The sequence below is a fragment of the Andrographis paniculata genome, unplaced genomic scaffold (assembly GCF_009805555.1).
Source record: "Andrographis paniculata isolate CXL003 unplaced genomic scaffold, ASM980555v1 Contig32END, whole genome shotgun sequence".
Taxonomy (NCBI): Eukaryota; Viridiplantae; Streptophyta; class Magnoliopsida; order Lamiales; family Acanthaceae; genus Andrographis; species Andrographis paniculata.
This window is the reverse complement of record NW_026137565.1, coordinates 1,425,042-1,497,130: the sequence shown is the minus strand read 5'-3', so window position 1 is coordinate 1,497,130 and position 72,089 is coordinate 1,425,042. Positions and strand designations below refer to the sequence as shown.

Below are 72,089 nucleotides of genomic sequence, written 5' to 3'. Positions count from 1 at the left end.
CGTGTTCAACACTATAAAAGATTGGTAAGACTAAGGCTGAATTTCTGAAATTAGATATTAAGATGATAAGTTTTGCAGGTCAGCATACAGAGCCACTAGGATTGTTGAATGTAGAGATTGATGTCGGTCCGAAGAAAATTTCATTTGTCTTTTTTATTTTTTTGATGCACCCCCTACATATTCAGTATTGCTAGGAAGTTTTAGATATGATCGAAAGTTTCAAAAAAATTTTGATTAGTTTTATCTTTCAATTGGTATTGGAGAAATTATTATTTGGAATAATTTCTTCTTAATGCAACAATCCTGAATATATATATATATTAACACCATTGACAAAATTTTTTTTTTTTTTTTTAAAAAAATCCTATATTATTGAAGTGTTGAAAATGGGTTGGTATTAATTTTTGTTTTCATCATTGCACCGGACACATGATATTATATATGTGAGTGCATTGATAAAAATCATATTAGGTAGTGATTTATTTGCAAGACATCGGGATGTTCCTGTGCAGATTGTACCATAGGTTTTGAATTCCACTGTAGTGATTCCAGAACGACATTAGGTCTTTGAGCCGCTGGCGCCTGTGGCTGGTAAATGTAAGGCGCAGCTCCGGGGAGGTTTCTGTATGGTGGAGTGATTTGTTGCTGATGAATAAGCTGCGGATATGGTTTGCCATTGTGTATGGTTGTGCCCTGTGTTTTGAGGCACACCATAAGTTTGGGTAGTGGTGGCGTTTGTAAACAATGGTACAGGAACTTGCGGCCGGCGTTGGTCGTGATTCCAAAGTTCGACCGAAGTAAGTGGCTGTAATTGATATGTTCTAACACCACTTCGATCTAAGCAGTCAGTGGGGTCATGCTCACTATCTGTTGGCTGTAGCCAAAAAACTGTGGATGAGTTGCTGGTAAATTCCTCCAAATAGTACGGCCTTACTGTCATGGGTGGCCAGGTTTTATTCTTCTTAACTATTAGATGGTGCAAGCCTTTCCACCCGAATTGGAGTGAATCCTCCCGGGATGGATGCTGGGGGTGGAGAAAGAATTGAGAATGTCGTGTGGACGACATTGATTTCTTCCGCTGGTGTTACTGTTTCAGAACAAGCCATCAGGCAACGTACAAGTCTTTTTGATCGTAATGTGATGAATTCGGAATAATTTTCCGTGAGGAATAAAATTATTGTCCCATTGGGCGTGCCAAAATGTTACTGTAAGATAAAATTTTCCAATCAGATGATAACCAAAGGCTTCATTTTTTAGGAATTAGAGTGATTAAATCTTTAATTCGTACCAAAGACAAAGACAGTGCCCAGACGTTTGATAGTAAAGTAATTGGAGAAGAAGAAAGTGCAAAAATTTAAATAAATTGCAAAAAAATAAAAGAAATATAAACTTTGATTGAGATGTTGGAACTTCATTTATACAATGATTATAATGTCTATTTATAAAATCTAAACGATGCGTGTGAATCAACACAACCCTCTACTCTATTAATAATGCGAAGAGATGCAACTCTTTTATACAGAAATAAATACAATTAAGTTATTTTCTAACTTTCTAATTTTAGAAAACAACTTTCTAAAATGGATGTGATAAAATAAAATAAATATAATATCTTAATTAGAATTTGGTTGGGGCGTTTCTCGTAAAAAACGTCCATACTTTTGTAAATATATCCAGTCTTCTGATAAAATAAAATAAAAATATAATACTTTATCAGGGTTGGGGCCTTTGCTTCCTAAAATACGCCCAAACTTTTGTAAATGTACGTGAAAATGCATCAAAGTCTTCTGATAAACTAAAATAAAATAAATATAATATTTTATCAGAATTGGGGACTTCCGTTTCTACAAAATACACCCCTATCTTTGTAAATCATATATGAAGATACATTTGTATATCTATAAAATAAAACTGACAGCGGCCTTCTGTAAAACAACTCTAACAGAGCCCAAACTATCTAAAATATATTTAGCAGCGCCCCACCTTCTTACAAATACACTTGACCTTCTGCATACTTATCACACAGCGCTGTGCTTTCTATCCTGACAGATTTTGCATTAGCCCTGGTAACTTTGCAGCAATCCATTTATTCTAGGCGTCTTTTGCATTGGTTCAAACGAATTCTGCATTAATTTAGACAACTTCTGCATCAACTCAACGACTTCTCCATCAGGATCTGACGATTTTAGCATTAGTTCAGATGATTTTTGCATCCAAGAAAACTTCTGCGTCAGTCCAGACGACTCCTGCATTCATTCGTGGCTTGGGAGTTGCTCGCCCTTATCTCCAATCGGGCATCCATCGCCCCTTATCTGGTTTCTAGGTATGATCTTGATTTATTTTTTTTGACTGTCAATCTTGATTCTTCATTTTCAAAAATCTTTCTAAATTAAAACGCTTGATCCTTTTTATTTGTTTATTTATTCTTGTGGGATTACAGGAGTAATTTATTTGTGATTTTTAATTTTTAATTTTATGTGTAAACAAAATAATTTATTTGTATGGACAAATGCAAAGATTGTATAATAAAAATAAGTAATGGCAATTGGCAAGGTAAACAAAGAAACTTTTTGGATGAAGATGCTCTCAATTGGGATGTCAAGGATGCGTTTGTTTGTGATATTTGAAGTTGAATTTAAAGTTTTAAATAGTAAAAAATTTAAATTTGAACACTTGTTTGAAACGATATAAGAAATATTAATATAATATTTTAACACTAAAATGTTATTTTAGTATATTATAAAAAAGAAAATTAATTTGATATGTTTAGAGAAAAAAAAAATGATAAATAGTAAGTTAAAAATTCACAAACAAATAGAGTTTGTTTACTTGTAAGATTTTGAGGGTAATTTTACTTTTTAATTTTTTTCTCAAAAAAAATCAAAATTAAATATTTATTCTTAATTTATCATATTAGGCTAAAATTATTCAAAATAGTTTGTTATTTTAATATTTCAAACCAAAATTAATACTATTTATTTGGCAGAATTTTCAATAAAAAAATATTATTTCTCTCACAAAATATCATATTAAAATACTATTTAAATAAAAATACAAATCAACACCTTCAAGTCAATTTCAAACCACAACCAAACATATTTTATTATATATTTACATCACATTATACCACCATTTCAATTTAAAATTTTAGTATTCAAAATCAAAACCTTATAAATAAATAAACCCATAGAGAGTACTTTGAATTTTATTTTCAACTAGAAATAAATATAATTATGTAGATATTTTGCAACTACAAGCAAAAATAAATTCAACATGGTGTAATAAATTCAATATAGGGATTTTGGGTAAATTTGGAAAAATTGAGTTTGCGTTTTGTATTAAATTTGAATTTTAAGATGAAATTGAATTTATTTATTTAGATTTGTAAGTGAATTTTGAGGGGTTTAATTACTATTGATACGATAGATATTAATTGTGTTGTTGTGTTGATGTAAAAGCGTAATATAGTAATTTAGTTTGTATTCTTTTTATATAAGTAAAAAAAAAAAAAACAAAACAAAAATTGGGTTGTATTTTCTTTTATAGAATTTATATTTTAAATTAAAATAATAAATTATAAAAATAATTTAAATAAATTTTGTAGTGATATTTTCATAAGAAAAACAATAATAATATTAGAATTGAAAACTTGTTTGAAAAAGAGCCGGTGAATGCACGAAAATTTTTGCTTCCAGGATCAATTTTGCAGCATTGGTTTTTCTTTGAACAACAATTCATTGATTTTGTTGAGGTAGTTTGTACTTCATAAAAATTAGCACCCGATAAATAATTATTTTAAATAAAGATACTCACTCATAAATATTAATTAACCAACAGAACTAAATTTGCATATTTAAATAATACATAAATAATTCCAAATACATGATTTAAGAAACACATCAAATTAATTAATTTATGCGTCAAATAATTATAAAATACAACTAAAAACCAATAAATTTAAAATTTGAAAACAATAAGCAATAAATAAAATTATTGGAATAAATTAATATATAGTATAAGACAAAAGCTTAATATAAATATATAAATCATTAAACTAATACATCAGTCTTGTTTATTATTTTTGTTTGTTGCAAAACAATAGTCTTATTTCCATAAATAACCATATCACTGTAAAACTACCCTTACTATTTTATTATTATAACACAATTGTCACTACCTTTTACACTAATACACTCGTAAGGGCAAAAATGTCTTTTACTTATACTTTTTATCTGCCCAACACAACCAACCAAGATTATAGTTCCGGAACAGAAAGAGTACAAGTTATAAAATAGGCCTCCGACCTCCCCTTTTCGGTATCTCGTTACACCCGAAACAATCATTGTGTATGGACTAAACTTAACAGTGTTATAGTTAATCACCTCTAGGCTTCAACAAGTTTCTTAAATAGCGCCTCATTTCTTCCCGCGGGGTTCTCGGATCACTCTCCGGGAATTGCTTCCATATTTGATCGTAAAGATAAGAGACAAACTCCTTTTTGTTTCTTTAGCATGTGGAAAGCCCACACCGATTTTATGGATATTTTTAAATCAGTCTAGACAATCCCGATTAGTAGAAGCTAATCAACTTTGTCTAACTTCAAGGCCGAAAATGCCGAAAGGAAAACCTTCGCCAAGGTGACACCGTGTCCTCTTATCTTTTTACTATATGCATGGATTATTTCTTGCAACTCTTAAGGAAAAAATGCCGTGAACGGAATGTAAACCATCACTCGGGATGCTTAGAGTTAACAATCACGCACTTGGCTTTTGCCGATGATATTATTCTCCTTTCCGATAGAGATGTGCATTCAATGAGTACCCCCTTATGGACTGTGTCGAGCACTTGAGATGCGTCTTTGGATTGAATATTAGTATTACTAAGTCTAATATCCTATCCTTGTGGCCGGAACTTTCTCGAGTGACGCTTATGTGACACCTCGATTACGGGTTTCTCTCAAGCTTCCCTCCATCACTTGGAGTTAAATTTTTCTCTTGGAAAACCATTACTTGGTCACTTCAACGGATTCATCGCCTCTATCACGTCCATAAATAAAGTTGCTAAATTTCTCTAGATTCTCCATTCGAACAAAGAATTCTTATGGGTAAAATGGATGTATTATCACTATTTTAGGACTCCAAATATTTGGCACCGAGAGACTTCTCATCTAGATTCCTTCATGAAATCCATTTTCAGAATTTGTGATGAACTCTGCTCAATTTTTGGGACTTCTGACCGCACTCTCTGAACCTGAAACAGTGGTTTTGCAAAGGAAAATGTGATATTCTTTTGGCCTCTAATGCGATCAGACCTTCTGGTAGCACTTAGAAATTATTCCATCCTACTTGTTGAATAAACCTAAATGTAATTTAAATTAAGTGTTAAATTGGGTGTTTAGTGGGTATTAAAAAATTTAATGCATGGGAGTTTTGTTTGGATTAAAAGCTAGGGTTACACAATAATAATAATGCTATTTATTTTAGGATTAAATTATGGTTTGAATGAGGGTGGTATCAAATGTATTTTTGTGCTTTGAAAATGGTGTAATCCGTTGGTGTATTTTGAAGGTATGAAAAGTGAGAATTATTATACCCAAGCAATTATTTTGTCTTCATGTTTTAGCATTTATAATTGTGTGTTTGAGTGTTTGCTTCCATTATTTATGTATTTTGCATTTGTGTGTGTTTATTTCTTCATATTTCATATTTTACATATTTGTATGAGAGTTGATGGCAAGTGATGGGTCAAATGCCGTTACCCTGTTTGATGAAGGCAAATTATGAGAATTGCAATATTCAAATGAAAGCACTTCTTAGATCTCAAGATGCATGGGAGATAGTTCAAAAAAGTTTCGAAGAACCGGCGAGTACAGAGGGACATCCGGTAGTTCAACACAAGGCGTTGAAAGAAACTCAATCAAAAGATAAGAATGCATCTACATGCTATTCCAAATTGTAGACGAGTCGGGCTTTGAAAAGATTGCTGGTGCAACAACTTAAAAAAAAAAAAAAAAAAAGTGAGACATTTTAGAAAGAACATTCAAATGAGTCGATCGTGTCAACCAAGTGCACCTTCAAATTCTTTGTGATGAGTTGGAAAGCATAAAAATGAAGAAGTTTGAAAGTGTATCAGACTATAGTACTGCAATCCGTGGTACTCGTGTGTAATCCGTGGTCAACCAATTCGTTCGTAATAGAGAAAATTTAACCGATTTGCGAATTGTTGAAAAAAATTTTAAGATCATTAACAGATAAATTTTGTTTCATAATTGATTTAAAAAATAATATTATTTTATTGATTAGTGAAAATATATAATATAATTTTGATATTTTCATCTTTTATATTTTATGTATAAAATAATTATATATTACCATATATTTATATGAAAATTCAAAAAAAAATTGGTATCAGGGTGTGACTCTTTTGTATAAATACAAATAAAAATAATCAAATGAGTACTTAATTTGATTTTAGTTTGACAATAAAATTTGATTTATATATATATTTCAATATAATATTTTTAAAAAGTAATAATATTTTTTTTTTTACTGTACCTACCTAATAATAATAACTTAAATTTAAAACTCAATCGAAACACACCCCTGGTCACCTCAAAATTATAAATAAATCTAAACTAAGAGAGTTACTGGTGTGTTTGTTTGGGAGATTGGATTGGATTTACATTATTCATCCAATTTTTTCTCCCAAAAAATATCAAATCAAATACCTATTTTTTATTTTTTATATCACATCATACAACTATTCAAATTCAAAAATTTTACTATTCAAATCCCAACTCAAATTCCAAACCCCCAAACAAACGCAACCAATTCCTAAGTGAGTTTCAATATTAAGCAAAAAGGAGTTTCCTAAGTGAGTCCCGAGACGAAGCAAATGTCCTTCAACAGCAAAATTGTCCATAATTCAACTATATTTAAATAAAATAAATAAAAAATTACAATCCACCATTCTCCTTTATGATTTAAAGATGGAGAGTAAAATTTATATACAATTTTTTCAAAACTACAAAAGAATCATGGAAATTTAAAAAAAAAAAATACTATGCAATATTTTATGGAACAACACTTCTTCAATCACAAAGGAGGAAGTTGCAAATTTTTCAAAACACAAGTATATAATTTTGCCATATTCCAACAAACACACAATTGACAAAAGGCATGCCCCAATTCACAAAACAAAGCTCGACTCAGCCCGGCTCGTTCCCAAAGTCCTTCAACTCAAAGACAAATAAATAAAACACACGAATAACCAACCAACTAACTAACTGTTGCTTAAGATACATACATACATACATGTAACCAACACTTCAGAGGCAGAGGCAGTGGCAGACATTCAAATTGAAAAGCCTTTCACAATATATACAAACGCACAGAGTCACGCTGACCCGTCACTACGAGAGGACGCACAACATTGGCAGCTGAAATATACGAGATTCACAAAAATCTAACTCTGTACACACTAACCACAAATCCGAAAGAGACAACTCACATGGGACAGGAATCCTCTTCGCCTTCTTCGGATATCATGTGATTCCGACACAGCGGGCATGTGGTGTTCCAGTAGTTGAGCCACTTTTCGAGGCACGGTTTGTGAAAAACATGGCCACATGACAGGCGGTTGATCTCTGCCTTCGCCTCAAATTCTGTTAGGCAGATGGAACACTCTTGTTTGGGACAATTGCATATGTAAATTGAGTCGTATCGCATTGCTGGGGTTCGGGTTCTGAACTCCTCCATGTATGATGCTGAAGGAGTTTTACGGCATTCATATGAGCCAGAGGGCTCGACTGAGAATTCCTCCCATGACGAAATATGGATCCCGATCACATGGAGAATACAGCGGACAATCTCTTTCACAATGGAGATGGATATTGCCGTGTTCGCAAGAATTATGCAGAGAACACCAGCATCAGCAGGAGTAGGATACGAAGAAATAGCCATCTTTTTGGCCCAAGTCTGATGAAAAATCATTAGCCTTAATTAAGTCGAATTGTTATGAACACCAGCAAGAGAAAGTAAACATCAATTTCCGAAGAAAATATGCCAAGTTGCAAGTAAATCCATATGCTAAAAGAGTAGTAATAGTAAGGTAAACTAATTAATTGACTATAGCTCGAACTACTCGAGTCGTGTTGAGTTGCAAGAATACACATTGAAAAAGTTGAAAACATTATATGAAGATTCAAGACACCACGGGTGTGTTTACTACATGGGATTTACTCATAAACTCTTTCATTTAATCATATCTTCATCAAACATGTTTCAATTATAACTTATTGAAAACTTTACTTTTAGGATCAAATTACAAGAGATGTACAGAACAAAGTTATATCATCATAAACTAACCATACTCTTAAAACTATTGAAAATCTTTAACACCTATCAAACCTTATGGCCATTAACTACTTGACTAGATATAACCTCTGTCTAGACTAAATCCCAACTTCTAATTATCTCACTGATGGAATACTTGCATAGGAATGTTAAAGGGAAAAAAAAAACAATGATTTAGGCAACTTATACGGCTTGTGCCACGAATGAAATTCAAATTCTAGAACTCTATGGTGTGCTTTAATCTGAGTGAAAGACACATAATGAAAAGAACAAGAAGATCAGAACAGATGCATACTGACAGACAGATGACTTACTTTGTGGCAAAAACTGCAGTTCAATCCCAAAATCCGAAATGCCCTCCACAAAGGGACTGATTTTATAGACCACAGAAAACCACTGCACAGAAAGAAACAAAAGGCAAGAAGATACATATCATAAGGTCCTCAAAAAAAATCAATCCAATTGTCCAATTGCAGGATAGGAATTATTCCATGTCTGGCCAAATAATTAATGGAGGCAACTATTGCAGGGGAGTGCTGTGGCAAGTTTCGGTTGCTCATGAATGGATAAGCAGCCAAGTGTCTAGAGACAAGGCAAAAGATGAAAGGGAAATAAGGTACCCACCCCCACCCACCCCACCATTATTACAAACGGACACATTTGGCGAAGCAAATTTTCCAGAAGCTAGAAAGAAAATCCTTTCTTATTTTCATTTCATTTTCCAAGCCCCACCAAACCCTAACCCCAAGAACTAATAGAAGATAATTATTTATTAATAATTATAATTAGGGGATAAAACCAGACAATCCTCATCAGGAAGATTAATCAATCCATTTCGGGAGAAATATCCTGCATCAAATAACGATTTATTCCCAATTCTGAGCACAGGGATGAAAATAGGGTTTTAATTACTCAGAGTGTTTTTCCTTGGAGATGGAAAATTCGACCTCACGTGAAGAACCCTAACTCAAAACAAAAATTCATAAACAAACAAATTAAATTTAGGAAACAAAACATCAACAACAAAAATATAAGAAAATAGCTCAAACTAGAAATATCCACGCAAATATAAAATCTCTCAAGATCCCCCCCAAATGAGCTATTACAGCACAGCCTAAACGCTGACACAGAAATACAGCCAAATACCTAACTAAAATACTTCAAATTTTTTTTTGGATGAAATGGAAGAACAAGCAGCCATAGATCCGGCTACTTACACCGAATCGAGATCAACTGGCCACGAAAGCCTCGAGGATTCTGCAAATCGGGGAGCTTGGAGTTTGACAATGGCGGATATAACTGTCTGGCTGCTCCTTTCTTCTTTCTATTTTCCGTAAAAATTTCCGAAAATGAATTTTCGTGCTGAGGATAACAGCTGTTGGGTCCACCGCCGCTGTCACTTTCCACCCCTTTATTGCTAATTTTTAAATTAAATTTATTAAAAAACATCAAGGGTGTGTTTGTTTGAGGAATTTGTTTGGATTTTTACTATTCATCCTATATTTTCTCCCCAAAAAACATCAAATCAAACATCTATTTTTTATTTTTTATATTATACTAATAATTAATTTTACATTCAAAACATCACATCAACACCTATTTATATCACATCATACAACTATTCAAATTTAAAATTTTTACTATTCAAATCCCAACTCAAAATTCAAATCCTCAAACAAACACACCCCAACATTCTATTTCATCCGTCCTTTTACAAAAATACATATATTATATTTTGACATTTTAGATTATAATTTTTTTTTTTCCCCAAATAACTTTATTTTACATTATATTTGTCACCGTTATACCAAAAATAAATATTTACTACTTGAAGGGAGTATTGGTTTTTATATAAATAATTCATCAATTTTATTCTTATTGTAAGTAATTTTAATTTTACCAATAAAAGATCAACGTTGACGTGAATGTAACAATAACCGACCTGGAATAAACACGGCTGTGTTTATCCAAATACGGCCGTGTTTAAATATTTAACACTAGGCTGACCAAAAATACACAGCCGCGTTCAAATTTTACACAGCATATAAAGGAAATCGGTGGTTTTTGGCCATTTTATAGGTAGATCGAACAACATATTCTCTCGTCTTCTCCGTTTGTTTCTTTTCTTCTTTTTTACTGTCTATCCAAATTATATTTCCATATTTACACAATAGCACACCCTTAGCTAGCTGGCTATCTTTCTCCCATTAGTTTGATTTTTAGGCTAAAAATCCCAAAGCCAAAAGATCCTCTATGAATTTGGGATTTTATGGATAATAGTTCTAAAGTCTCAAAATTATGACGTCATTTTCCGGCAAACTGTATTTTTGTTTTCTTCTTATTGCCATATTAGTTTGATTTGATTGAGGGTGGTGATGAATTTGACTCCGGCCCTGTATTTTTGGTCAGTCTGGGGTTAAATATTTAAACATGACCGTATTTGGATAAATACAATTGTGTTTATTTTAGATCAGCTTCACATGAGTGTCTTCCGTTGATTTTTTAAATATGGAATCAAAATTGATTAAAATTATTTACAATGAGACTAAAATGATTAGTTATTTATATTCGAACTAAAATTGATAAAAAAAAAAATTTTATATTGAAAAAAATTTTAATTTTTTTTCTCTTAAATTTATTTGTATTGGAAACATAATTTATTGAAAATTTAGAATTTAGAAAAAATAAAATAAAATATTATTTTCATTCTATAAGAAGACTGTTGTTTGTTTATTTTAGTGTAGATTAAAAATATTGTAATCAGCATATATCTATGCATATCTTAATATATTTATATAAGATATATATAAACATATGTTGGTCATGCTGATTTGCTCGGATAAAAAACACATGTTGGTCATGCTGACTTGGCCGGATTAGCGCCGAATCTCCAGCCTTCTTACCTTAATATAATTTATTCCACTAATATCATTTATATTATAAAAGATTAATAAAAATATTTTATATTTTATCTCTTGAATTTATATTATGTATTAATGTAAAAATAAATATTCAAAAATTTATACGCAAAAACCAACCACATTCTTTTTTGGAACAAAAAAAAGATACTCCTATATTTTATTTTTTCATGAAAAAATTAACATCCCTTTTAAAATATCTGTTTTTATATTACGAATACGACTATTTATACTTTACATCATAAAAAATAAAATAAAAATACTTCAAGTTTGCTTCTTTTGAAAAAAATTTCACACATATTTTTTCAAAAAATATTACTATATTATACACTCATTATCTCTATATTACCTATATAATTTTCTATATTTCACATAAAAAAAAAAAAAAAAAAAAAAAAAAAAATTCTTTAAACAAAAATACAAAAAAAAACACACCTACTATGTCCTAAAAAATTTAATTTATCTTCTTTGTAAAAATATAAGAGATTTGTGCTAAATTCTAAACTAAATAAACAAATACTATTTACTTGTAATTAAAATAAATTATTTTTTATTTTGAAAAATATCAAATCAAAATATTATTTTAAACAAAAATTCAAACCAATTTTTAATTTCAAATGAATTTCTAAACCATAAAAAAAACCCACATAACTATTTTGTTTTATATTTTCGAATTTAAAGTATTTTTATATTGATATGAAAAAATATAAAATAATATAAAAAAATATTTTTATTAATTATTAATTTTTTTATAGATAAAATATATATATTATATATTTATTTAAATTTAAATTTATGCACTTATCGTATTTTTAATAATTCTAATAATAATAATAATAATAAGCATTATATTTGTTGAACAAAACCAATTTGCTTTTAATTTTTATTACTTTTAATATTGAGTGTGTTCTTTAGAGTAGCAATTTTTATAATACCAGAAAATACTAATATAAAATATAATATTACCTCCGTTCAACTCTAAGTGTCTATTTATTTTCTGCGTGTTGATATTTGAATATTAATTATTATATTAAAATATAGTACAAATTAAGGAAAAATAGCAAAAATATTTTTATTAATATCTTATAATACTATTATAATGATATTTGTAAAAAAATTATACAAATATAATAATATCTTTAATGTTAAGTGCAACGACACAAAAGGTAAATGAGACTCTTAGAGCCGGATGAAAAAAGTATGTTTTTAAAATTATTAATATTTTATAAGGAATATATTTGATATATATTGTGCGAATTTATATATATTATATTCTCTCTTTTCTAAAAATTTATTTATTTATTTATTTATGTTGAATATATTTAAGTAATTGAACTATCCACTAATATTATAAAAAATTTTGAATTTATAATATATTAAACAAATATTATTATCTTTATATTATATTCCATCTTGTGTCTTATAGAAGAAGCGACAATTTGATTTTGGCACAATAATTAGGTGGCTATAATAAAATGAAAATGATGTGATGTGATGAGAGAAACAAAAGTGTATATTTATTTTCCTATTTGAGTGGTGTGATAAAATAAAGTATATTAATAATTTTCTATTTTGAAAATATTACAAAATATGTTAAACAAATCAAAATAAAAAATGTTGTAGAATATGTAAGACTAGAGAGTATAATACTAAAAGGAGTGTTTTGATCTTTTTTTTTTTGTTAAATTGTACAATATACAAATATAATATTATGCGGCAGTTAATATACTGATTAGACTAATCAGCACTGTATTGATTAGCCCTAATCCATTGTATTATATTCTAATCTAACGGTGGAATTAAGGGACGGGCAAAGATTGTAATATTAGTTATTCTTTTTGTGCATACCAACAAATTTTTCTTTTCCGAATATTCACCTTGCTAATTAATTCTTTATAAAGTATCTTGTTAATATGCTTTTGGAACCCTTTTCTACAAACTTCACACATGAAATTTGATTAATTGATTTGCATAATTGAAAGAACTAAAATTGAGAACTTTTAAAATTAAGGTTTGTGGTACCTGCTTGGATTTTCAAGTTAGTATTCTTGACGGATGATGGGGTTATCAAAGATTGATAATAATGATGATTATGAGACTGTTATTGTGCGGAGAGAGCATTCTGCATTTGATTGTGGTTGTTGTTATGTTGTCTTATTGGAAGAAGTGTTAGAAATCAGGAATTATACTCTAAGCTTAGGATATGTCGTATTGAACTAATTGAGAGAAGAAAATAAAGCAATTAAATCTGACTTGATGCCATTAGCGCAAGTGGATTCGGATATACGAATTGATTGGGGGTTTTGTGTTCTTCAAGCCCATGACACAATCCCTCCTGAAAAACCTCTAGGGTTTACGTCATTACTCTCACGATGAGATATGAAAGTAATGGTTGTTGCGTATAGACTTAGGATCACAACTATAATTTATATCCCTTATTATTAATTGACTTCTTCACTCAATTAATATGTTATCGGGTTTCTGCACATAGGAGGCCCGAACTTACTAAATACATTTAAGCCTAATAAATTAATAGATCACTTAAAATAAGCTTAATCTAATTGATAGCCCAAATAGTTACATTTAACCTACAATTAGATTTTTAATCCAACAATCTCCCACTTGGGTAAATGTATATTGAATAAACTTATGAGCTCATGAAAATTTTGTTATCACATTTATAATTGTAATTTACCAATCTTATCTATAAATCACATCAATGCGGATCAAAACGGCCGTCACTGTATTTATCGCAATGGGACCGATCAGTAGTCACAACACTAATACAACCTAAGATTCGATCAAGTGCGTATGCATAACATAGAAATTTCATGTGTGTGATCTTAACATGTCTATTTCTAACTGATTCACCTTAACTTTATTTCAGAACAATTGAATATTAAACTAAAACTGAATACTGAATAATGAATAGTGCATACTGAATACTGTAGTATAAAATAAAGTAACCTTAACTATATTTGAACATTACTAATTAGCTCCCACTAAACCGAAATATCAAGATATGGTTCCACTTTCATACGAGCAACATGCTCACTATAGAACTTTTTTTAAAACCCCTTAGTAATTAAGGGAATCCGCAATCATGGAAGCTATACGATTATGTTCAATAATTAATTCATGATATGAAACCATAAAATTAAGCAAAGTAATGATTATTATTATCAAATAATGTACTGGTTCCAACCGATTTTGAATTCTGAAGAGACAAAAAAATTTATTTTTCGGGGTAACGAGGAAAAGTGTGCTCATAATTCTCATATACCTAATAAGGCAAGTCAAACTAAGCAAATCATGTATAATAGGTGACCTTGAGGTGTCGGGCGTTCAAACCCATGACCTCACGGTCACGAGTCCACTTCCACACCACCAGGTCATCCCTTACGAGACAACACACTTTCTATTCTTGTGGCTATAAGTTGATCTCATGCTCTCCCGTATCATATATTGTGTGCTCTCGGCACCATTAGAGTTTTTATTTTGGTTTAAAAGCTCAATTAATTCAATTCATTGATTGTAACTTACTAAACTTTCGAATCAATTGCTTTGTATATATGAATGTGGTTTTTTATAACAAAATTAATTATTTTGTAATAAGCAGAGTATGATATCCCTTAATTTTTTGTGAATTTGTAGATGATGTTTAGGTATAATTTATGCAAGTTGAAGTTAATTTAATTGACTTTTGGATAAATTTTAACACAAATTTTAGTAATTGATTTTATGTTAGAATTTTAAAATATTTGTATTTTAATTGTCTTAAATTTTCATGAATTATTGGAATTTAAATTTCACATTTAAATCCCATCAAGTTATCCAAAAATTAAAGGATTAACATTATGTGTCATGAATTTGAATTAAAATTTAGTTATCTGTTTGAGAAGGTGTTGAAAAAAAAATGAAATAAATAAATAAAAGACAACCGAAACAACACATTGGTGGTGTGGGGTTGGACTTGTGACTAGTGAGGTTATGGGTTCAAACCCTGACGTCCTAGTTTGCAGAGTATTAGGTTCGGCCAAAAAATTTGAGCCGGAATTTAGGACATAAACCAAAATTCATTAGGTCATGGATCAATGGGAGAATAATTTGGTATTTTCAATTTATTATTTTAATATAAATTTATTTTATTTGTCTTTAATTTATGCAAATTATTAAAATCGTAATTATGCTATCGATTCAATCAACTAACAATTCAAAAAATTGTATTAAAAGTAAAAAAACGAGAGTAATCTCCCTATTTTCTTGTGGTTCAACTCAATTACTTGCCATAGTTATATTTGACTCGACCGTATTCTTACAATATACACTCAACTTTAATTTGAGTGTGCCAAAGTACAATTTAGTTTCAAAACATTGGTATTAAATATTGAGAACATCGGTTGTAGTAATAAAATCCTCTATTTTTCTATTTTATACGATGATCTTATACTATTTTATATTAGCGTTGTTGAATGGTTTTTCCAACAATACAAAGTAAAATCAAAAAATATTATCGAACTTGAATAAATAATATTTTTATGTAGAACAAAGCAATAAATGCATGAAAATAAAGGGTGACCCCCAACAGGAAATTCGCAATTAATTCTTGTCTGATTGAAGATCTTTTTTTTTTTTTTTTGCTGATCCCTAAATGAATAAATAATTCCTAAAAAAACGTCTCAAAACGTCACCTGATCAGTTACCCCAACTGCCATCAACCGCCCCAAATATTAATCTCCTACAGACACATGTCTTAACCGTCCCACCAACCGTCCCTGTTAGTTATTGAATTCAACTGCTCAGCCGACCACTCCCGTCGGCTAACTTCCACCACTGTCCTGCCTTCTTGAGACGGGCGGCCGACCAACCGACCGCCTTGCCTCCGAACCATCCGCCCAGAGAAACCTTTGGCCACTTGATGGGCCTACTTTCCCTCTTATTTTGGGCCATCACCCTAATTATAAATTTTATACTCAATAACCGTATTTGTTATATCATCTTAGACATAAATTAATTAACCTTTAAGGTGTGAAGAGAAATTATAGAATTAATCTTATTTATTATTAATCTTACGATACAATAATATCAAAATTAGATTGTTGTTATTCAATCAACATGATGCTCACAGCTAAGGCATTAACATCGTAACCAAGACGATACTACTATATTAAAAAATTTTACATACAAAAAGCAAATGAATATCTTATTCTATAACAAAAGAAATATTTTTCTTAAATAGAAACGTAATAAAATTTTTTGTTCATAAACCCACATATTGTTATAGATAAAAAATATATTATTTATTTTTATAAAATATTTAAAATAATAATAAAATTAAATATTTTAATATTTCTTCCTTCTTATAAAATATGCTCAAAATTTTATAGTGTGGAGATTAAAAAAAGTAGTATTTTAAATTATCTTGTGTACTTTTTATAACGATGAAATTGAAATTTTGTAGAGTTAGTAAAATAATTTTTGAATTAAAATAGATCGTATGTAAGAAATACGTGGGATTTATCGTTAACACTTATGTAAATGGATAAAAAAAAATATATATATATAAAGAATAATTGTATTTTTTTTTTGTTGCTAAATATAGTATGAACACACTTTTAAGTATACATACTACAATGTAAAATAATACTTTTACATAATAAAAAATAAAAATATATTCAATTTTTTTTAGTGCTCAATTTTTCATAAATATTATATAAAAAAATACAATATATACATATTAACTATATAATATATATATTTCATTTGCTCACAAAACATGATAAGTCATCTTAAATTATTATTTTTTATATTTTGATAAAAAAAATTTTATATCTAATACAAAAATATATTATTTAAAAACACAAAATAACACACTCTAAAACACTACATAACTTTATAACCTCAAGAAAAAGAAATCCTCAAAACTGTTTAAATAATTATTATATTTATTAGAGAGGTTAGGGTGCTAATTAATTATAATATATTGGATTAATTTTTAAGTTAATTATTGTTATAAAGTTAAGGATAAATATGTTATTTTATTTTCTACTATCCGAAAGTATGCACGGGATGAACTCCCAGTCGAACCTAATACCCTTATTTTTTCTCCATCTTATTTTTATACATAGCATCTTTCTTCTTTTTTTCTTCCTTGTTATTTTTCTTTCTTCTGTTTTTTTTCTCTTTTAATAATGAAATTAATAGATTTTTTTATATAATTTTAAATTTTTTTCAATCAATTATTTCTTCTTTTCTGATATGTTTCTTATCTTTTATTTTTTATTTTGATTTGAATTTTAAAATTAATAAAAGAATATCAATTCAATCGTATTTTATGCTAATATTATTTATTTTTATAAATGAAAACATTACTTAATATTCATATCATCAACATATCATAGGAATAGAATGAATACATATTTTTATACAGTATTCTATAAGTACATATAAAATTATTAATATCATGTACATATTGATCGATGAGCTTTAAGAGATTTAAAAATATCTTTAAGATAAAAAAATAATATATGTATAAAATAAAAATAGTTTCATTAGTGTTCGTGTAGAAACTTCAAAAATTTCGTCAAAAATAAAAAATTTCTTTAACCGGTGAGTGTCCGGGTCGAACTCAGGGAAATATGCGAATATCATATATTTAATTAGAAAATTGCAATGAGTTAATGCAATCAAAAGAGGCTGAAAAGATGAATTCACAAAAATTAAATCTAACTAAAAAATAATAAAATATATGTATCTTGAAAAGGATGGAATGAGGCGTTTGTATGTGACTTGTGCATTCCTCAATTGCTAAATTTTCATGGATGAAATGAACAACGTTTGATGGCGAAAAATATATGTATAACTGCGGGGCGGTTCGGAAGTAGGAGTATGATCGTATTTGCTCACTTAAGCCCGATTCCCGACTCGGTTGGTACGTGATCTAAGGGAATTTACAACGAAGCTTCAGCATCACACGGCGAAAAACATTATTTACTAGAAAAGGCGCTATCACCGGACATTTCTCTGACCCGATAGGCAAACACCTATGTCCAATAAATTATTCTTCCAACCGTTTCGCTAGTGGCTCTACTCCTCTGATACATCTCTTTAATCGGGATTAAATTCGGCGAATAACTAAGTAGGTCAACAAGGCTCCCACGTACTTAGCTGCTACAAACCACCTAATCTATGTTAATGAATACGATGAGATCATAGACATTGATAATTAATCCTTCTACGTCCTTCCACAACCTTGTCAAAAGTCTAGCTTGAACTATTCAATTGCGAACATGAAATTTTTGGGTGAAAAGTGAGGTGAAGAAACATGATAGAAATTTTATTAGTTAAAATAAATACATAAATTAAAAGAAAAATGGGGAGAAAATCAACTTGCTCATGAATCAAAACTGAAAATCTTATATTATTAAACTAAAGAAAAATATGAGAGAAAATAACTGGATAAAATGAAGTGTATGGAATGATGGATTGGGCGTATATGGTTATGTATATAATGAGAGGGGAGAAAATATGGGAGAAAATAAAGGCATGTGTTGTTTGTTCATAAATAATTACCTCTAAAAATAATTAATAATAACTACTTATAACTTACTAAAAATTACTTATCAAAATATACAAAAGCTAAAAATTAGCTAAATAATAATGCTAAGAATATTAAATGAGGCAGTTGAGAAATGCAGTGTAGTAAATGCAATAGCTAAGGGAATCTGGGCAAATTTGATGCGGACAGTAAATGCACCGCTGACCAGCGATAATAAATGCATTGCTGACCAGCTGAATTGAATGCAACCGTCGCTCGCTGCTTCCCATGCCATGCTGATATATGCGGCAGCTGGCTGTTAATGCTTCAGTAACTTTCCGTTGCTTCGCTCAATTTTATACATGGCTTTCCACGTTGAGTAAATGCGTCGGTGTTGCTTTCCGCGCTCATTGATGTCTATGCAATTACCGTTGCTTTTCACAAAGTCGTTGCTCACAAATTTCGCACTCATTAATGCAATTGCCACTTGCATTGACTTTTTTCACTGTTGTTGACTTTGGTATTGGCTTTTGTTGACTTTCGCGCCAATGACTATTTTTTTTGTTCATAAAGCTATTTTTTTACCCTTTTTCTCTTAGATTAATTTTCAAGCATCAACTCACCTTTAACATAAAGTAAACACCCAATAAAAATTATTTACATAAAAATATCAATTTATAAATATTAATTATTTAACTTAGTCAAAACTAAATACTTAAATAATGCTAAATAATGCATAAAAATATAATTCAAGAAACACATCAACTAAATTAATTTATATACCAAAATAATTATAAATTACACCTAAGAACTAATAAATTAATAATTCACATACAAGATGCAATAAATACAATTATTTAAAATAAATTAACATAAATAATATCAAAATTCAATATAAATATATAAATTAATTAAGGGTAAATTATTTTTTTTTTATTTGTCTTTTTTATTTTTTTTAAAAAAAATTTAAAAATTACATCCAAACTTTAATCATATCCACACTAAAATTTACAGACGAACTCTAAACCACAGACGAACCCTAAACCACAGAAATATCCAAGCTTTAGTTCTCAACGTCGTCCACCCATCTCCGTCGATTCCTCTCCTCGAGCGGCGTTTCTTCGCCGGAACCTAAAAATCCTGATTCCAAACCAATACATTTCAAAGCCCCATTTTATTGCCTTCGTTAATTCCTCGTCTCGAAAGAAACTCGAATTGATTCATCACTATTTCGTCATCGTCGAAATCATTCACCATGTCTATTTCTCCTTTGCGTAAGTATTTTCATTTAGGGTTGATTTTGTTCTAATCCTAATTTTCAGTAGCGGATAATGACGGGTTTAAGGTTTCGATTAAACCTTTTCGAGCTATGATTTCGTAGTTTTGTGTATCACAATATTTATAGTCGAAATCGTTCAATATTATTTCTAAAAAGATTAAAACTTTTGAGTTGTGATTTGGTGAGAAGTATGTGTTTTGTGTAATTATGAACAAACAACATATATCTTTATCACACACAACATGTGTTTTGTGTAATAAAGACGTGTGTTATTTGTATATATTACGCAAGGTGATTTAGAAAAAAAAATTAAAAAAAAAACTTTTAGCATTCAAGAAGATAGAAAGTGACAATATGATTCTTGTCGAAATATGTAATACTGCAATATATAAAAATATGATACACAACTTTGGAACATAATAAATATAAACAGGGTAGACTTGTGCTTGTGAATACCGTTTCAATCCGAAGAAATGTATATTTAATTTTTTAATTCCACAGTCAAATTTATTTTTAACAACTAAATAGATAAAAAGAAATAATAATAGAAAAAAAAAAAAGATTGACAAAATCCAAACAAAAGTATCGGAAGCATCTATGCCAAATAGATCTTAATGTTTAATAACCTTAAACAATGTACATCGCGAAAAGCAATAGATTGCCATGAAATTTCTAGACTATATTGAAAGCCAAAATACAAACATTAATAAAATATATAACATAGAATATAAATAGTTCATAACCTTAAAGGAAATCAGTACTACCGTTGTAAGTAACATAGTGTAGTTGCAACATAAGCGGATGATGTTGTTGGATGCACTCTGTAAATACTCTCTGCTAAATGTAAGGATTCTCCAAATCTTACTACATTTCATGTTCTTCGAGGTACTCTATCTATAGGTGTCGATTTGTGTTTTTGGATAGGATTTATGCTAGGTTGAGTTGTGAGTATAACAAAAGTAGATAATTCGAACTCGATTTTCAACCCAAAATCCTAAACTTGAATATAATATGAATTTTTTCAATTTAGATTTAGGTCAACCGAACTTTGTTCAAGGTCACTCGATAACTCGAAGATCATGATACGAAATATACTTGAAAACCTCAAAACTGACATGAGACAGACCCGAACATTTAAAAATTTTAAATTTTCTAAAAAAATCCTATGGGAAACAAATTCTAAAACTTGATTTTTTTTTTATATTATTTTATTTTTTAATATATTATAACTTGAAATAAATAAAAAGTAATTTTAATTATAACATCATATTAAAATCAATTCGGATTTTGGGTTCAAATTGACCTGATTTTTTTAAAAATCCAAAATACCTAAATCTGAATCTAAACTTTTTTTAGATCGAACGGATTTTATTTTTGGGTCGGGTTCAATGTTGACACTCTTAATTTTGTCTTTTGTTGAATGTGACAATTCTTTGATTTAAAATAGCCTGGGATTATCATTTGATGCTTAAGGGGGAAGAAAGTTGATGCCGAGTTGGAATCTCTGCTATGAAAAATATATTAGTTTAAAGGAATAATGTGAAAATAAAAGTACCGTGAAATCGAATCGATGATGTTTTATCTCTCCAAAAACTAGATATCCCGGTAATGCCTCTAGTGGCTAACATTCTAATCCGAAGATAAAACAATTTCCGTTTATTATGAGAATGACAGAGCTTCGGCAAACAAAAGCGAATGAGAGACTGAGTTGGAGAGGTTGAGGGAAAATTAGAAGAGAGGACACGAGAAAAAGAAGATGTTATTGGTAAGTTTTAGAATGAAAGGAGAGACCCTTTACATAAGTCTCTCCACTCGGTCAAAATAGTAGGGTAATTACGACGATAATTACGATATTAATTAGTGATATAATCTATATTAATTTCAAATATTTCGTTTGAGACAATCGTAATTTACACTAATTTCAAAATTTTCGATTGGGGTTATAATAAATCTATTCACCAGAGCCTTAGATCTCGAGTTCGAGTCTCACTGTCCCCTGTTTGTCGTTGTTCACATGTAAGTTTCATTTGGTGACGTTTATTCTCTTGCACGTGAGAGGGGTGTGTTGGTTGATTTCTTTTTATAGATAAATAAATAAATGATACGTATCCCTAATAGTTTAAACTTTTAGGTGAGATGGTCATTCCAATCATCTAATATTTGAGACGATCGTAATTTATTCTAATTCTAAATCTTCATTTTGAGACGGTCGTAATTTACACTAATTTCAAATATTCCAATTGAGGTTATAAGAAATCTATCCACCAGATAAATTTTTTTATCCAAGTAGTCTTGCAACTTACGTCATATATCCGAATTTAACTTAGGGTTGCACAATTTGGTTTTATTTGGTTCACCGGTCCGTCGTATTTTCACTTATCGATTAATCAGTTGCGTAAAATTTTAAATCTAATTTTTTTTCATCAATTAAATAACCAATTTTCTTACAATCTACATTTGTGCCATGAATTTAGGCTTAGGAGCTCGATGTAACTCATGAGCAATTGCAATTCTCAACTCAAATTTGTGTTGAAATCATTTACGAAGATAGTGAAATATTTCACGTTTTGGGTAAGACAATCCTTTTGGTTAGACATAAGGTATTTAAATAGTGTAATTTAATATATTAATTATAATAGTTATAATATTATTTTATTAGTATTTTTTTTATATAAGTGGTGTTGTTAGTATTTTTAAAATAAAATTTAATAAATATATACATGATTAAAAGAAATTTAAAATAGGTATTTAAATATTTTATAATATTATATCTTAGTAATATATATAATATGAATATTATTTTGTAGAGAATAAATTTTTATATAATATAATATAAATAAATATATTTAATTATCTATAATTAACCTAAACTAATTTTATAAAAGATGAATAATTTTAAATATAGGTAAAGAGCAGCGGCTACTCTGCTGAATAGCTCATAAACAACATATAATATACTTTAATATAATACAAATACAACACATGACCTAATAACACGTGATATAGTCTCACACAACACAAACAATACTTGATTTCAGCACATGACATACTCTTCTACATTACACACTATAATTATAAACTAACAATACATACTTTTATTACAAATAACACATGTTGTATATAATAAATGCGTGTGATGTTTTTATATTTTACGTATGTTGATTTGGTGAATCAACATGGTGCTGATTTTCCAAATTCAGCATCCTAATATTCCACATAGGTAAAGATATTTATTTCTCGAGAAAAATGACAAAAGTAAAAAAATTTTGAAGTATAAGAGATTTGAAATTTAATTTAATTGATTTATATTTATTAAATATATTTAAGACGGTTAAATTTACCAAAAAAATAAAATAAATTATCTTATATAATACAAATTAAAAAGAAAAATGATCAGTATAATAATAATAATAAAGAAATCTAAAACAAAAATCATAACTTAAAAAAACAAGTTGTAGTGTAATTTGAATTAATTTGGATTTTAGAATTGGATTTACGAGGATTTTAAAGTATGAATTTGTAAGTTTTGTTTGTTTGGGGATTGAATTTTGTAATGATTATATTGGAAAAAATTATTATTTTATTGAGAGAGATGATATGTTAATGTGATAGGTTGAATTAAATGATATTTAGATATAATTGAAAAATATTTTTGAAATGGTCTAACTAAAAATTTGATGTGACGTTTTAAAAAATATAAATATTTTATATTATTAAATATAATATTTGTTTATATTGTGTGCGTAAAAGTTGATTTCATAGATAATTTTAATTAAATATAATATTTTATATTATTAGATCATAAGGTGTATATACTTGTTTGGTTTCGAATTTAATTTTACTATTTGATTTTTTTTCTTCAATCTAATTGACAATAGACTAAGGGTGTGTTCGTTTGCAAGATTTTGCAAAATTCTTACTATTCATCCAATTTTTTTCCCCCAAAAACATTAAATCAAACACTTATTTTTCATTTTTTATATTATACTAAAAATTAATTTTACATTCAAAACATCACATCAACCCCTATTTATATCACATCATACAACTATTCAAATTCAAAATTTTTACTATTCAAATCCCAACTCAAAATCCAAATCCCCAAACAAACACACCCTAATTTTCTTTAGAGTCCACTAAAAATGGGTGTGGTTATTTGTCAGATTTTGATTTTTGATTTTGGTTTTAAATTACAAATTTTTGTATTGAAATAGTTGTTTGATGCTCTATAAATATGTATTGATATGATATTTTAAATATATAATTAAAATTTAGTGTGATATAATAAATAAAAAAAATGGATGTTTAATTTAATATTTTTAGAGAAAAAAAATTGAAATAAGTAAAATTAAATGAAAAATTGTATAAATAAACACACCATATGAGTTGTGATTTTGATTTTATTATTTTAGATATTTTTTCAAAATAATAAAATAAAACAATTATTTTTATTTATTATATTATATTAAAATTTAATTTTATATTTAAAATATCATATCTTGAATTTGATCAGTTGTTTAATGTGAAATTAATATATGTTAATAAAATATTTTAAATATAAATTTAATTTTAAAAAAATATCAAAATCATCTTGCGCACTTCTACTAACCATTAAGATAATATTAATCCTTATCTATTACAAAAATATAAAAACTTACATTCGAGTGGGACAGAGAAATATATATATTTTTTTTATTGTTCATATCTAACATAAAACACAAGTTTGTTAAAAGAATATAAAACAAACACACCTACTGTATATACTATTTATGCTTCATTAACTGTTTTAAATATTCAAATATTAAAAAAAAAAAAAAGATTAATAGACAAATATATTTCATTTGTCTATTTCATATATTACATTTAATTTTTCATAAATTATATATTTCTCGAGTATAGTTATTTATTTAAATGTAATTAAAATTCAACAAATTATCAAGGCCTATTAGCTCAGTTGGTTAGAGCGTCGTGCTAATAACGCGAAGGTCGCAGGTTCGAAACCTGCATGGGCCATATAACTTTTGAAATCTTTTTTTTTCTCGTTTAACTTACAATAGTAGTAATATAATGCAAAGGTCGCAGGTTCGAGACTGCATGGGCCATACAATTTTTTCAATCTGTTTTTTATTTGTTTTTATTTTTTTTTTTAGTTTTGTTTAACCACAATAATAGTAATATAATTACCTTAGCCTACCGCGGATTTACAGAGCTCAAAAACCTAAATAAAGGGCACATCTGCGGCCGCCGAGCTAACTCGCCTCACCGGCGTTGTTCATCCTTAATCTCTCTGTTTCATCGTTTTCCAGTAAAGCAGGCGAACAGTGAAGTCGGCTTCATGGGGGGCGATGGAAAAAGGAAGGGGAGAGCAGCGAATAAGCGACAGAGACCCATGCCTGGAATGGCCGATGACAGGGTCCGAATCGATAAAAGAATGAAGAAATTGTTCCAAAAAAGGGCGAGGGACTACAACTCGGAGGACGATGAAGGCGAAGAGGAGGAACGCCTTCAGGCAGCGGATACGGCTGAAGTCAAGAGGTTGAACAAGAGCGCCGACGAAATCGAAGGCGACTTTTCGGAGGGCGGCGAGGAAGAGACTGAAGGACCTGATGAGGCTTCGGAAGATGAAGACGGCGCGATTCAGCCTGGAATCATGAAATTTGCGGACGGAATTAAGGCTTTCAAACTGGCGTTTAAGAAGATTGTTAGGAAGAGCGGCGGCGACGATGATGTTTTGGTATGATTCACGGATTTTATCTTATGTGCCAAATTTCGTTTTCAATGTTCAAATCAATTCATTCACATCTACGTGCATATATTGTGTCATACGTGAAGAAGTATAATTGTGTTTTCAGGGTCCTGTGTTATCTGCACATAAGAAGCTACTGGCTGAGAAGCTTGCGGAAGAAGAAGTAGAGAAAAAAGTGAAGGGAGAGGTTAAGAAGGAGAAGCGCCTGGTATGCGAGTCCACACCCTCAAACTCATTGTTTAGCTTTTTCATATCTAATTTTGATTGGCTGGCTTGATTGTTCATTCATTCTTACGAAGTTGAATGGAGGATACCTCAAGGAAAACTCATTCCAATCTTAATTTAGAATAATCATAGTTGTCAATAGAGCCCTAATAACAGTGTAGCAGTATGTCCCTTTTAAATTGGACAATATATTATAATCTTTATTACAAGTATATAGGGTAAAAAACGGGGGGAACTTTTTAGTGCAGTTAAATATGAAATGAGTTTTGTTCTGGTGAGACTAGATATGCCGTTTTACCTTATATAGGAATCTTTAGTTTGAAGATATGATTGGATTATGTTTTATGATATACGTGATAAGTTGAGTATAATTAGTAATGAATCGTATTCTTTTTAATTTAACATGTCCTTAGTTTTTATTGAATGGTTTGTTATGAGAAGACAGGGGAGAAGGGACATGTCAAGCCTGCAAACTACTTGGATGCTCACGAAAAGTTCTTGTTGGGAGTTGCTACAAAAGGAGGTAGACCTTGTTTTGCTTGTCTGTGTGTAGTTGTGCGTTGAGATTATTTTACAGACTAATTTTGGTTGTCGTTGTGTTGATTGTTAATGGTTGTTGATCAGTGGTGAAGCTGTTTAATGCTGTAAGTTACTACGCCACTCAATTTAATCATTACGAGAAGGTAGCAAGTGGTGCACTTGACATTGCTATTTTGTTTTGATGCAGGTAAACAAAGCACAGAATGCTCAAAAGGGTTTGAATCCGATGAGATCAAAAGATGAGAAGGGTCCGTTTAATTATGCCTGCTTTGAATCCCTTATTTATTTGGACTTTAATCATATGTTTATGTGGAATTTTATTACCATCGTGATCTCCTCTGTTTAGATCGTGAAGTCTATGATGCTTATCTATTATATAACTGATATCAGATTTCATTGTTAAAGAATGTGAAGGTCAAATGTTGACAAGCCCTTTAATGTGCGAGTCAAGCCACTAAATAAATTCTTTGTGCTGAGTATGTGAATTAATTGTTGTAGTACTAGTGTCATACTGGCTGAGATATTTACTTCCTTTCGCGTCTAAAGTTAGGTATGGACATGAGAGAGATTAGTCCCTCAATATATTTCTGCCTATGGGTGGGCAAAAAAATCGAATTGAACCGTCGAACTGTTGAACCGAATTTTTGGTTAACCGAGCAAATTCGGTTCAAATACAAGTACTGCATATTTGATATTTGGTTCGGTTCGGTTCGATTTTGGTTTTTTATACTTTTCGGTTCGGTTTTTTATACTTTTCGGTTCGGTTAATCGAACCGAATATATTTATATTATTATATTTTAAATTTTATATTAATAATTATATTCGGTTCGGTTTCGGTTCAGATATTTGAAATATTTGCAAATATTTGTATTTAATTATTTTTTAATATATTTAAAAAAAATTTCGATTCGGTTCGAATTATTTGCAAATATTGAAAATATTTTCGGTTAATCGAAAATTCGGTTAATCGAAATTTTCAGCTCGGATACGGTGCGCGATTTCGGATATTTGTTCAGTTTGATTCGGATATCAAATACCTGTGTATTTGCAAATAACCGAACCGTGCCCACTCCTATTTATGCCCAACAAAACATGTGAGGGTGTGAAGCTATGTTGATAACCAGTGAACATTGTACTTGCTTGTGGCTCGATAAATTTAAGTTGATTAAACACACTGAAACAGTTTCAAACACACACACATATCATCCCCCCACCCCCCCCACTTGACACTTTGTTAATGTATATGTTCCAGTAATAAAGAAGCGAAGGAAGGAAGTATTCTACTCTGAGTTGGGCACGGCACCATCACAGTCGACTGGAGCTGCTGCTAAGGTTCCTCGACTAAGCGATCCAATGCTTGGAAAATTTTTACTATCATCATTGATTTTGCTTACAATTTTTTAATTTCATTGTGCCTTGGCAATGTTCAGGTCGGCATTTCAACAGGGTGTGTGGATGGTGAAGCTCCGGCATGGGCACCTCTGCGTGATAATTACATGCTGACAAACCCCAAATTGAAAGATTGGGATAAGATGCAGGTAACTTGTTTTGTGTTCATTACATTATTTTGACTACTGCTGTGTTTGGTTTTAAGGAATCTGAAGATGTTGGTGAAGATAAAGCAAATAGAAGGAATTTAAAATCTTACTATGAGCCTAAATTTATGGAGAGTAATTGTTTAATGTGATATAAATAAAAATTTATTTTTAGCTTAATATTAAAAATAGATATTTGATTTAGGTTTTGAGAAATTTTTTTATGAATAGTAGAAATTAAATAAAGTTAGCCAAAAAACAAACATTGGGTGTGTTTACTTTTTTGTATGAATGTATATTTTATGTTAAGTACGATGAGTTGTGTCGGTAATATAAAAAAAATAATATTGTATTTAATTGTTTATTTTTTGTGAGTGGATAGAATGTATATTTTATATACTGTGCTAATAGATAAATTGTATTTTTTTGCAATATTTACAGAGAATTGTGCCATAAAAAATATAGATTGGGTGAATGATCCCATTCTCTCCTTTATTTAAGCTACATTTTCCATGAATTTGGGCATTTTTATGACAAAGGAACAAATTAGGTGTGTTTGTTTGGGTTTTGGGTTTAAGTTTTGTATAGTAAAATTTTGAATTGAAATAGTTATTTGGCCTAACTTAAATAGGCAGTGATGTGATATTTTTCAATATAAAATTTACTTTTAATATAATATAAAAAATAAAATATAGGCGTTTGATTGATGTATTTTGGGGAAAAAATTAGGTCAGTGGGGAAAATTTTTCAAAATCCCACAAATAAACACCACCTCTTTCCTAGTGCAAGCGTTGCATTGGTTCAATATTACGGATGCGTTTAAATCGAAATTGAAACACAGGCTAATGACTTGTACCAATTTGACATGTTCAAAAGCTGAGAAAGGACACAAAAATCCCCTCATGTTTTTTCAAAATAGACGTACACTGTTTGTATGGTTTTGGTTTGAAATTGAGGTTTTTCATTTAGGTTTTGGTTTAAATAGTAAGTATTTTTTTTCATGTAATATTTTGTGAGATATAATAAAATATATTTTTGTTGGAGGATGATTTGGATTTGTAACACAATTAGGACATGCCATAATGTAGTTTGAGCAATTTATTCTCTCCTTGACAAGTGAGAATTTGTTGGTTTTCAGGATACAAGTGGTGCCGGAGATGGGCTGGAGAGAAGTTCGGACACAGATTCTTCTTCTTCATCATCGGACGATGACAATGCTGACTGATTAACGGTCGGGTCGGTCTAGTAAGTTGTGTTGTGGCATGGGCCAATGCAATTTTGTTGAACAATACATATATATAACGGCAGGTGGCTAAGCTAAAGATCTTCTCTACGCCTCTCCACAGTTCAATTCACAGTTAATGTAATTTAATTCTCTTATGATTCCTATATCCTGAGTTTACAAATGGAATTGATTTCATCAACTTTTTATTTATTTATTTCTCTGTGTTTCAAATTTTCATTCTTATAATTAAGGTGTCCTTTTTTTTTTCTCTCATTTTTTGCCTTCTAATAATTTATTATTATTTTTTTACGTGATATCATTTTCTTTACAAAAATATTCTAGTGTGTGTTGTCTATGTTTTGTTTTGATTTTATAAATGGCGTTTATGAATCAATTGATTATTGAATATATATTTCTTTTGATAAAAAATGGTATTTGTTTGTTATAATATATTATAGTCTATGCTGATTATAGTGTCACAAACAAAGAGCAAACACATAAAATTAGTTACAGAGTTCGAGCACAAGAATTTACATTCAATCTTAGACGTTTTCTTTGGATGATCTTCTCAAACTCCTATTTAGAACTGTTAAACGAGCCGAGAGAGCTCAAGTATCGGTTGTTCGAGCTCAACTCGAATTTATTAATGGTATAGGCTCGACTCGTTAAGAATTCGAACCAAAATAATGGTTCAAGCTCGGCTTGTTAGGCTAAAATTCAAACTCAAGCTTGGCTTGTAAGGCTAGAACTCGATTTGAATTATATATATATTCTATATAATTTTTTAATATATAAATTAAATATATTTAATTTTATTCATAATTTTTATAATAAATTATTCAAATTTTAATAATAAATATAAATTTTGATATAAAAAAATTATATATTATATAAAATATATAAACAATATAATTATACTATCACTAACAAACTCAATTGAGCTACTCACAAGTGGGGCACAAGCTCGGCTTGTTTATAAAATAATAATTTTTGAACTCACAAGTGGGGCACAAGCTCGGCTTGTTTATAAAATAATAATTTTTGAACTCGAGCTTAGCTCACGAGCTACTCGATTCGTTTAACAGCAGTAACCCTACTTAGTCAGCATTAATTGCAGGTAATCAATTCACCGATCGGATAACACGTGTAGCAGCTAGATTTAGGCGAACTTTTCAATAGGGTGAGTTTTAGATGCACACTTCGCAAATATCTCTCAGATGCTCATTCACTACCTCACGTATTTCTCCAATTTTCCTCATCTATCCTTTTTTTACAATAAATACACTAAACTAAAGTATGCAAAACCCCACAATTCCTCAGCCAATTCACTATAACATGGCAGTGAACATAGGCACATTTGAATACCACCGTATTCAACCCAACATGGTTTGAAAATATCATGTCATTTTTTAACACGGCCATGTTGTCAGCTTTTTAAGCCATCTAATACGATCGTGTTCTAGCCAACACGACTGTGTTTAGCTCATGTCAACAATTTCCATTGAAAAATCAACAATGGGATCAAAATTGATCAATATTGTTTACATTGGAACTAAAAATGATTCTTTTCCCTTATTAATTATATTCTCTCATTTTTAAACTACTCCCAAAAACACACCATACTTTTAATTTCATATCATTCACAGAAATCACAATTACATTTATTATTCCTATAACACATTGAAGCTATCACTTATAACAGCATACATATTAATATACGATTAGCAAAAAATCCGTAAGCAATTTCCTTTGACATCCAAATTTGTAGTCATAACGAAGCACAAAATTAGAAGCGATGCTAATATTCGTCTTCCAAAAAGACTAAAAAATGTAAAGCATGTAAGTGAGTTGAGGTTTCATTCTCTAGAATGAATGTAGTAATGCAAGTGCCCATAAATAAAAGTAAAAGTAGTGTTTACCTTATTGTAGTAAAACATGGAGAACCCTAGAAGTTCAACAGGATAGGCCAGATCATCCATACAGCGCACGCCACGCCTCTTTGTTGTCACTTGAACTCTTGGTGACACTTTGGGACGTCTTTTCTTTGGAAAAACTAACAGATAAAGTGCTCGCCAAGAGATCCCCTATCTCACACGTCACCTGAAAGCTCCCAATCAGGACATTATTTTGGATAATATTGTCACTGAAAAATATACATACAATAACAATACATCTCCGTGTCAGCCAGAACTTTGATGCGTGCCATCATTGAAACAAGTATCAAAATGGGAACTCATTCATGGATTCTAATCCTCATCATCCCATCTATTTCAAAGTGTTTTGATGCACAAGGTTCCATAAAACAATCAACAAGCGTGAGGGGTGGACCAGAGGACTTCTATATGAATAAATACAAAAAAGTATCAGATCCATTCGACAAGAATGAACTTGGATTGAAACATAGGACAAACAATAAATATGTAGACTCAAGGAACAAGCTACACCATAATCTAAGGCCAGGATTACTAGACAGACACTGCCTTTAGGACTATTTAAGTATAAATTAATTTGTTGTATATATCCCAATAGTAAAGCAGGCCTATGCCAACTTACAAGAAAAAAGTAATGATTTCACATAACAGGCAAGGGAACATGAATATGAAGAGCAAGAGTTACACTGAGTTTCTTATAGTGCGCTTTTGTAAGAAAATCCAAGTAATATCCACATTCTAACTGATTCTTCTAGCATTATTAGTACAAATCTTGTTTTATTTATTTCACGCAAAAAAATAATTTGGCTAATGACAATAATACAAAAAAATTTTAAAGTACAACTAACACCAACCAGCAGCTTCCTCTTCTCAACTGAAAATACAACTGTTTCAATATCTTAAAAATCAGAGCATGGAAGGGAGCGAAGCAAATGTTTTAATTTACAATAAAACCTTCTATCTTATTATGCATCTAGCTTTCACCCTGAACAAGAGTATACCCTTGCGGGAAGGCATACTGAACCAAATCCAGATTGGTAAAAAGGTTGTGATAGTCTTGGATAACAGATGACTACAAGGAAAACTTGTAATATAAAAATTCCCTTTCCACTAACATTTCTAGGTGCATAGATACAATCTTGTTCCCAGGCTTACCTGACTCCTATTGTCCATAAAAGACACGAAACATTTGATGTGGAATTATAAGATAATGATAAATTGGGTTTAGTTCAGTTCAGTTTACTTCAATGAAATGCAATGCTAAAGGAAACAGGTCTCGATGCTGTAACTCGTCTGATAACTTTTTAGCAACTCATCCCAGGAATCAATAAATTAGAACTACAGGAGCAAAGTTGTCACCAGAAACAAAGTCTAAATGAGACTCAGAAAGAATCAGTATACCTCAATTTCCTCTCTGGCGGTTTTGTTAGATCGATGTTGATTAATTACGCCAACCAGCACAACCGTGGGAAGCTTCACAATGTTTGCCAAATGAAGTAACTCTGCTAAACCCTCATGATATATCTGCATATATGGTGGGGCTTTCTGCAACCTAGAGCTCAATGCCTCAGTTAAATCAGTTGTTGGACCAAATTTGATGCCATATACAGATACCATTTCACTTTCTATTTTATTTTCTTGTTTTAACTTGTATTCGGGAAGGATGAATGGAATTATCAATGATGGCATCTTAGACAAAGCATTTCTGGATAATTCTGACAGGAGTTCATTCAGAGCACAGGCTAAGATTGGAGGCTCATTTTTATGCAAGATCACAATGGATACCTGTGACATAGACAAAGAGTTGGGAGTGCCATTAGATGAGCAAGTTTGGAAGGTGAAAAATCAAGAATACAGAGAAAAAATTTAATGATTTACAATATGAATTCTAAAGCAGTAAAACTCTAACTGAAATAATTGATATTATGAAGCAATTCAAAAAACTTTCCCCATTGGGATTAAATCCTCAAGCTCTGCTACACCTATAGTTAATTTCATTCCAACACTAATCCTCCATAGCACTTAGACATCAAGTATATGATCCTTCTAAATATTTGTTCCTTTTTTAAATATCCACATAAATATAAAAACTTCAAGAATTACCCATTCCTCATCTCCTTTTAAAAATCAAACCTAATTCTCAATCAAACATATACTATGATATTTGAAATGTAAAATAAATGAAAATGATTAGACCAAATCATAAATATAAATATATATATATAAGTTTTATGTTTCCACAAGCATTTAGCAAAAAAAAAGTACAATTTTATTTCATTACTGGCATCCAAACAACAAACATTTTGGCAGGATGCTTTACAGTCTGCAGATTAACGTTCAAATATGATTCATTAACAGGATAGATTTGATTAAGGTTCCAATTAGTTCTCATCCCAAAATATTTCACAAAATGACAATAAAAAAAAATATGTATGTGTATATACTCAAGGAAATGGAAATGCACGCAAGGTAGCTTTTCAAATGGAGCAGTCAACCACAACTTGCACTAAAAATCTCAGACCAACCACCAAAATAGCGACACATAAATAATATGATACGGAATTCACTCACAATAACTTGTAAACAGCATTAAACCAACGGCAGAACTTAATGAAAACCACCTAACATATAAATGAGTATTTTCAGGCTTAATGAACCGGGGAGTAATGAGGAATACATAAAGCAGAAAACAATATTAACTGCAAAATATAGAACAACTTCCTTAGCTTCTGCAAATAAAATCAGAGCAATATCACTTGCAACACATATAACTATCTTAGGATGTGTTTTCATAGGACTATTTTTTCCTCTGAGAATTCACCCTATCCAATCAAACCAATTTTTGCACAAATTTTTTCTCAAAACTACTCATCACAAAAACAAACAAACCGCAAGCATCTGAAATTACTACCTTAGCTTCTGCAAAACAAATCAAATAAAAATGACCTGAAATACACGAAACTATCGGGTTTCCAGCTTTCCAACAATCAATAGTTTATTAGTTTCAGGTTGGTGAATCGTTCAATAAAGCATAAGCCAGAAATGGTGGAACACAACAAAAACCACGAATTCCAAAATATACAAAGAGTGCTCAACAAAATTTAAACAATTTTGCCAAATTCACTACGGGAAATGGCTATTACCTCATAACCGCCATCAGGACCAACAAAATGGATCATCTCTCCAATGGCATTTCGATTCACAAGCCCATATTGCTCTAGTGACAACTCGAACCAGCCCTTTCTGAAGCAGAAATCGTAAAACCACAAGTCACACCACGCACGACAACCAATTTTATCGCGGGCTAAAGGAAGAAGATGAAGATAATGACCGATTGCATCACTCACTCAACATTGAATTTGGAATTCGGATTTGGGTGGAGACCGCCGGAGATGGCTGCCGCGAAGCCGTCGCCGTCATCTAACATGAGCACCACTTTCTCGCCTACCTTCATTTTCACCTATTTGTGTTTGCTTCCGATGTCGGCTCTCTATTTTCTGTTTTCTTTTCTTAAGGCTCAAGTATAATAATAATAATTGAGTTGTTGTAACATTAATAGAGAATTAGCTAATAAAAATATTTATTTGTAATGTTAGTAGAGGATTAGTTGATAGAAATATTGATTATTTTTATGCTAATTACTATTTTATATTAATATATAGGTAGTAGAAACTTGTTTAGAGATAGTGAATTTGAGATTAAGATTGTGGTAATTAACTTGTCACTGAATACATATATCACATTGCTCGATAGTAAAAAAGACATCTACCTAATGTATACGTAGCAATAATGTGTATAACACTCTCTATTAGATGATTTTTTACAAAGAATGTGTTTGTCAAAATCTTATTAAAAAAAATTCTATGGAAAAAAATTTCTATGAAGAAAAAAAGGTACAACATTCCTATGCTTCTTTGCTTCCGCTGATCAGTATTATTTGAGATCCTGACGCATTCCAATTTTATTTACCAATTTTCAAATATCGCAGTTAGTAATGTCTTTGATTAATATAACCGTCAAATTATTATCTGATTGAATTTGTTGCACATTAATTTAACAATTTTGTTGAAGATCATGAATGAGAAAGAACTTTGTGAAATATAATTCAATGCATTGACAAGTAATCCCATTGGTTGTTTTAGCACTATCCGTTGATGGACACCAACATTCGACGAAGTGGTTGTGATCTAATAAATTTGTAGCTGTGTGATCCAGAAACAATTAATGCAAATTCACAAAAGACATTGAAATACTTATGTTTATCAAATTATACTTGTATATGAGTATAAATACTTTCATATTGAATGAATAAGCCTTTTTATTGGATAAGTACGCCTCTTGTCATAATCAATATACCAGGAACGTCATTATATAATCATATATCGATGCACATGACTATAATTTTCTTTAAGCCATTCATCCACTATAATTAGTTATAATATCATATAATGGTGAAGATCGGTCATGCCTAAGTTTCAGTCTCCGTGTTCAACTAAATATGGGTGAATTCAATATTTTGCAAAGCTCATAGGATGATACTCCTCCATTGGAATCGCCTCCAGCCCTAGTAAAAATACGGTAAACAATCCAAAACTCAAAACTACTAAAACAACATTGCAATCCTGAATTGAACACTCTATGAAGGTGTTTTTCTCTCTTGTGAGCACTAGCATCAACACTGTAGACAACCCACAAAATTAGAACCACCAAAAGAACATTGAAGTCCTCAAATGAATGCTCGTCGGAGGCATTGGATTCTCGTGTGAACCTTGGCAATATAATGGTAAACACCCAACAAAATTAAAACAACCAAAAGGACACCAAAGGCTTCAATCGAACGCTCGCCGGAGGTGTTTCTCTCTCGCACAAAAAATAACATAATTTGGTGAGAGATTAATAATTGATAAAAAGAACTTGGGATTGAGAAGAGGACAAATTTGAAAATATGAAAGGGGTAGGGAGTTTATATCAAATATTTTAAAAAAATGGGAGTGCAGTGCGTTACAATTTTAATTATGGATTGAATTTAAATCTAACTGTCCCATAATAATAATATGTTTGGGAATTAATGTATTTTTAATATTTCGGCAAAAAAAAAAACTTATAGTTTGCGAAATTTACTAAATAGATCTCATAGTTCTAAAATTTAGTTTTACCTAATTATGGTTCAAATAATGGAGATTGTAACAAAGTGTTTAAAGTGTTGAGTATTACAAATTCACAAATAACAAGAGATGAAGAAAACTAATTTTAATAATACACATAAAAGTATTTTTTTGTAACTTTCTCTTTTATTATATATAAATTTGTAATAATACTCCCAATATTATCTGAACCATACGTAGGTAAAATGAAATTTTACAGACTACAAGAAGAGTTTTTGCTATTTTGCTTAATATATATATTATTTTTTTATGTGAATATTTTTTATATATATACAAGTATACTATATCAGCATCAAAATTTATAAAAATTATATAAATTAATTAATAAAAATATTTATTCCATAATTCTATAAATAATGTGAAATTTATATAAATCAATAAATAATTTAATTAAAGCTATTAAAATTCATATAAATTAATAAACAAAATAAGACATAAATTCTATACAATTTTTTAAATTCATCAAAAAAAAAACTAAATTAAAAAATCCAATAAAATTCTAATTGTTCGATTATATTTTATTATATAATAAATTGTATAATAATATAGGTAAGTATATAAATATATAATATTATATATATAGACATATATAAATATATAGGTAAGTGTAATAAATGTTAGTGCAGTATATGTTTGACGACAAAGAGAGAGATTGAGTAATGGATTGTGATGATTTTATATTGAATGAATTGATGATGTACAATTGCCTATTTATAGGCAAAGTTCTGAGTAGGCGGTGTTGGAGGAGGTTGTAAAACATCATCTATTAGCTACGTAGACAATATGTATGATATACGTTTTTGACATTTTCCTTTGAATGTTTTATACAAAGAATGTACCTTGTTAAAACCTTATTATGAAAAAACCTTGTGGAAAAAAATCATAGTGAAGGAAAAAGAGTACATCATTCTTGTATTAATGCGCTCCCCTGTTTTGGACTTTATTTGATATCTTTCATCCGATGCATTCCAATTTTTTGCACAAATTTGTTGAATGTTGTAGTCGGTAGCGCCTTCGTAAGTAAATCTGCAAAATTTTCAGACGATCGAATTTGTTGCACATTAATTTCACCACTTTCCTAAATATCGTGAGTGAAAAAGAACTTCAGAGATATGTGTTTTGTCCGATCGCCTTCAATATATCCTCCTTTTAATTGAGTTATGCAAGCTGCATTATCTTTAAATAATATTGTGGGAAGTAATATATCATCAGAAATCAAGCCACAATATTTCTGAATGTGGTGAATCATAAACCTCAACCAAACACATTCACAATTGGCTTCTTAAATTGCTAAAACCTCAGCGTAGTTTGAAGAAATTGTTGTTAATGTCTGTTTAGCATATCTCCAAGAGATTGCGATTTCACCACAAGTAAATAAATAGCCAGTTTAAGATTTTGCTTTGTGTGGATCAGATAGATAACCAGCATCAGCATAACCAATTAATTCATTTCGAGATTCACTCGAATAAAATAAACCGAGGTCATGAGTTCCCTGAAGATAACGAAAAATATGTTTGATACAATTCCAATGGTGCTTTGTGGGGGTTGATACAATTCCAATGGCGCTTTATGGGGGATGCACTAAACCTGACCAGTAGATTTACTGAAAAAGATATATCTGGCCTGGTACAATTTGCAAAGTACATTAATGCGCCAATAGCGCTAAGATATGGTACCTCGGGGCCAAATATTTCTTTATTTTCTTCTCTTGGCCTAAATGGATCTTTATTGGAATCAAGGGATCTGACCACCATTGGTGTACTCAGAGAGTGAGATTTATCTATATAAAATTGTTTTAATACCTTTTGGGTATATATGGATTGATGAATAAATATCTCATTATTAACATGATCCACTTGTAATCCCAAATAATATTTTGTCTTTCCAAAGTCTTTGATCTCAAATTCTTTTTTTAGATATTCAACTGCAATTTGGATCTCTTCTGGAGTTTCAATTAAATTGAGATCATCAACATATATTGCAATAATGACAAAATTTGATCTATTTTTCTTTATAAAGACGCATGGGCATATTGGATCATTAGTATAATCTTCTTTTATTAAACATTCACTAAGACGGTTATACTACATTTGCCGTAATTGTTTAAGTCTATACACTGACTTTTTCAATTTGTATGCTTCAAGCATATTGAATCCCTCAGGAACTTTTATATAAATATTAGTATCCAAGGAACCATAAAGATATGCAGTAACTACGTCTAAAAGACGCATATCGAGCTTTTATCGCACTACTAGGCTCACAAGGTATCTAAAAGTTATTCCATCAACAACTGGAGAGTATGTTTTATCAAAATCTACTCCAGGTCTTTGTGAGAATCCCTAAGCCAAAAAACGGGCTTTATATCTCATAATTTCATTATGTTCATTTCTTTTTCGTACAAACACCCATTTGTATCCAACTGGTTTTATACCGTCTGGTGTTTGAACAATTGGTCCGAAGACCTCCATTTTGTTTAATGAGTCAAGCTCTGATTGAATCGTATTTTTCTATTTTGGCCAATAATTTCTTTGCCGACATTCATGAACCGATTTTGTCTCTGGATCCTCATTTTCTTCCATCATATCAAGTGCTAAACTGTATGCGAAGGCATTATCAATACTTGTCTCTTTACGGTTCCAACATTTTCTTAAAGTAACATAGTTGATTGAGTTTTCAATAATCTCATCATGTTCTTCAAGATCGTGCTCTTCTGGAGCAATTATTTTAGGATTGACTTTCTCATCATGTTCTTCAAGATCATAGTTGATTGACTTTCTCCTGATATTTTCATGATTATCATCATTCATTCATCTTTTCTTTCGAGAATGTGTCTTTGAAACTAAGTGGTCTACTGCGCTTTAAGCGTGTCATTGATTCGTTAGCACTTGAAATTTGTCCATCGAGGACAATTATTTTAGCCGGAGCATTAATAGCTTGAATATATGATCGAGTGACTTTTCTCGAGTCATTGAATGCATCTGGTAACTGATTTGCAATATTTTGCAAATGTATAATGCGTTGAACTTATAGTTCACACTGGTTTGTACGAGGATCACAAAAATTCAATGGAATTTCCAATTAATATCCCTTTTTGGTTCATTTCTGTCTTCCCCTAATGTCGGAAAATATGATTCGTCAAAATGACAATCTGCAAATCTTGCAGTGAATAAATCAACCGTCATAGGCTCAAGATATTTTATAATTGACGGAGATTCATATCAGAAATAAATGCCCAATCTACGTTGAGGACCCATTTTTGTACGTTTGGGGGTGGAATAGGAATATAAACAACGCACCCAAAAATACGTAGATGAGATATATTTGGTTCGTGACCAAATACTAATTGCATCGGGGAATAGCTATGATAGCTTGTCGGCCTTATTCTTATAAGTGTTCCTGCATGTAAGATTGCATGCCTCCAAGCTGAAACGGGCAACATAGACCTCATGAGTAATGATCTAGAAATCAATTGTAATCTTTTAATAAGTGATTCTGCCAGGACATTTTTTGTACGAACATGAGCAGCTAAGTGCTCTACATTAATTCCAATCGACATGCAATAATCATCAAATGCGTTCGATGTATATTCACCAGAATTATCCAGACGTATAGTCTTAATTGGATTATCGGGGAATTGTGCCCGTAATTTAATAATTTGGGCAAGCAATCTCGCAAATGCCATATTGCGAGTAGATAATAAACAGACATGTGACCATCTGGTAGATGCATCAATAAGCACCATAAAATATTTAAATGACCCACATGGTGGGTCTATTGGTCCACATATTTCCCCATGTATTCTTTCCAAAAATGTAGGTAATTCAATACCTACTTTAGCTGGCGATGGTCTGGTTATCAATTTTCCCTGAGTGCAGGCAACACATGTTAACTCATTTGAATTTAACACTTTTTGACCTTTTAATAAATGGTCATGCGAACTTTCAATTATTCGCCTCATCATTATACTGCCAGAATGCCCAAGGCGATCATACCATATTTGAAAATCGGTAGTCGTTTGATCTACCATAAGGTGTATTTCAACAACACCTAATCTGACATAATATAAGCCAGTAGAGAGTGAGGGTAATCTCTCAATGATGTCAATGATATTAGTGATCAATAAAAATTCACTATCAATATCACTCATAGTTTCAATGTGATAACCATTTTTCCGAATGTCATGAAAGCTCAGTAGATTTCTTCGAGCTTTAGTGGCCAGCAGTGCATACTTATCCAAAGCCTTAATTTTGCACTGCCATTTATTGTATTGACAGTCATTCTTTCCCTTTTCAAATGGGAGAAATATTTTTTGTGTTTCAATATAGTATGTGTCGTTGCACTGTTAATGAAACACATATTTGCATCATTTTGATTGACATCCATTTAACCTTCAAATATAAATAAATGCAGTATTAATAAAAAAGGCAGATATAAGTATTACAAAATGTATTACAAAAAGGTAATATACAATAATTTAAATATTACAAAATATGAAATAACATAATATAAAATGACAGTATGTGTAATACCTCGATTTTGGAGTGTATAAAATAATATTATTATAGCAAATAAACATTTTTATAATATTTTGGAATAAAAAAATTAATACTCTGGAATAAATTTTATTCCTATTTTATATATTAATTATGATTGAAAAGACTGTTAAACGGATAAATATCGATAAGAATAATCATAAAATATAATACATATATAATAATATTAATGGTGATGATGATAATAATAATAATAATAATAATAATAATAATAATATAATATATAATATATAATAATAATATAACTATATGTATATATAAAACAAACCACACCCATGGAGGAAGGGCGAAGCAGAAGAACGCGAAGGAGAAAGAAGAAAAAGAAGAAAGAAAATGATTTAGCCGTTCGATTTTGATTTCGATTTTGGTATTGTATTCATTGTTATACGTAGAATTTAATTATGGATTTTAATATGAATTTCGATATTGGAAATATTAAATTAGAAATTCTTCAAAAATTCATAACTGGCTATTTGGCTATTTAATCGGCGAATTTCTTTAGCTAATAGCCTATTCGTAGTCCTAGCATTATATTCTGAGAATTTCGTACCGAATCGAAAACGGCAGTGTATTGCACCTGCTTGTTTATTCATATTTTTAAGTATTTTTATTTAATAATCGGGCAATATAAATATTATGAGGTATAAGAGTTTTATAGCTAGAATATCGTAGTCTACTAAATATAAAAGTTTGAAACCCAAAGAGCTAACTATAGAAATTAGCTTTTGAATAAGCAGGTAGCTCCTATGTATAAGCATATAGCTCAGCTGATTTGAGTAAATAATGGGGCAGGTGTACGTAGAAAGAGATTTGGGTGAAATTTCGAAAGCTAGGGAGTATCGATAAGCAGTAAGGAATTAAATCTAATTTTAAGAAATTAGGTATGCATGTTGCATGCGATTCTGATTAATATGTTAGTGTGATATTATGTGAAACATTTTGTCAGTGCATGTATATATTTATATATATATATATGTGTGTGTATGCATATGGGAGACTTCACGGTTTATGATATTTGATATACGTATTTGATCGCATTGGTGAATTTATGAAAAAGAGGATAGGTGAGCTGTCTCACCAGCCCTTTTCGGTAAATTCACTTATTTGGCATGTTGCACACATATTGCACGATTTATCGGATATGATTTATGGATCTATCGTCTAGTCGCCGTGTGCGGTAGTGCTAGGCGAGGGCATCATCTGGGGTTAGGATATTCGACTCCGATGTACCGTAACACTTTGGCGATAGTGGACGATAGTAGTCGGGCAACTGGGTGACTTAGTCGCACGGTCATTCAGGGATTAGACCCATTGTAGTTGAGACGTATTTGGTCTAATCATTTGTGTTCGGTGTTGTTCCACTCATTAGATCTGCACCTAGTGAGGTCTACCGGTAGTTTAGGATCATATGCCAAACTCCAAACGTGATCCCGTTAGGGCGCGCGATGAGGAGTAGAGTTTCCGGGTTTCCCTTGGGTGATTCCAGGTTGCACGGATTCTACTACATTACACGGGATAGGGCTAGTCAGTGGGGGTCCTATCTTCGCTATCACAGACTATGGGGCGTCTTGTGGTTAATGGCGACAACGTTCGGCTATCCATGTTGATTGTGGGAGTCGTATGGTGGGTATATGGAAATATGACCGGATGACCGTTATATTATTATGGGTTTATCAGGTCCTTCCTTGAGCCGAAGATTTTCCGGCTATTTATTGATGATGGTCTAGTGAGCTTGTTATTACGGGGCCAAGGGTATTCCGGCTGCTCACTTAGACAGATGTAGTGAACTTATGATTATATAGCCGAGGTTATTCCAGCTACTCACTTCGGCGGATGTATATATGTATATGTGTGGATGTGCATTGTTGTCGAGTTTGATATCTGTATTGCATCATTTCACTATTGGCATGACATGACACGTATTTTATGATTGACGGGAGTTAGACTTTATTTTAAAAGGTATGACATGACGTATTTCACGTTAGTTCTTAAAATGGATTTAATTCTAGACTGCTTTTAAGAAAAAAAAAATATTGTTTCAGGTATGCATGGCACATCCGAGGCATGGGACGTCTCGGGATATAGAAAGACGGGCTGAGTGAGTGAACTTACGTCTATTGTATTATATGTATATTTTTAACCGGAAAACCTCTTGTTAAGGGGTGTGTTTTGTAAATATTTGTAAATCAGATTTTGGTATATAATAATGCGCTTTTATGGTTAATTTAGCCTTAACACTGTATTGTGGGGCCCGAAATAGGAGGTGACGACCTCATGATGCAGTGTGGTGGTAACATTTCCAGTATGAGCCAACTGGGGGTGTTACAGTATGTCTGCCACTGGGGATTTGCTGGATCTACGATAAAATCCGCTATATCAAGATGCGTTGTGTCGTAATCCAGAAGATCATCATCAGGGTCGTCATCGTTATCAACGTGATTAGTCTCGACCTCTTTCCTTTTTTTTCTGTAGTGAGGCTTGATAAAGATCGGCTAGGTGTTTGGCTGTTCTACAGGTATTGGCCCAATGGCCTTCAATTCCACACCGATTACAAATGCCGATTTGCCTATTTCTCTGTTTAGTCTTTTCAGCTATATCCCCATAATGGGTTTACTTTGCTTTCTGTTAATGTCAATACCGCGGTGATTGTAAGAGGTATATCAACCGCGTTGACTCTCACGATCGCGACCACGTCCACAGCCTCTACCACGTTCTCGGCCTCGTTCATAAAATGTCACGTTCGCTTCAGGGAACAGACTGGAACCAGTGGGCCGAGACTGATGATTTTTCATCAATAACTCATTATTTTGCTCAGCTAATAAAAGACATACTATGAGTTGTAAGTATTTTTGAAAGAAAATTCACGATACTGCTGTTGTAGCACAGCATTAGAAGCATGAAAGGTAGAGAGAGTTTTCTCCAATTTATCATTCTCAATAACATTTTATCCGCAGAGTTTTAACTGAGATGTAATATGATGGATAACAGAATTGTACTCTGTAATAGTTTTAAAATCCTGCAACCGCAGGTTAAGCCAATCATGTCGGGCTTTCGGGAGAGTGATATATTTCAAGTGCTCAAATCTCTCTCTTAATTCATTCCGCCAAACCCAGTGAATCTTTCACCGTCAAATATTCAGACGGTAGAGGAATGTCCAAATGATGACGGATGAAAATAATAGCCTTAGCCCAATCTTGGCATGTAGCCGCATTTTTATTGGCAATTGTATGAACAAGGCTCATAGAAACTAGATGCATTTCTACATCCAGGGACCAAATCAGAAAATTATTGCAAAATAAAATAGGCAAGAGTCTTTGTGCTGATAACGTGTTATATAATAACTAGTATAATAATATAGGTAAATATATAATGTTAGTACAATATATGCAATATTATATATATTACATATATGAATGTATGTTTGACGACCGAGGAAGAGATTGAGCAATAAATTGTGAGTAATGAATTGTAAGGATTTTATATTGAATGAATTGATGGATGTATAATGGTCTATTTACAGGCAAAATTCTTTGTAGGCGGTGGTGGAGGGAAATGGTAAGACATCCACCTATTAGCTACGTAGACAATTTTTGACATATTGATAATTTTTTAACTTTTAATATTTTTCATCAACATTTTTTTTTTAAAAAAAACAAAAATATATATATCTATCAAATACTCAACTCTTTCACAAAACTTCACAACAAACACTAAAATTCTACTATTCTTAATCTTTTTCAAAGATCCAAAACTCCAAAAATTAATGCCTAATCGAGATATTAGATGTGGTTTCTTTTTCTTTAAACAGAGAGCATCATCCCTCCATCCATCCATTCATTCAGTCATTATTCATGATGAGAAGGCAAAGCAAGCAGTAGCAGTAGCACATAAAGAAAGCCTCAGGTCAGGTCTCATCATATTACACAATAATATAATTCACCAGCAGCAGCCACCACTACCGCGCCACCACCACCACCACCCCACCACCGCATTTAGAGACACAAGAGGAAGAACTCCCCAATTCCCGAAGATCATCGCTCCATTTTGCTTCCTTTCTTTTCCCTTACACATGATATATCATCCCGACTTCAATGAGGCTGATGTGCGGAATGTGAAGAGCAACTGCCGGCCCCCTGCAATTCTTTCGCAGGAACGAATACCCAAAATCAATGACGAGTTTCTTCAAAAATGAAGACGACCTCCTAGCCTTGATGTACGAGTGCCCCATTATGTAGGCAACGCCGGCTTCCTTCGCCTGGATCAGCTCCATAAGCTCGTCTCTCACAGATGGATCCATCCCATGAGGAGATATTTGAAACCTCACTTGTCGCCTCCGTATCTGGGGATTCTCATCGTCATAAGCCGACCTCAGACTTTGCAGGGTTAAAGATTTACTGCTGCTGCTGCTTTGGATGGAATTGATGACTCCAAAGTCCTCAACCTCAGACACAACCAAGCTTGATGCAGACTGCAATGTCCTCGAGCTTATCACTGCCATCCGCCCGTCGTATGACACTGAGTCGGGGCTTGAGAACTGAGGCTCTATAGCTTCCATTTGTATGAACTCGGCTATACTCTGTATCAGCTGGTTTTCGAAGTTACCATCATCTCCTTGCAAGTCCTTGTAGCCGTATCTCACAATGCATCTATACATGCGATACGGTCTTGGGCATATCCGCCCAATCAGGAAGCGTTCCTCAGGTGCAACGTAAGGCACTGGAACATGCTTTACACAAACAAACACCAAAACGTTATGAAAAGCAGGCAGGTTTGTAACAAAATGCGAAAAGATTGCAGGAACTCCAGTTGCCAGCTCTGAGTATATGAGACCGATCCCCGGGACGCGCACAATACCAAGGCTGGGCCCCAAACCAAGTATCCATTTCAGGGGCACCTTGTTATGTAAATCAAAGTTGTATTTCCGGCGAGTCCCATAGTGCCAGACAAACATGACGAACATAAAGATGAAAGATAGGACAATGGACACCCACCCCCCTTGAGGAATTTTCATAAAGGCCGCCGATAGGCAAGAACCTTCAATTAACCAGAAGAAGACAAGGAATACAGCAGCAAGTACTATACTCCTCTGCCAGACAACAACCATAACAAGAGCCATGAGAAAAGTCGTAATGAACATCACTGACATGACAGCTAGGCCTGGCAATAATAGAGAAGAAGACCTTGATAAGAACCAAGTTTAGTGTTCAATGTTTAGAAGAGTAATAGCAGAAATAGAAAATGAATTACAACTAATTGTCTGTGAGGAGGTAAGTAACAGCTAGCCTATTAATGAGCTACATTGATTATTCGCTGTACGAGTAATAACTTAGCCTCAAATTACTAAAATGGTTAAAAATTAGCCTCTATTTGCATCCTCTCTTCTCGAAATTCAGTCTCGACTACACACTATCATAAACTATGCTACACAGATAGTAGCAGTTAACCACATTCTTGTGCAATGGTTAAGATTTTATATGCCAATATAAAATAACATATGTAGTAATGTCTGGTATCTATTAAAAGCATTAGGGAAAAAGGGTTTAAAATTCATGGACTTACCATACGCATTCCCTATATTAGTTGTGTCAGTGAAACCAACAGCCACAGCAAGAGTAAGAACCATGAGGATCCAGTTTATTTCCGGTATATAGATCTGCCCATAGATTTGTTTTGAAGTGTGAACCACCTTCACACGAGGAAAACAACCAAGTGCATGGCATTGCTTGATTATGGAAAAAGTAGCCGAAATTATAGCCTGACTAGCTACAACAGCCGCAAGAGTCGCAATGATAAACACAGGCCAAAATACAGCACCTACAGAACAAGCACATCTTTACAAAAACAATGGAAAGTCAAAACACTGCTGGAAATATTTATGCATGAGGGGAAAACAAACCAGGAACCGAATCATAGAAGCTATTTGAAATTGAACTAATATTTTTTGACAAATATGCAGCCTGGCCCATATATTGCACTACCAAGCACGGGTACACCAGAATCGTAAATGCAATCTGCAGATTTAAAAAAAAAAATGATTCAGATTAGAAATGAGTCGCAGGCAAACATCAGAGTATGGTCATGAAGAATGAGAGATCAATACTGCTGTTGATCTCTTCAACTCATATGAATTGGAATCCACAATGCAAACCATCATTAACTGACAAGATATTCATTTTCCACTTACCAAAAAAACCAACATATGATAGCTTTCCATTTGAATTTTAGGAGTAATAAATTTTATAGGTAAACCAAGTAAACCTATCATACTACAAGCAGTGCTTTCTTATATCATACAGCTACCTAAGAATCTCGCTATTTTATATGTTGGTAATCAAGTCAAACATTTTATCCAACTCTCAGGAAATAGAAATTTTCTCAGTTGAATACTGCTCAAAAATCAGCATGTACCCTGATTGAGCATGCAGAAAAATGGCCAAGATCTGCAAACATTGCTTCAGTACCTGAAATGAAAACATATAGATAGGTTCAAAATCAAATAGCATACTCCTTGCTCAAACCATGGTAATGAAATATAAAGAATTGCATGTAAATAGCTTCATGACATAGACATCGAAAGAAAGTGAACTAATCACCTGTAATGGACAGGAGGACCCCTCCAAGTGAAATCCATCCATCTCTACCAGTTTGACGAAAGAATTTGATTATATAGTGAGGTGAAAGAGCTACAACAATTTTTGGGTTCCAGTGTATTGTGTTATATAGTCCAATTGCCAAAATTGATATCAACCATACGATGACAACTGGGGCAAACAGGAAGCCAACCTTATGGGTACCACAGTGCTGCAAAGCAAACAGTCCTACCAATATCATGCAAGATAGTAATCGCACCACACCTACATGTAAAGCTCATAATAAGGAGCAGAAAAGTTGACATTTTAATATATATATATATATATATATGTGCAACAAAATTTAGTGTATTGGAGATCTACTAGGCAAAATAGACACAATACCCTGAGGCAACCCTATCTGCGCAGCTTGAAGCCCTGATACTGATGATAGTACTGAAAGGAAGAAGAAAATCCACATGTTACTAATGAATGTTGAAAAGGTTCAGCTCATGGCAGAATCAAAACGCTGAGTGGTAATTGATTGTTTAAACTTTAAAGTTTAAACTACTGAAGGGTTATGAATATGAGCTACATTCTCTGATTAGCTAATAGAGGGGAGTCATGTAAGTGGGTCGTGTAAGGTAAAATTGCTAGGTCTTATTATAACATCCGGAAGCTTAACATTATAGGCACTTTAAATGTGCCTACAGTTACAAACAGCCCCTGCATCTGATTGCTAAAAGGTTGTCCTAATATGAGAGCAAATTGAGGATTTTTGCTTTTTTGAAAAAGTAGAATTGATTAACACAGTTCAGGTGATGCATATCCATCATTTACCTGACATAGCAGGAGTAACTACACCATCACCTATTACCATACCAGCCCCCAGCAAAACCACAAGCAGCAATGCCGTCCGTAATTTTTTGTGTTTCTCTAGAAATCTTTTCAATCCTACAGATGATGAAGGCTGTCTCGAGGGCCCATATTTATAAGCAGAAAGTTCTTCATCAGCTGCTTGTTGATTTGGAAGTAAACTGAACTTTCCATGCCTACAAAGCAGGGAATAAAGCGCAAATGTCCCACCTGATATAATTGATAGTTTGTCAAGATGGATAGAAAAGTACATAACAATCCTTCAATAGAGCAAATTCAACCTACCTTCACCATTATCATCAGCAGCCAAAACAATAATGATATATTTGAGCAGTGGAATCAATGTCAAGATCCAAAAGATTAATGAAAATGCCCCAAATACTGTGTCAGGATTCTGATGATTCTGCATCTTCCCGACAAATATACTTTTGTAGACATACAGCGGTGAAGTGCTCAGATCTCCATATACCACCCCAAAGCTTTGATATGCAAGTATTAATGAAGCAGATATGTTTGCATGGAAGAACTGCAGTGCAAGAACAAGCAATATTGTTTTTAGATAACTGAAATAAATTTTTTACAAGTCCATATATATGCACATAAAAAGTATCCATCTGTTCCTTTCTAAATTTGCAGTACTCTAGACCAGAAACACCAATTAAACTTAAGGATAGATAAGCTTGAAGAATAATCATCAATACAAAAACAAAAATGAGTTCGGATGTGCTCAAATTGCATATGAGAAGGACAAACTGATTTCCATGAGAGAAAATATTGATAAACAAATATCTAAAAGAGATTATGAAAGGAGCCAAAGAAAATCTTTACATCAAACAAAAAAGAAGTGCTGTTCCGAGTTTCTAACATGCTTACGCAACCATTGACACTGAAAACAATTTCATTTCCTGACTAAAACAGCCAGAGTGTAAGGAATTTAACAAATGATTAGTAGATGCTATCTTATACAAGATTAGGAATACTAAATTATATCATTATACATGCCTACCTGAAATCCAATGGTTTATTAGTAGTACAATAGACAGCACAAGAAACTTGTAAGCACATACCTTGGAGGCTGACCTCATCTTATAGCCGGATCCACGCGTCTGTTCATCTTCCCCCTCTTGCCTGCCAGCATGAAGTGAATCCTGAGCCTCGGCCAGGACCACTTGTGGTTGCAGGTTGGTTCTATCTTGTTCAGGGATTTCCATGCGATTCATCTTCCTATCAATTGTAATGAAATGATTTCCTTAAAAGAGTCCCACAGCACAATTCTGGCCACACCATTATCCTCAAGAATATTAAGAAATGAAGCTTTGTGATAACTTGTAAATCCAAACTAGCTACTACTTAAGCAGCTGTTCCCAAGCAAATTTACGACCCCCGCAAATCGTTAAGTCAAAGCTACAGAGAAACAGCCATGACATATAGATTGCAACAACACAAGATGAACAAGGTATCATAAAATGATGAATAACTAGCGTCAAATGCAAGCCTAGCTTAAAAGAGGAGCAAAGCATTCACAACCCAGATCCTTGAATAACAATATAATTAAAAATAGGAAAGAGGAAAAGGGCATCGGAAATGATGGAAATCGGAGGTGCATAAACAAACCTGAGGAAGTAACCGCGGAGAAAATTCAAGCAAGGGCGATTGTGTGGCGAGGCAGGCGTAGGCGTGAGTCAATAAAGCATACAGAAACAGGGATAGTTGGTTGACATGACGATACGTGTGGCATCCGTGATAAACAACAATCACAGAGGAAAAGAAAAGAGAAGAAAAACCAGATAGATAGATAGATTGATTGCAAAAAAACGAAGAGGAAAAGGAAGAGGAAGAGGAAGAGAAGTAGATGCGAAAATGGCGACCTCGGTCTGTCTGATTGTTGTGTTGTTCACCTGTCTGGACCCGACCCGACCCGACCAGATCTGCCAAATAAAAAAACCCTAAAAAAAAATATTATAAACATTACCGCGACATAGATTAGATATATTAATATTAGTAGTAATATTAATATTAATAAATAAATGTAAATGCTTAAAACAAACAAGGAAGTCCACAGCCACCAATAATGCGATTAAATTAATTGATATTGAAGTGTGCTTGTGTTTTGGAAGGTGAGAGAAAAAGAGACCATTAAATAAATAAATTCGCAGTTGATTGAAATTATTTGAAATGAAATATTCATTTAATTTTTTATTTAAATAATATTTTATTGTGATAGGTAAAAATAATGATATTATAACGTGTGTTAAAAAAATAATTTGAATAATGATGTAAATATGATGTAGACGAAAGATATAAAAAAATAATAAAATAAAGAAGCTCTAATGTAAAGTATAAATATTTTTATTTTTTGTTGTCTAATTAAAAATAAAGGAAAAAATTAATTTTGGTCTCAATATAAACAAAATTTATCGATTTTGGTCCCAATATAAAAAAATTCATCAATTTTGGTCTCAATATAAAAAACTCATCAATTTTAGTCCAAATATAAACAATTTCAATCAATTTTGGTCCAATTGTAAACAATTTTAATCAATTTTGGTCATACGGTTAAAAAATTAACGGAAATTGCTGACGTGGACATGACGGAAGTGACGTGGCAGTTGACCTGGAAAATACACGGCCATGTACAATTATACATGGTCATGTATATTTCAGTGTATAATTATACATGCTAATGTTGTTACACAGCCATGTGCAATTATACACGACCATGTTGTTACAGGGTCATGTATATTTCAATATATAATTATACATGGTTATGTTGTTACACGACCATGTACAATTATACACGGCCATGTTGTTACATGACCATGTATATTTCAGTGGATAATTATACATGACCATGTTGTTACACGGCCATGTATAATTCTACACGGCCGTGTACCTTTCTGTTTCGATCTAAAATTTTAATTTTTTGTTATATTTTTAATTTTTTTTAATTTAGAATATTTTATATAGTTAAAATGGAAAAAAATCAATAATAATTATAATATAATTAAAATATATCAATTTTAGTTCAAATACAAGTATTTAACGAGTATATTCTTTTGGAAGATTTTGTCTATAATTCTACTATTTAGCAAAAAAAACTCTCTTACAAACATCCAATTAATGTATTGAAATAATAAATTTATTTTGAATACTACTATAATATACAAAATTAAAAAATAGTTGTGTAATTGGATATTTGTAAGAGAAAATATTTTTATGAATAATAAAATTTTAGACAAAATCTTTGAAAAGAATATATCTTATAAATTTTAATATTTGATTTAAAATTGATAAATTTTAATTATATTATAATTACTATTGATTTTGTCCATTTTAAGTATATCAACTATTTTAAATTCAAAATATTTTTTTTTTATAAAAAATATAGAACAAGAAAATAAAATTTTAAACTAAAATAGAAATGTACATGGCCGTGTATAATTGTATATAGCCGTGTACTTTTTAGGTCAACTGCCACGTCACCTCCATCGTGTCAACGTCAGCAATTTCCGTTAGTTTTTTAACAGTAGGACCAAACTTGATTGAAATTATTTATATTGGGACTAAATTTGATGAGTTTTTTATATTGGGATCAAAATTGATAAATTTTGATTATATTGGGACCAAAATTGATGAGTTTTTTATATTGTGACCAAAATTGATTTTTTCCCTAAAAATAATCATCTAAATTATTTTAGTATTTTTTTATATATAAATATTCTTATTTTACCATCATTTATTACTTTTATACTGAAGTAAAATTATTTCTCCATTACTTATAACTACACTGCAATTAAAATACTGTTATTTTTTTAAATTCATACTAAAAGTAAATATTTATTTGTAAATTAGACAAATATAATACTCCATTCGTCCCAATATAATAGTCTTGTTTACCATTTTTGTCTGTTCCAAAACAATAGTCTTATTTTCATAAATAATCATATCACCGTAGAACTACCCCTGCTTTTTCATTTTTATTACACAATTGCTACTACTTTTTACACTAATACACTCACAAGGGAAAAAAAAAAAAGTCTTTTATTCATATTTTTTACCCACTGTCAATATAATATCAATATTTGTTAAATCTCGTGGTCAACTCAATTAAAACTATATTTGTGGGACGGAGGGAGTATATTTTTATTAAAAATTATAAAAATTAATTGTATTAATTTTAATTTAAAATAAAAACAAACCGTGAAATGTGTCAATTTGTGTATTTTTTAGTAATATATGAATCAGATTGAAGAATAAAAACAATTATAAATACGAATATAATCCAAATTTGTTTGATTGATGTTTTAATTTAATTTAGTTTAAATTTTTATTTAAATAGTATTTTGACGTGATATTTTATAAAAAAATATATATTTTTATTCAAAATTGTATTAAATGAATAATATTAAATTTGGTATAAAATTTTAAAAAATAAAACCTAAATTTTATAACTCCAGCATGTAAATTCAAACATGCTACTATACTAGATTTGGTAAACAATTTTTCAAGAGCGAGCTTTTAGCTGTTTGACATTAAATCAGTTAATTTTAGTGTTTGATAAATTAGTGTTTTTAATTAGATTATTAGGTTCAAAAAACTAATTTTTAAAAAACTGTATATACCAACCTTTCAAATTAGCTTTTTCATTCTTTAATATTAATCAATTCTTTTTACATATATTCATATATTTTTTTATTACACTATACTATAGCAAAGGGTGTGGGTCCTACTTTCTTGATTTCTGGCATTTTAAAAATATGGATTTTATAGCGTTAAAAAATAAAAAGAAATACAGTCAAATTTTACAGTTTCTTTGTGGTTTTTTTTTTTTTTTTTTTTTTTTTTTTTTTTGGCAGTTTCTTCAATTTTGTAATCACACGTATTTCTTTGAAGATGATTTCAGATTTCGCTTTCAACCATTTGGTTTTAAGAAATTCATTGATACGTATTTGTCTCTTCAAAAAATTTTCATATTTTGCTTTGGGTTGAAGAATTTGGTTGAATATCATAGAATAATTTGTATTAAGGTAATTCAATTGTCATTTATACATCTCATAAATTCAGAACAATTTTCAGATTTTCTACATTTAATTGTTAATTATTTTATTTCAATTTGTTAATTGTTACTTTGTTTTATTTCAATTTTTTCTTGTGATGCAATTCTCGACATTGATGATGCTGACCGTGGAGTGTGGATGCATTTGGATATAAAGTTCTCTTAACTATGCCCTATTTCTTGTAATTTTCAATTTAAACGACATAACTATGTCATATTTCTTTTTCTGAATGATAGTGGTTGAATTAAAGCAAGTTAGGACTCTCGGCCTGTCTCGGATTTGGTGACTCTTCCTTCTATCAATACTATATTTATTTTATATTTTATTTATTTTGCAGATAAATAACTATCTATTGAAGAAAATAGAGGTAACACATAATATTCATTTATGATAAATTTTGAAGATACTTTTTTATTTGTTTTGCAGATAAATTAAGATGGAAATAATAAGAAGAGAAGAAGGTAAACATATAATATATATTAATATTTTTAATATATTTTGTAGATATTTTCTATTTTATTTATTTTGCAGATAAATCACTGTTAGAAAGAAGAATGTAACACATAATATTTATACCATAAAGTATAAATATAATATTCATATAAAGATGTATTAAATAATATAATTATATTTTATATTTTTTCTATATGAATTTTATTTTATTTTATTTTTTTATTTATATTATGTTATATAAAGATATTGGATAATATAATATTGTTCTATGTAATTTTTCAAATTTCATTTTATTTTTTATTTTTGATATATTTTGATTTTTACAGATTTAAAAAAATATAATTAAAATTAAATTTATTTATTTTATTTTTAGTATTAATTATGACTAATCATTTTAATTTTTAAAATTGATAAACAACAATTTATATTAAAATATAAATATATAAACACTTGAGATAATATTAATTATTTTCTAAATATTAATTTTTCAAAAAAATTAATTTTTTAAAAAATATAAAAAAATCTTTATTTGATAAAGATTGTTTTATTTTATTTATTTTTCTTTTTTTTTAATCATACTTTATATATTTTTATCACTCAAATATTTTATTTGATATTAATTAATTATATATTATTTAAAATTAAATTTATATATTTATTAATTGAATATAAATTTTAATGATACATTAAATTAAAATTAAATTTGTATTTTTATATTTTTATATTTGTTCTTTTATTTTAATAATTTGAAATAATTCTATTTTATATTACATTTTATAAAATATAGTTTGTTATTTGTGAAATATATATAGAAAGTAGAAATATAACATTCATAATAAATATAATTATTTGATATATTTTGTAATTTTTACAATTTTGAATCAATCTTATATGATTATCTACTAATAATTTTATATATTTTAAATTAATAGTTTACTTATTTCAATATCTGCACTATAAAATTAAAATAAATAATTATTTATTATTCTTCTAAATTAAAATTAAATGTAAAAAATAAGTGTTGATGTATTTTTTCAACAAACAAAAAGTAAAATTCAAAAGATATGAAAAATATCTTTAAATTTGATTAATTAATGCCTGAGATTAGGAATCTCTAAACACTGTACAGTACATAAAGAAATTAACTGGAAAACAAAATGCTGAAAATTTAAAAGTGGTGATCCTCAAATCTGACTTTGCTTTGTTGAAGTTGATTGAAGATGCCTTCTCCAGAAAAATCCAAATCCTTAAATATTTCTTGAAGAAAACGCTTGGAACCGTCGCCTAGTTGGTTATAGCAACCGCCCACTAGAAACGTTTTGAAATATTGCCTGGTCAGTTACAGCAACCGCCCACCTCCTTTATTGACACGTGTCTTCACCCGTCTGGCCAACCGCATACCAAGCCGACCAAATCAGAGACTAACTTATGATCGCCAGACCAAACGACTCCTTGGCCGCCCCCACCAAGCGACCAAACTACTGTTCACTTAAGTGGGTAATCAATTATCAGACTTTATTTCGCCCGACCTCCGTAGCAACCGACTTTACTTGGTCCGATTTATTGGTCCAGTGCAGACCTCCCGACCTGAGGACCTCCCGACCTATCCCGACTTGAGGACTTTCCGATCTGCGGACTTCCCGACCTGAGGACCTCCCAACCTGCGGACTTTCCGTCCTGATGACTTTCCGTCTTGAGGACCTCCCCGACCTGCTAACCAACCGACCTGACTACCCGACCGCAGACCTTCCGACCTGACTGTCCGACCTGCTGACCAACCGACCTACAGACTATTATTTTTATTATTATTATTATTATTTGTACGTAACAACTAGCCTCCTCCTCAAGACTCCTAAGCATCACTTCCAGTGATGTTTTAGGAGTTTGCAGGCCGTCATCCGAGGCCATCAGCCTCAGATCCGACCTCCTTCTTTCGAGGCTACATTGGTTCCGACCTCCATTCATCGTAGACTGGCGGTGGCTGCACGTTGGTCGATCTTGCACTACCACGTCTTCAACACTTCTTCTCTGACAGAAGCCATGATCATTTTCTTTAAAAAGAGATTCTAATCTCCCTGCCTTAGACGCTAAACTGACAAGAGCGTGAACGTCATGAGCCGTCAAAGCCTCCCGTAATGGTGCATTCATATTCTTGACCACAAAATTGGTCATTTCTTTTTCATTGATTGTAGTAGGACAACGTCCTTTCATCAACCGCACCCTTTCGATAAAACTGTGAGGCTGACTCTTCTGGATATTGTTTTAATTCCAACAAATTGGTGAGAGACACAGTCGGCAAAGGAGTGAAGAATCTGGCATGAAAAGCCATCTCCAAACCCTCCCACGTTTGTATTTGCCTAGGTGGCAGATTTACAAACCATGAAAATGATGTCCTAGTAAGAGACAATCCAAACAGTTGTAATTTGTAGACAGGATTGTTACCGATTTCCCCTAACTGTGCTGTGAACCGACCAACATGCTCTATGGTGGAGGATCCGTCTTCTCCTGAGAAAACATGAAAGTCCGGTGGTCGATAATTCCTTGGGAGAGGATAATCGTTGATGATCCTTTCCGGAAATGGCCTCTGATACACCGGTCGGTTCACCGTTTGCTGATTCATTCCGAACTGTACCCGCAAGACTCGAGCGATGTCCTCTGGATCTACCCTGGGTGGAACAAAATCTCCCATATAGAAGGTTGGCTCGTCTAGAATGGGATTACGAATCTGATCTCCCAATCTTTCTTCTCTGGGGACGGTTGGCTCGGTTGGGATGGGATTATGAGTCTGTCCCCGAGTCTGTCCCCCCAACCTCTCATTCGGCTGGGTATTATCAACCTTCGGTCCCAAAGGAATATTATATGGGAAAGTTAGAGGAGTCTTCTCCATATCTGTTCGGTTGAAAGTTGTGACGCTTGGAAATGTACTGTCAACGTACGTTGGCCCTGCAAACGTTGATCCTGGAAAAATCGCCTGAAAACGAGAAGGTGACACGACTGGAAGCATGTTTGGATACAGGGTGAATCTGGAGAACGTCTGATCCAACATGTTCTGCATTTGTTCACGCAACGCGTTCTGTTGCTCGCGCAACATGTTCTGCATAAACACATTTTGCTGATTGTTCATTTGCTGAACATAAGACAACCAGTCGGTAGGTGGTTGGGGAATCTCCCCTGGATTCGGCCGGGCCTCAGTCGTATGAAATTCTCTGGTAACGTAGGATCAGCAATCTTGCCTTTCTCCCACTGTAGTTGCCAATTTGTTGATGTATTTTTTCAACAAATAAAAAGTAAAATTCAAATATATGAAAAATATCTTTAAATTTGATTAATTAGTGCCTAAGATTAGGAATCTCTAAATACTGTACAATACATAAAGAAATTAACTGGAAAATAAAATGTTGGAAATTTAAAGTGGTGATCCCCAAATCTGACTTTGATTTGTTGAAGTTGATTGAAGATGCCTTCTCCAGAAAAATCCAAATCCTTAAATATTTCTTGAAGAAAACGTTTGGAACAGTCGCCTAGTTGGTTACAGCAACCGCCCACTAGAAACGTTTTGAAACATTGTCTGGTCAGTTACAGCAACCGTCCACCTCCTTTTATTGACACGTGTCTTCACCTGTTTGGCCAACCGTATACCCAGCCGACCAAATCAGAGACTAACTGATGATCGCCAGACGAAACGACTCCTTGGCCGCCCCCACCAAGCGACTAAACTATTGTTCACTTAAGTGGGCAATCAATTACCAGACTTTATTTCGCCCGACCTCTGTAGCAGCCGACTTTACTTGGTCCGATTTATTGGTCCAGTCGCAGACCTCCCGACCTGAGGACCTCCCGACCAGAGGACTTTCCGTCATGAGGACTTTCCGACCTGTGGATTTCCCGACCTGAGGACCTCCCGACCTGCGGACTTTCCGTCCTGATGACTTTCTGTCTTGAGGACCTCCCCGACCTGCTAACCAACCGACCTGACTACCGGACCGCAGACCTTCCGACCTGACTGTCCGATCTGCTGACCAACCGACCTATAGACTATTATTATTATTATTATTATTATTATTATTTGTACGTAACAATAAGTTTTAATAATAAATATAGTTAATTATTTTATTTTATTTTTTAAATAAAAACTAACATTTAAGCATATATATGTATAATGTAACATTATTTTAAAATAGTTATTATTTATACTTCATTTATTATTTTTTTAATATTTTAATTATATATACACCCGTGCGTAGTACGGGTTCAAACGCTAATTTATTAATTATTTATAAATTTAAAATAATTATTTTTTTATATATCAATTTTTTATTTATAATTTTTTAGAATAAAGATAATATAAAAATATTAATATAATTGAATTAATTATATAGCATTTTTTATCACATAATATTTTTATTAAAAATGAATATATTTATTTAAAATTATAAATTTAATGTAAATATATATTAATTAAAAATTAATCAAATAAAAGTACATATGTTAATAATTTTTGCTCTTTTATATTTATACTATTTCTAATGAAAAAAATATATTTTTCAATAAATTTGTATTAATTCTTTACAAAATATTTTTAAAATAATAAAAATAAATATCTTACTAAATTTTTTCTAATTTTTAAAATTAATAATAAAATTATAAAAAAGTCTACCTACCGAAAAAAACTCAACTAAATATTTTGAAAATAAAATATAAAATGTCCTTAATTGTCATTATATATATAAACAACTAATATCAAACCGCTATTTTACCAAACACTTTAATACAAACAGCTCTAATCGAATCAGCTAGTCAAATCCGCTAATTGAATCAGCTACCAGCTATTGATTAATTGCCAAAGACACCCTAATTCTTTTGAATCAAATTTAAATCAATCTCATTTTCCTTCAAGCCATTGTATATTTGAACAAACTCCGTGAAATAGATTTGAAAATACAAAATCTAACTTAAAATAGATTCCAAAATACAAAATAATAATAATAATAAGATTCAACAACATAAAATTTTCAAATTTAATTAAAATTTTAAATAATATATATATATATATACACCCCTCTTATCAATAAAATTTTCTTACTTGGAGCGGACAATAAAATTACAAAAAAAATAGTAATAAAATATTTTTATTAAAATAATCAAAATAATTTAAAATATTTATAAAAATTTATAGATAATGAAGAAGAGTGAGAATACTATATATTAATAGTAGTAATAATAGTAGTAAATAAATGTTGAATTAAATATTAATTTTTTATTTATTTTTATCTTTGTCAACATTAATAATTTGGTCACTTTAGTCGGACTGACAAAAAAATAAAAATAAAAATAAATTTAATATAAAGAAATAGTATTATCTATTTAATAATTTTAACATATTCCGAGTCTTTTGTATTTTTACATTTTAATTATGCTTTTTTTTCTTTTATTTATCATGGATCGCATCTTTGAGTCATAAACTCAACGTTACCATATATAAGGAACATCAATATATTCTTATAGTTTAGTTTTTCTATTAAATCATGATTTGATATCTTCAAGTATCATGTTGGTTTTACCTTCGCAGTCATCCTTAATTTTTGGTATTTGGATCAATACCTTTTAACAATTTAAATATTTGATCTCTATTTAACTATTTGGTTAGCAAATTTATAAGAATTTTTAAAGGTTTCATAAGTCAACAATTATAATCTCACTAATGATAAAATGGCTTATTGATTATGCGTGACATATGTTATTAGATTTATCATTGTAAACTTCTTAAGAAATTATAACATTACCATAACAATGGATCATTTATGGTTACCGATTTCACCCAACATAGAATGTCATCGATGAAATTTTAAAACTACCCACCTTCCTTACCTGTATGTCTAGCACTAAGAATATCTTGTATACAATATGTCAAATTTAATAGTATACTTTAAATATCTCAGTACTCGTACCAATGTTTTTCAATGTCCGTTGTTTAGATTGAAAGTATATCGATTAAACTTGTTCACTAGACATTCTAAGTCCGGCCGTGTACATTTGGTCACGAACATTAGACTACCAATGTGTTTGGCATACTTATTCTAATTAATAAGGTCATTTACATTTGTACTCAAGTGTAAATTTAGTAATAAAGTATTTGATTATGTATACTCGAAAGCACTGAATTTTTTCAGTACTATATAAACATATTGAAATTGATTTGTAACAATTGTTTCATTCATTCTTAAAACTCTCATTCCAAAAATTACTTCAGTTAATTTTATATCCTTCATATCGAAATTTCTACTGAACATACTCATATCAATGATAAGGTTGTTCTCTTTATCCATCATTTGTAAATTATCTATGTACATACAAACTATCAGAAAAAATTAAAAATTATATGTTTAACACAGCACACTTATCATAATTGTTAGTTTTAAAACCATTTGATCGCATTATATTATCATATTGTTCAAATGTCCCTATAAAACTGCTTGATTTAATCTATCAAGAAATTTTACAAGTTTGTACACCTTCTTTTTCATGCTCAGATATAACAAACCTTTCAAGTTATTATATATATATATATATATATCACTTCTTCTAATTTACTATATAGAAATATCAATCTTACATCAATTTGGTGAATCTCAAAATTATGCAAAGCAATAAATGTGAAAAGCATTTGTATGAACCTTACATTCATAAATAGTCAATACGTGTTGAAGAAGTCAAAATCATATTTTTTTCTAAATCACTTTGAAACGAAATGGGCTTTATATTTGACAATAGTTCCATCTATCGTCAACTTTATTTTCAATAACCATTTTCACCTCAAAGGTTTACAATTTTCTCGTAAGTCAACACAATCTATAGCAGCCTAACACATCAGATTCAATCAGAACTTCAAAGTTAAGAGTATTTGAGAGAGTAATATATACTAGAATAGATGACCTCTTAGAAAGTCCTTGTGTTGTACAAAATATATATACATATATATATATTCTCGCAAGTCATTTAACACCCAAATATTATTATTTATAATGAGTTTATTTTAGGATCAATGTCTTTTTTTATAATAAGGAATCACGACTAGATAAGGCTTCTTAATAGACTTTCGTTTATGTCCAGCATGTATGAAAGGAAAAAAAAAAAAAAACAAAGACCGAAAGTTTTCTCTATCTTTATCATTTTTTTAATGTCTTGATTCAAAAAACTTAATATCTACTTATCAAACGTTCTTTTTTTTCTCACCACCTTGCTCTTCTTTTTCAGGTCCAGAGATACTATACTCATTATTTTGTATGAAAAATAAATTTAAAGAATACAACGTTCATTGACTCTATTGTAGCTTATTCGGTCATATTAGTATTGCTTGATTTTTGAACCGTGAACCAGTAAGCAATACTACTTTTATCCAGCCATAAATTATACAATTTTTTTTTGTTGATCTTTAAATATTAATTAGTATATCAAAATGTAGTACAAATCAAAAGAAAATGACAAAAATACCTCTATTAGTCTCTTATGATGCAAATACAATGATATTTGTGAAGTAAATCATACAAATATAATGATATTTTTAATGTTAAGTACAATGATGCAAAAACAACTGTATATTTTCTGGTTGAATAAAGATAATATTATTTAGTTTATATTTAATTAAGAAACAATCAATTGTTGTAAGGCCAACTGAAACTTATTTTGGAGGTAGTACTTCTAACATTTGCCAAACACTCTCATACTTTGAGGTATTTATATGATAGTTTTTATCTTTTTCTGCAATTCGTAAAATATAACATCCATATCCTTTAGTGGAACCATTTGAGCAATATATCTCATTAGAAAATTTTAGTGTTGTGCTATAGTTATGTGAAACAATGCTTTCAATCAAGCTAAGATTAGGTTGTTTTTTTTATATATATATATGTATATATTTATTTCTTTTCACTAAGGATATTACCTCACCTTTGTTTTTTTATTTCTTTGTTTCATTCATAAACAATGTATTGTTCGAAGACATACAAAATGTGAATTTGCTACCTTAGAAATTATACCCTGTTTTGGTAATTATTAAAAGATTGTAGTAGAAATCGAACAATAGTATTTTTACTTGACACTGTAATATCTTTCTTCTTTTTTATTAACAAGTTGATTTAATCACAAGCAACAAGATTCGAAACTGAAGAATAATAAGGATTAGAAGTGAATTAAGGTAGGAGCTATGATTTCTCGACTATGCTATTACTTATCTCGTATATATATATATATATATTTTCTATCTATTGTTGTTTGCATTGCTGACTGATCATTGTGACTTTTGTTCTTCCCAACTCTTGTTGTTGATTTTATTTGAAATTGAAGGTTAAAATATAATGTTGTTTGTATTTTGAGATTGAAGTATGAAAATATGAAGGCGATTGTATATTGTGGTTGAATGTTGTTGTTTGTTGGTGGCTGATTGTATTGACCCCAATTTTTCCCAATTTCTTATGATTGTATTTTAAGTCCAAAGGTTTATGTTGATGCTGCTCAACCTTTTGTGATAGTAATTTGTGAATAAGTTATATTTAGGTGGTGTAATGAAAAATGAATATGGAGGGAAATTAATAAAAATACTTTCAGGGAAATTGTTTGGAGGGAATTTTTATTTAAAGCGTGAATTGAAAAATAAATTGATGTTGTTGCTATTTTTGAGGAAAATTTATTCAATATTTATTTTAATATATAGAGTATTAAAAAAAAATTAAAATGATTATTTTGTAATTGAAACTCAAAATAGAAATATATACTTCCTCCATCCACTTACAATGTATATATTTACTTTTGGCGCTGTGTTTAAGAAATAATAGTATTTTAATTATAGTGGACAGTTAAAAGTGTGTAATGACATTTTTGTTCTTACTTTTTGATGTAAAAGTAATAATGTGATGTAAAGTAAGGGTATTTGTGGAAAAAAAATAGGTATTTAATAAAATATTTACTTTGTAATTGGACGTCCCAAAATAGAAATACGTATACTTTGTAGTTGGACGGATAGAATATAATTTATGAGCGGATCGGATGGAAGGAGAATGTAATATAAATATAATTTTGTAAAGAATAAAATTTATATAATATAAATAAAAATATATATATTTATTTATTCATAATTAACCTAAACTAATTTTATAAAAAATGAGAGATTTTATAAATGTAGATAAAAAAATTTGTTTATTGAAAAGAAATAAAATAAAGAGGTTTTTGATTGAGTCATATATTTAAATTTATTTATATTAGTTAAATATATTTTGATTTAGTAAAATTGATCATATATAAATATATCAAATAAAAAGAGATAGATTACAATGAGAAAGATATCGGGTGTTCTTTTTGTAAAAATAAACAACATATTTTTTCAAAAAATTAATATATTATACATATTTATTATTTTTATATTATATATACAATTTTTTATACTTAAAAACAAAAAAATCTTTACAAACTATTCCACAAAACAAACCTAAATTTTGAAACAAGAATATTATATTAAGAATATAATATAATTTCTATATAAAATATTATATAAAATATTTATTTTTAATTAAGGTTTTTATATTGAAACAAGGAGTACTACATTCAATATTGTTTTAAGAATTTATAATATAATTTCTATATAAAATATTTATTTTTAATTAAAGTTTTACTATATATAAAATTATTTAAAATTTCAAAATATTTCCAAATCATAGATAAAATACCCCTTTATTTATTTACTCAGGCAGCGCCAATACAAATACATAGATACATAATTAAATTAAGAAAGCCAATGCAATAATATGCTTACTTTTGATTGATACACAACTACAAACAAACATCCATCTCTTCTTACATACATACCTACAGTGACGAAACTAACATCTAAATCCTGAGGGGACAAAATATTATAATTTATTTAAGTTTAGCTAATAAATTTAAATAAATAATAATGACATAATTAGATATGAATTTAGATAATTTTGGGGGACAAATTGTATATAAATACATAAAGATTAATATTTTTAATACTAAAAGAATCATAAAAAATTTGGCTTGGGGTCATAATATAGTTCCGTCCATGCATACATATATATATATATATATACTAGTAATTGGTACAAAGTCTAGCATTAGTCAGCCACAATTTATAAAAGAACTCCCGTAAGGGATGTCCGATGGTGTAGGGTTTGGATTTGTGACTGCGAGGTCATGGGTTGAAACCTCCGACGCCTCAGGTCACCTGCCATACATGGTTCGTCTAGTGTGATTTTCCCGTCGAGCTTTTCGGATAGCGGCTGCGGGTTCCCACATCATAAAATTATATTAATTTTTTATTATTTGAACTATTTTATTAATTAGTTCGATTCAGTATAAAATTAAATTTATAAATTTCAATTTCAATTCAATTATGATATTTAACTTTCAATTTCAATTAACCGAAATAACTGAACTTAGTACAATAAAAAATATATATTAATAAATAATATATTATAATTGGAGTATTTTTATATATATATATATATATTAATAAATCAAACCGAACAAACCAATTATAGATTTTGATTTGTTCGATTTTAAACCAATTAGCCCAGTTTGATTTAATTCGATTTTGGAAAAAATTCGATTTCGATTCAATTTTAATAAATAAAAAACTGATCTATATTTCAAGTTTGATTCGATTTGAATAGAATGCACATCCCTTTGGTAATAGTAGTATTTCTATATTTAGGACGTGTTTGACAATTAGCTGATAGTTGTTAGCTGTTAGCTGATTCAATTAGCTGATAGTTGTTAGCTGATTCAATTAGCTGATTTGACTAACTGATTTGATTAGTTGTTTGTATTAAAATGTTTGGTAAAACAACCGTTTGATATTAGCTATTTATACGTAAAATGACAATTGAGGACATTTCTATTTTATTCTTGTTTCTAATATATTCAATTATGTTCTTTTGAGTTTAGAATGTTTAAAATTTTTTGTTATTAGTTATTAAAAATTGTAAAAGTGTTATATAAAACTATTTATTTTTATTACAGTTAGATTTAAAAAATAATATATTTTTATTAAAATATATAAATAGTTTTTTTACTTGAAAATGATGTAAAATATAAAATAATAAATTTTTCATGTATATATTTATTATGTTAGTTATCGATTAGTTTATTATAATTATAATTTTTAATAAATTTAATTTATTTAATTTATTTTTAGTATAAAATTTATATAATGTAATTTTAATAAAAAAATAAATTATTAATATTTATATTTTTTATTTTATATTGATTTTAATAAATTTATATATTTTACAATTAAAATAATTTTTATATAAAAATTAATTATTTTAAATTTATAAAAGTAAAACTATAATATAATAAAATATTCTAATATAATTAATAAATAATAAAAATATAATTATTTGTGTAAAATGTATAATAAATTTTTAAGGGCATATAAGAAATAAAAAAATTTTTACAGAAAAAACTATTTCAAAACGTGAGTAAGTTAGCTTTTTGGGTCCAAAAAGCTATTCTAAAAAACTAATTTACTAAACACCTAAATTAGCTTTTTAACTAATTAAACAACTAAAAACTATTCAATAAACTAAAACTCTTCGAACACCCCCTTATTCAATTTAATACATTCATTTATTTATCTATATAATTCCAACACTACCAATCCAAACACACGTTGACTTTGACAGACATTATGAATTATTAGGCCAATACAATTAATTAAATTAAATTAAATTGTCAACCACTATGACGTTACGTTGGCCGGTGGCATTTTTATCATTTTCTAAAATATATATAATTCATTAATAAAATAAAATAAAAGACTGTGGATCATTGTCATTGCTTTGATTGGATCTGATTACATGCAGATGATGATATATACTATTCATATTGTAAGCCTCTAAGGGCAACACAAGAATTGGTCTCTATAACTCGTATGGATCAATTTCAACTTATCTTTTCTCAAATTTCTCCAATTATTCGAGAATGCCACTTTTTTTTTTTTTTTTTTTTTTTTTTTTTATGACGTGAAAATCCGCAGCTGCTATCCAAAAGTGCGTATGGGTAAATCTTCGGCCGAACCTAATACCCTTCAAACTAGGCTCGACGGGAAAGTCACACTAGGTGAACCATGTGTGGCAGGTGACCTGAGGCGTCGGGGGTTTGAACCCATGACCTCAAGGTCACATTTTTTGTTTTCTGGAGACATTGTCTTTGCATATTCTAATATCAATGGATTTGCATACTCTAATATCGATGGACTTGAGATAAGAAAATCTCTTATTTAAAACAAGCTTCTTCACTTATTTCTTGTTTATATGTCCGAGGCAAGAATGTCATAAATTTGTACTCCCTCCGTCCCGTAACTAAATATCTATTTACTTTTTGCGCGTTGATATTTGAATATTAATTATAATATCAAACAAGAAAAAATGACAAAATACTTCTATTAGTGTCTTATTAATATTTGTACAAAAAATTATACAAATATTAGGATATTTTTAATGTTAAGTAAAATGACGCAAATAGTAAATGAATATCTTGTTATGGGACGCGGGGGTATTATTTTTTATGGCCACTGAACTGCTTTTGTATCTCATATTGTTCGTCGTGTAGAGTCATCTTTCATCCTTCGAGCCACGACCATAGCCCCCTTGGTTACCTTCTACGTTTTAGATTCAAAGATTGTTGAGTAACCTACCCTATCCAATTATTCCAAGAAAATTAGATTCCGTTTCAGACCCGGGACATATCTTACGTCATTCAGTCTTCAATCACCTCCATTTGGTGTTTTGATTCTTACCATCTTCTTTTCTATAACTTTCAGTGGCTCGTTATCATCAAAATAGACAACACTAAAGTTTCTCATGGTGTAAGACTCCATAATTCTCAAATCACTACAAGAATGGAATGACACTTTTGAATCCAAAACTCAAGACTCCAATGGACTGCTGAAACTCACAATCAATGAATTGGATATCTCATCTGTTGTGTTCGCCGAACTCAGATTCTTTTTCGGCGCATTGCATTGTCATTTAAAGTCTCTCTTTCTTTTGAAATTCCAATAAATCACCTAACTTGTGTCTTTCTTGTCCTTATTCTTGGGCCTCGACTTTGACCTTTCTCAACCTTGACCCTTACCCCTCCCCTTGAATTCATATCTTCAGGTTTTTTTATTCAACGCTGCCTCAAAATCTTTACCATACAGATGATCTTTCATCTGCATCTTTTAGAATTCAAAGTTGACCGTATTGAATATCTTGACAGCATGACGATTGCTTATCTTAACTCTCACTTAAACTAAATCTAAAGCTCTAATACCAGTTGTTGCAAAAATTAGAAAATTAGAAAAAAAAAAACACACACACACACACAAGAATACAAAGATTTGGTGACCCAATTCAATCAAGATGATCTATGTCCGGGCGCAGTCAAGCCAAGAATTTACACTAGTAATTTTTGGGGTGTTAAATACAAAGAGAATACATAAAGTATATATAGATCCGTAAGCTTAACCTTAGCACGCGGCCCAATGCATTGTACGGATGGCCTTAGTTTGACTGGAGACAGAAGCATTGGATTTGCGGTATTGACTTTAACTTGGGATGTATAACCGCCACTACTTCAACCTAGGGAACTGACGTCAATATCAATGATCTCTCCCAGCTTGACATTGAAACACCAGCTTTCGATACCACAAAGGCCTTTGAAACTAACTAATTTGATAGAATTCCGGATCAACTAGATCAAATGACGAGTGATATTAAAGATCTCAATGAGGAAATCCAAACTAGGCTTGGAATGATGGAGGCTGATCTCGCACTAATTGCTTTGCATTACATGCCATGGCAAACCACTTGGCAATGATGTATTGAATTGATAGGTTGTAACACCTTGGCCCGCAAACTACACAGACCGGGTGTGTCGGATTTAGATTGACCCCACAGATCAACATAATTACTTCCAGTATACTTATGTCATTACTCACACGCACCAGTTTTTCAGGGGGTCACATATTCTTAAATTACTAGGGTATATGAGTAGGTTATTCAATCCCTAAATAGTTTAGTTACCCTACCTATCTTCTCTCTATACCCTCCAATAAAAAAGTATCATGTGGATTATTAATTTTTTATATTGATTAAAATTAATTTTATAATTAAATTGCAATTTAGTCCTTCATTATTTTTTGTAATTATAATTAAAACAACACCCAATATTTGAACTGCACTGCACCACACATTAATTCATCGGTATGTAGATCGGACGTGGCGGGATTAGAATGGCCCATAGGTCAACACAAGTGCTTCCAGTGCACTTCTATCCTCACTCACGTGTACCTTAGAAAACTTTCTGGATTGGTCACCTATCTTCAAATTACTCTACGACAAACACGCTTAACTCTAGAGGTCCTTCAGTAGGCTCTTCTAAGAAATGTGCACATTATTAACATAAGTAGTATATCCAATCCATTTAATTTATATTCAACATCAGGAGTATCACATTCTCCCCAACTTATATCACTATTCAACTCCGAGTATTAAATAAGTATTATATGAACCACTTTTGTGTTGTATGGCCATATCGCTTACTGCATACATTACTGTTGTACCTTAACTAAGTTGATAATCGCCAAGCCTTTGCAGATAAAGTGGTGAGACATTCTTCTTTTGGAGGCTAGGTCTTGGGTTCGATTCTTTATCTACTTTGATAACTTTCAAACACAAACTGAGTAATGATTTAAACTCGCGAGCTTCATATGGCAATAAGAGAGAAAAACAATAAAAAAATAAAAGAATAAATGTATGAAGATCATAAGCGATAGAAAGCCAAAAGAATAATATATATGCGAAAATCAAAGATAAAAAAATAATAATAAAAAAAGAAAATATTAAAGATATGAAAGATTTCCAAAAGATACAATAAACCACCAAATCAGATATAGTCCCTCTAGCGAACCGAGTTTGAAATGGTATGAGGGTGTTTAGTCCACTATTTGATTAGTTTGGTGAACTTAGAAGTTTTAAGGATCATGTTTTATTTCTTTTAGATTCTTCCTAACATCATCACGATACTTTCCTAGGAGTTTACTTATTGGCATGAATGTTTCTTGATTACATTTTATATTGGATTTGTTCGAATACAAACAAAGACTACTGTGAGGAGGTTTAATAACTCCGGTTTTGAGTATGTTCTCGTACTAATTTTTGTAAGCATATTTTTGACTTTGTACTTACTATGCCAAAATGCCTAGGTAAACAATATGCTTTGTCTGCAGCGACTGTGTTTTAACTTCTTATGTAGCATGAAAAATCGGTTAAATTGATATCAAATACAATCATATTTGAGCATGTAATTGTGTTGTGAAGCATTTTTCATTGAATTTAACGAAGAATGAATTGTAATTATTTGGCTCAGATGCTATTAACTTTGAAAAACTCGTGAACAAATGCTATTAACTTTGTAGAACTCATAAATAAGTGACACAATGATTTGTAGATCCCTGAATAATCCATTTTCTCTTGACCAGATGTTAAGTTTCTGTGATCTATTTAATATTTACTATATTACATGCTGGAAAATCCTCCTAGATTGCAAGCCAACATTTGGAGCTTATATATATTAGATGTTGAAAAATATTAAACAATATATTGTTTATTGAAAGTTTAAAATGTTGTCATACAACTTAGAAAATATTGAATCATTTATTTAAGCTCATCAAATTTCGTGTTGTATAACATGAAATGTTTCCTCATGCACATATAAATGCTAAACTGAATTGAACATCGCTAATTGATTTTAATTAAAAGTAATTTTGATGTTTTGATTCAAATATGATTGCTAATACATTTTGATCATATTTTTAACACACGATACGAGATTCTAATAATTTCATTTATCTCTAAATTTTGGAAAGCTATGAAAATAATTAAGTTAATCCAATATCATAACTTATTATTCAAATTTGAGTGAAGAAACAATAATGCAATAATTCAAATCAAGTAATTGCAATCTAGTAAATCGAATGAGGTGTTGGCGATTTTAAATTCATTGTCCGGGTTTTACTTACATGGTTGAGAGATTTCGACTGCATCATCTGGTATTAGGGAAGGAAATGAAGTATCAAAAATTTAATTGGATGTCTTTGTTCTTCTTGAGGGATTAATTGAAGTTGGAATAAATACAAATAGATTATTCTTGTCTCCATCGATGTCATCCATTAATTTCTATTCTATTTTTCGTGTTTTTGTTGATGAATTCAGAAAGCATGCCGCAATGATGACGAAAGGAGAAAAGGGGAGGGAAGCGAAGACAGATATATAAATTAAATGAGAATTTACTCCTATACCCTAAATTATAACAAACCCTTAAATCAATTTTTGTAATCCAAAGGTCCAAAATTGATCTTTAATTATCAACATCTAATTCCGTCCCGTATATAATACTCCCTTCGTCCTAATTCACAATATTACTTTACCATTTTTCGTTTGTTCTATTCAAAAATATGATTTTTCTTATTTTAGTTAAAGTAACTAAACACTAATATCAAAATACCTTTAACTTTTATTTAAGTTACAAATATATCATTACACGTACAATTATTTTATACATAAAGTTAAAGGGCAAAAATATCAAAATTTTTTACATACTTCCACTAAACAATGAAATATTATTATTTCTTAATTTATTAACAAAACCCCAAGATGTACATTAGGGTGTGTTTGTTTGGGGATTAGATTTTATATTTAGATTTGGGAGGATTTTGAAGTATGAATTTTTAAGTTGTATTTGTTTGAGAGTTTGAATTTTGTAATGATTATGCTGGAAAAAAAATTATTATTTTATTGAAAAAATCATAAATTGATGTGATAATTTGAAATGAATGATATTTAATATTGTTAAAGAAATTATAAATAATAATGAAAAATGATGTTTGATTTGATAGTTATTAATTTAATTTAATTTTAATTTTTGGAAAAATATTTTTTGTTTCTTTTATTTTTATTTTTTTTGATGATGTGAATTCTCGCAAATTTGTATTATTTATTCAATTTTCTTTTTCACAACTATCAAATTAAACACATTTTTCTACATTATGCTAAAAATAAATTTTATATTCAAAGCATCGTATCAACTCTCATTTATATCAGCATTATACTATTATTTTTCAATTTAGTTTTTTTGAAAAATATTTCAACCCCCAAAAAAATTCCAACCCCAAACAAACACAACACACGCGAAATTTTATTTTATTATATATATATATAATATATTTTAAATTCTGCGACGATGGGACCGGGCTACACCGACAATTTCTGAAAAGACAGTGGACTGCTATAGAAAGGAAGTAAAGTGTAGGGTAGAGAGTACAAGGATTTTGAGGGGAATTGAGTGCACAATAAAATTAGACGAAAATCGCCTAAATGAACACACCCTAAAAATGGACGGATGAAGTAGTATACTTTTTATTAAAATTATGAAAAAAATGTTGAAAATAATAAAAATGCAAACCAAACAAATCCTATACTCATAGCATAAATAATCCTCCTATAATCAAAAGAATCTCCGAACATCGGCAATTATAATAATTTTTGCACGCATGTCATCAAAAGAACAAGAAACAGGTAGTGTTCTCATTTTTCTGTTTCTTTTTTTCTTTTTTCTTTTTTTGATAAAATACTCTAAAAATAAAACTTAAGACTTTAGAAACTTTGAAAATGAAATTAAAAAATATTTATATTTAATATAATACTATTTTATAAAATAATAAATATTTAATGAGATATTTAAAAAAAATTATATTGTTGATGTATTAAAAATTTCAAAAATACCTATTTAAACAATAGAATATTTTGAATCTCGAATACCTAAAGTCTATGCAACCTTCTATATATATTACGAAAACTTATAACGTATTGCTTGATATATCAAACACCATATATGTATATATACTAGTACTCGTGTGGGCGCGGCTAAGCCGCACAAGTTTTTGTTATGGTAAAATATTTTATTAAATAAGTAATTCCTATAAACTTATATATATACTGAATCGGTCAGATGGAGAACCATCCAGTAGCTAGTCGGTTGGATAGAAAGATGAGAGAAAAAAATAT

The 72,089-nt window shown here is 30.5% G+C and overlaps 4 protein-coding genes and 1 non-coding gene across 6 annotated transcripts; 2 read left to right on the top strand and 3 right to left on the bottom strand.

Moving 5' to 3' along the window:
• Positions 1-7,187: 7,187 nt before the first annotated feature.
• LOC127248077 (probable E3 ubiquitin-protein ligase XERICO) lies at positions 7,188-9,716 on the bottom strand. 2 transcript variants are annotated; one of them, XM_051270245.1, is made up of 3 exons: positions 9,572-9,716; positions 8,669-8,750; positions 7,188-7,976 (listed from the first exon to the last, which is right to left on the bottom strand). In XM_051270245.1, exon 3 carries the CDS (start codon positions 7,959-7,961, stop codon positions 7,506-7,508), a length of 456 nt encoding a protein of 151 aa, XP_051126202.1. In that variant the 5' UTR covers positions 7,962-7,976; positions 8,669-8,750; positions 9,572-9,716; the 3' UTR covers positions 7,188-7,505. The 2 variants fall into 2 exon arrangements, with proteins under 2 accessions (XP_051126202.1, XP_051126203.1); XM_051270246.1 differs by lacking the exon at positions 8,669-8,750 and having other exon boundaries at positions 9,572-9,700.
• A 15,311-nt stretch (positions 9,717-25,027) lies between these two features.
• TRNAI-AAU (transfer RNA isoleucine (anticodon AAU)) lies at positions 25,028-25,101 on the top strand. Its single transcript has one exon. It is a non-coding gene; the product is annotated as a tRNA-Ile (tRNA).
• Positions 25,102-25,287: 186 nt separating this feature from the next.
• On the top strand, positions 25,288-29,574 carry LOC127247869 (uncharacterized). Its single transcript, XM_051269929.1, has 8 exons — positions 25,288-25,822; positions 25,941-26,042; positions 26,501-26,582; positions 26,684-26,703; positions 26,787-26,847; positions 27,853-27,932; positions 28,031-28,138; positions 29,274-29,574. The coding sequence occupies exons 1-8, from the start codon at positions 25,424-25,426 to the stop codon at positions 29,358-29,360; spliced, it is 939 nt and encodes a 312-aa protein (XP_051125886.1). The 5' UTR covers positions 25,288-25,423; the 3' UTR covers positions 29,361-29,574.
• A 1,507-nt stretch (positions 29,575-31,081) lies between these two features.
• LOC127247131 (uncharacterized) lies at positions 31,082-34,801 on the bottom strand. Its single transcript, XM_051268862.1, has 4 exons — positions 34,639-34,801; positions 34,435-34,534; positions 32,693-33,076; positions 31,082-31,460 (listed from the first exon to the last, which is right to left on the bottom strand). The coding sequence occupies exons 1-4, from the start codon at positions 34,743-34,745 to the stop codon at positions 31,332-31,334; spliced, it is 720 nt and encodes a 239-aa protein (XP_051124819.1). The 5' UTR covers positions 34,746-34,801; the 3' UTR covers positions 31,082-31,331.
• Positions 34,802-44,798: 9,997 nt separating this feature from the next.
• Positions 44,799-50,339, bottom strand: LOC127247549 (potassium transporter 4). Its single transcript, XM_051269440.1, has 10 exons — positions 50,069-50,339; positions 49,522-49,678; positions 48,740-48,980; positions 48,419-48,664; positions 47,984-48,034; positions 47,603-47,863; positions 47,418-47,470; positions 46,906-47,020; positions 46,569-46,823; positions 44,799-46,166 (listed from the first exon to the last, which is right to left on the bottom strand). The coding sequence occupies exons 2-10, from the start codon at positions 49,672-49,674 to the stop codon at positions 45,073-45,075; spliced, it is 2,469 nt and encodes an 822-aa protein (XP_051125397.1). The 5' UTR covers positions 49,675-49,678; positions 50,069-50,339; the 3' UTR covers positions 44,799-45,072.
• Between the last annotated feature and the right edge of the window lie 21,750 nt (positions 50,340-72,089).

Bases quoted from the DNA above. Each gene is read 5' to 3' on its own strand.
- LOC127247549 (XM_051269440.1), bottom strand. From the start codon at position 49,674: ATGAATCGCATGGAAATCCCTGAACAAGATAGAACCAACCTGCAACCA. The intron at 48,665-48,739 runs GTAGGTTGAATT...CAATTATATCAG, and splicing joins TGCTGATGATAATGGTGAAG to GTGGGACATTTGCGCTTTAT. The intron at 47,471-47,602 runs GTGATTAGTTCA...TTTTCATTTCAG, and splicing joins GGTCCTCCTGTCCATTACAG to GTACTGAAGCAATGTTTGCA.
- LOC127247131 (XM_051268862.1), bottom strand. From the start codon at position 34,745: ATGAAGGTAGGCGAGAAAGTGGTGCTCATGTTAGATGACGGCGACGGC. The intron at 33,077-34,434 runs GTAATAGCCATT...TCTATGTCACAG, and splicing joins GTCCTGATGGCGGTTATGAG to GTATCCATTGTGATCTTGCA. The intron at 31,461-32,692 runs GTATACTGATTC...GGGAGCTTTCAG, and splicing joins CCGCCAGAGAGGAAATTGAG to GTGACGTGTGAGATAGGGGA.
- LOC127248077 (XM_051270245.1), bottom strand. From the start codon at position 7,961: ATGGCTATTTCTTCGTATCCTACTCCTGCTGATGCTGGTGTTCTCTGC.
- LOC127247869 (XM_051269929.1), top strand. From the start codon at position 25,424: ATGGGGGGCGATGGAAAAAGGAAGGGGAGAGCAGCGAATAAGCGACAG. The intron at 25,823-25,940 runs GTATGATTCACG...TTGTGTTTTCAG, and splicing joins GCGGCGACGATGATGTTTTG to GGTCCTGTGTTATCTGCACA. The intron at 27,933-28,030 runs GTTCCTCGACTA...GGCAATGTTCAG, and splicing joins CGACTGGAGCTGCTGCTAAG to GTCGGCATTTCAACAGGGTG.